Source organism: Papaver somniferum, unplaced genomic scaffold (assembly GCF_003573695.1).
Source record: "Papaver somniferum cultivar HN1 unplaced genomic scaffold, ASM357369v1 unplaced-scaffold_107, whole genome shotgun sequence".
Classification (NCBI taxonomy): Eukaryota; Viridiplantae; Streptophyta; class Magnoliopsida; order Ranunculales; family Papaveraceae; genus Papaver; species Papaver somniferum.
In genome coordinates, this window is record NW_020619603.1 from 2,511,643 (window position 1) to 2,583,731 (window position 72,089).

The following is a 72,089-nucleotide window of genomic DNA, read 5'->3' on the forward strand; positions in this document are numbered from 1 at the left end:
CTGAATAACAACAGCTCAACATCATGGCTGAATTCCTCTAAATCAAGCTTCTTTTTCCTAGTTGTTTTTGAGATGGAATCAGCAGCATGATTAAAATTCCTACTAACATGACTAACTTTAAAATACTCAGAAGAATTCAACAAGAGTGATTTTTAGGCACACTTATTGGTGGATAACTTTTCTTTGGACTGCATTCTCAAGTAGCTAGCATTAGAGACTTATTAGAGTTTGCTGGTGACTCTTTTTTCACAAACTTGTGGCAAAAATAACTCCTTCGAATTATTTTCGATGTCAAAACTTATTTCAGACTAGAAATCCCACCAGAGTTACTCTATATCGAGTTGGTTTAGGGTTCACATCAATATTACAGGAGTATTGTAGATACATTTTTCTGGGATGGGCTAAAAATAATCATGTCAAACAAAATGAGATGGAAGGAGTGCGATATTTTTGTTCTTTGTGAAGAAAGGTTATATTACAATGAAAAATGAAAGTAGCTACAGCCTACAAGAAAATGAAAGCAACATCAGACAGATTAGCAAAAGCTTATCAACTTCCATTTCTTCTGAGGTGAGTTTCTTTGCTCCCTACATACTTGGTCATCTTCTGAGTCAATTTTCACAGCTAACTTTTCAAGCTCCCTCTCCGTGTTTGATTTTTGATATCCTTCCTTGAATATATTTGGAGATTTCTTTCTTTCTTTTGAAGCATAGAGCTATGTTGTAAAAGACGAGCTCCTTTGGCGCTTAAGCGCAGGTCTAGCGCCTAGCCAAAAAAGGCGCCAGAGGCGCAAGATTATACTTGATTCTGGGTTTTTCTAAATTTCAGGCGCTCGCCTTTCCTAACGCCTTTTACAACATAGGCATAGAGTTTGGAGATTGAAACAAGGATTTTCACGTGAGGAATTGCTAGGCTATTCCTCATCAAACAATCATCCCAAAGTTTTCTTAGCGATTTCATTCCGAAATCATAACAAAAGACAGTTCATCAGAGGACATTAGAACTTGATTGATGTTTGTAACGGAAAATGGAAGATATGTTACATCCTTGGAGCAAGGTATGCTAAATTTCTTGCTCCATATCCAGAAGTCGTTGAACTCATGTTCACTCATATCATAGTTGTTGATGTAGTACATCTTTCTCTCTATCAACAATTATTGGAGATATGCATATATATGTATATTATCGGAGATAAGCATATATTTATATTTATGATTACGTAATAAGTTAAGTAAGGAATAATATTATTTTGTGTAAATATGCTAACCAATATGTATTAGGATATCTATTTATTTAGCTTTGAAAGAACAACATTGTAATTCAAGCTTTTGATAATACAAAATCTTCATCTTCTCTACCTTGTCGTTTCATGACATCTGAGCCAGAAAAGACTTAATCTATTTAAATTTAAATCAGAAAATTTTGCTTAAGATTAGCACCATGACCGTTGTACCTAATGTAGCGATCACAACTATTAATTCTATTGGAGGATCTCTATCGTCGCAAGATCGATTAGTGGTGATTATTTTGCAGAGTAAGGACATTGAGTTTGATCTTGTGTTGTCTTTTTTTTTCCCCTGGACCACAATCACCGACTTGCATTTCTTTAGTATGAAATTTATTTATTTTTCAGATTTGGAACATGTTTGTATTTTTGTTGATGTTGTAAAATGAATTCAGTTGTAAAGACTAAAGATTATGTTCATGCAATTTCAAATTATGTTTCGTTCATATAGCATTATATTCTTTTTTGAGATTCAGCTGAATCAGGGTTGATGTTGATTAAGCTGTTTCAATGTTATTTTTGTTATAAAATATAATCAATGATACGACTGTGTCTATCAGAATTATAAATGGACTTTTCAAGGAAGTCATCATTTGAACAATTATAAGAATCTCAAAAGCAGTTGTTTCGAGAAATAAGACTAAAATGTTAGGGCTCTCAGAAACAGTAGTTTTTAGAGGTTTTAAGTGTTTTTTTGGGAGACTTTTTTATTGCATTTGCCACTTGTGCCCGCGTGAATAAAATGGACTGCATAAGGCTTCATAAAACTATAGATATGTACCGTTCCCAAACAGGCCTATCTACACATGAGACGGGATAAAAATGTAGAAGTCCAAATATCTAGATTGTAGCACATGAGACACAATAGTATTATGCAGTAATAGACAGGCAGCAGCGAAAATAGTTGGTGCAGTAGGACAAACCAAATAATAGCTGAAGCCGAATAAATATGTAACACACTCTTGCATCAAAAATCGACTCTCTCAATTGAAGTATTTGAAAAATTACAAATGTATTTATGGTTAATCTTAGCATCCAGTAGTGAATCTGAGTAAAACTAACAGTAGCAGGATTTGTTATTCACTAACCATTGTATGAAGCGTTAAGAACCATGAAAGAAAATAGGAAGATAAACCCAGACTGTAGACAAGCAAAAAGGTAACACCTACACTCTAAATTTTGCAGTGAAAACAAAGTGAGAAACCAAACGCATGAAACTGTAGAAAGTGCATATGGAGATGTTACTCATGAAATAGCATAACTCTACCTTCCATGTCAAATTCTGCAGTATTGCGTCATCGAGGACTCGAACCTGGGACCTGTTGGAGTGCATCAAATCTTTGAGCAATGGGGATGACCAGCTAAGCTAGCTACCCGTTTTTTTTTTATTATTATTGAAAGAGCCATGGAGGCAAAATTATTAACAATCGAAATTAGGTACAACATGGGTGGAAGGTAGCCTAGAAACTACCTGCGCCCCTACACCTTTTTATTAAGGAAGATGACGCTTAATCCATATAACATGGTGTTTTGTTTACCCGATTTAAAAAGATGTACATAAAAATTGATTTATGTAGTCTGAATGGAATTTAGGGAAAGTGGGGATAGGATTAGGTAAAACCGTTGGACTAATACTGGCCATTGTTACAATTTGTTTAGGATTTATAACTACTAAATACTGTTAATCTCTTGGGCATGCGACATGCATCATGTCTTTATTATTGACAATTATCATTATAACCAGGACCTCCATAGTAAAAACCATAACCATTCGTACGTTTATCGTCAATTTTCAAATCATAGCAATTCGGATCCGATACGTATATGTCAACATTTTCAGGGTCTTTGGCTTCATTATTTTCATTAATTACTTGGACATGATTGAAAAAGCTAGATATTCCAAAACCTCCTTCTGAAGGAAAATGACCGCTACCCATTTGAGTTGAAGTATGTCGTCCTCTAGATCTCTCACTATAGATTTCTCCACCGAAATCTATTTCTACTGCCTTCTTTGATAATTGGGTGAATAGAGAACTTGGATAATATCCCACAGGAATACCTTGTACACTAATCCACCAATTTCCACTATTTTGGTCCTGCAAAATTATTCAATATATGTCAAGTCTTTAAACAAAGCAGGCAGAACGATATAACCAATTATATTTTCTTACCTTGTGTACGCCGAAGGTGGCATCTTTTTGGTCGCCATTGAAAGTTGACATTTCCGTAAAATTGCAACCAAGGGCGATATCCGAGGATATGTGCACAAAACCAGGACATTCGAGGTTGGTGCAATCGTTTTTGTAGTCATCGGTCTAACAAAAAATTAAATAAAAGACCAAATGATACTCAACAAAAATAAATGGCCTTTAAGACCATACTTCTTTACAATAAATTTCCACTTACCCATGAGAGAGGTGATAAATAATGTTTAATAATTCCCCTAGTGTAGTAATTTAGAAAATATTTTCTAATATCAAAAATAAATGACTACTCACAGAGTAATAACACTTACAGTCCAACTTATGAAAAAACGGGTCTGGTAATCACCATTACTGGGTTGGTATACCTAATTAAAAAGAAAAATTATACCAATTTCAAGTTTAAATTTAAATATTTCACATTGGACAGATAACTTACTTCCCATCCAGCTTCAATAGTATTGAGGTCATCATTATCACCAGCTACAACCCAGATTTGAGATATGCTCATATCATATCGTGTTTCCACAACTGGATTCCAAAGATTCATTTTTGCTTGTGCTCCTAGAAAACTGCCGTGCACCTTGATTATCGCGTACTATAAAAGTATTTATGTACATACAAGCACAGAGTTTAAAAATTACATACTGAAGCCACAAATTACAAAAAAATTTCATAAGAAAAATAATTGCGTATAAATATACCTCATGCCCATCCATATTTACATTTGGTTGCAATTTATTTTCCGTCTTATTATGAGCATATTTTGGATGACCACGTTTACGCAAAAGTGTTGAACGATAATGTTTTTCCATATTCCTTCGTATAGGAATAGTCTCACGCGGACATATATCATACTTATGCCAAGTTTGTGTAAGTTGAAGTGTTCCGAAATTATCTGACTTTATATTTTTCGGGTACATACTTGGCCTTATCTGTTTCACGTACAACAATTATAAAAATGCAATTCCCATTGAAATAAAAACATAATACATTATATACAATATGAAAAAGATATTTATGTATTAAACCTGTATTGTATGATTATGAAGTAAAGGATAGTTAAGAGAAGGTTGCTTGTAGATATCATAACAATCGATGATCTCATCTTTGTCAACCTACACCATATATATGTTAATACGCTGAAACATGAGATTATTTATAAACAAATGTAAGATATGATTCACCTTAATAGTTTTGATTATTGCATGGTTTACGACATCAGAAATCGTCCTTCCATCAACTAATTCTTTTGGATTTAGAATTATGTAAATGAGTATCGCTAGAATGAGAACCCAACTGATTGAGTTTATAAATCTAGACATGATTAGTTGGATATTCTTTTCGGAAACTGGCAATACTAATAGATTCATAAAACATTTGACATTGGTGGTGGAGAAGATAAATTTATATGTGATAATCTCAGAATAAGGATTCTACTAGATTTTATGCATTTAAAACCAAAGAAAAAGCCGATACAAAATGTGGATCTTTATGTATGATCTTTTTAACTTTATTGCATATACAAACATCTTCATTAATTACTAAATCTTACTATTATTAATTGCGCTTGTGAAAGTCAATGAATCCCACAAATACAGAGTCATATTACCTTTTTCTTTTTTCATTTTTTCTAAAATATATTTGTAAAACATTTAGAACATGAACCTTAATTTTCGTATACACATAAATAAATAATAACAATCAATTGTAGAGAAAAAAATAACCATCGAAAAGTCGGAGAGAGAAAGTCTGCGACTCGGTCAACTAAATGTGCCCTTAGGCCTTCCAAGGTGTAAATACACGTTTCCCTTTTGCTAAGTGCGCGAACCTAGTCCGCAAAATTCAAATTCCAGCAGATATTTTCGGAAATAAGTCTGCAAATCCCGTCCGCAAACCCAGTTCGCGGACTGCATTATCTTCGGTATTCAATCAAAACTGTTTTGGCCACAACTTCTTCATCCGAACTCGGAATGACCTCATTATTTTTGCATTCTTTTTTCTTTCAATTCTCTTCAAGATGGTGATGATAAATCCTTAATTTGAATGAGTTAAGATCGGTCTTTGGCCCTTCTCTTGATTATGATCATTTTGCTCCTTTTCGTCGCTTTTCTTTTACTTGTCTTGGACTTGGGCACTTGAATACTTGGAATACTTCTCTTCCTAGCTCTTTTCAGCAATTTGTAGCTCCTTTATTGATGATTCACCTATTATAGGCAAATAAGAGAAAACAAGAGTAATAATACGAATACATGCAAGAATAATAGCTTAAACAAGTATGGAATGGATACTAAAATCATATGAATTATGCACTTATCATCAGGATGTGGGATAGCTTCATTATCAGAAATGTCGAGAGGTTCAATTTCCTCCAGAGGCGGCGAATTGGCAATACAAATCCCATCAGCATAAGCCTTATCCTGAAGATGAGCCTCGCGTGCGACGTCCTTCTGGGCATTCTTGACGTAAACCTTCATCAGCTGCTCAAGATATATCTGCCTCCTTTCTACCCTATCACCAGAAGATGAAAGCATAGAGGAAAGACCCCTAACATCCTTGCGAGATTTGGCCAAGTCAGACCTCAGCTTTTGGACAAGGAGTTGGTTGGCCTTGTCAGAAACTGCGAAAACAAAAATACTAGAATTAGTTTAGAAATCACAAAGACATGCGAAGGAAACAACATAGAAAGAAGATGAAAATACAAGTAAAGGTAGTCAGCTTGGTGCGACTACCTTCCATTTGGGAAATATAATATTGAGAAAGGGCCAAACTACTACTTCTCATAACCTCCAAGTGCTAATCAAAATCATCACCTATCAAGCCTTCATGACGCAAGCGAATTTTATTCTCATCTTTAACAAGAAAGGCATGTTTATTTTTCAAAATATCATGCGAGCTTTCCAACCGAGTGTGTTGTTCGTGAAGCTTCTTCATCTTGATAGTCAGTTTTACTTTGCTATTTATGATTTTGTCATTTTCTGAGGACACCTTCCTCATATCCCTGTCATATTGATTTCTCAAAGACTGGAGGGATTCCTCCTGCTCAGTACAGATACGACAAAGGGAAAAATATTGCTGGGTATAGTTTGCCTTTTCCTTCAAAAGGGATTAATTCTCTCCCATTAAGATGCGATTTTTCTCTGATAGAGTTTGGTTACTTAAGTCAGGATCATATAAAATCCCAACAATATGGGATATTTGGGAGTTCAGGGAATCAAGTTGAGAACTAAGCCATGATTTTCATTATTCAAATTATCAATTTGATCTACTAAATACGAGCGATCGCTAAGCAATAGATTCAGCTGATGCCGCAACTCTTTATTCTCTACAATAGCATCCTCGGCAGAATGTTGAAACTCATGTCTCTCCGTCAATCGCTTTTGGCACAAACCTATATATTCACATGAATAGAGGCAAAGAAGGGAAAAGATACCAGCGAATAAATAGAAAGAGCAAGATGCAAAGGAGTCACAATGCGAGTAAAGGGATGTGAAAAATATACCTCTAAGCTCTTGGTTTTTATTGCGAAGTTTCTCAGCTGTAATCTCCCCCGCATGAACATCAGCTCTCAATTGGGCAATCCGATGAGTAAGTTCACGAATAATAGAGCTGGATTCTGCAAAACCTTCATCTTGAATAAATCGGTGGTGGGACTCCAGACGATCAAAGGCAGCATTCATGGATGAATCCATTTGAACAAAGATCTCGCTCCTATCCGATTTATCCAAAGAAGAATTAATCAACATTTTTATAAGAGATTCGCATAAACAAAGTTGAGATGGGTCATTAGAGGACGAACGTGCGAGCTGAACAATATCAAGAAGAGGCCCAACCCCTGAACCAGCAGCATCGAAAACACCAACCTCAGGAGTGGAAGATTTCGCTTGAGAAGGACCAGCTGTGGGAAGAGGGGGAGTAGTCAGAACAATGCTCATTGAAGAAATAACAGCAGTAGCCTCTAAAAGAGAGGAGAAGGAATGATCCACAGATACGGGAATAGCCGAAGAAGTAGTAATAGGAATGTTTAGGATGGATGCAACAACTTCTTCAGTAGTAGAAGTAATGGCCTGAGTCACCAAATCTAATTCTAGAGAGGTAGAAATTGTTGGTGGAAAAGAAAAGAGAGGTGGAGAAGTTGGATGAATAAGATCCTTACAAAGATTCCCAGAAGGAGAAAGAGATGACGAGCTGGCAGGGACACCCGCTGGAGAGGAGATGAAAGACGATGAAGGTGTAATAGTAGTTGTCTGATGGGAAGTGGCCAAACTTGCCCGAACGACAGGAACCGTTTCACCAGAGGGCACATGCTGAGAAGAGCTAGACCGCTTTTTGAAACCCGGGAGGGCCATGCGAGTATCAAGATTAGGAGGTTGCTTACTCTTTTTGTGCTTCTTCTCCTTTTCTTTCGCATTAGCCTGCGAATTACAATGCAGATAAGAAACAAAGACAACAATATTGTTTAAGAGGAATAACGTGTTTCTTACTACATTGTCATGCGAAGGCTTTCTCTTGAGAGACTTGTCACTTTCGCGCCTTGAAGAAGAGTTAGGGTTTGGAACAGTAAAACGAGTTCCAGAAGAAACAGTTTTGCTGCAACAATATCAGTATGGGAAGCATGAGCAACAATAGCAGAAATAATAATGGATGATAAACATCAGCATATCAACAATGGCGGCGCATGATTACAGATAATAAAAATAAAACATACCCAACAAAAGTGTAACAAAAAAGAAAAGACGAACCTGTGAGGAGAGTCCATCAAGTTCAGATTAATATTTGAGGGAGACAAAAACACTAGAAGAGTCTGTGAAGAAGAAGAATTAAAAGGAAAGTCTCTCTCTCTCTGAAGAGGGGTTAAATAAGGAAGAAGACAACCGGTTATATCAAGTAAAATAGGATGACGTGACGGTAAAAACTACAGGGATGAAGACGTGCAGACGGTTACACGGAAAATCCATAAGTTTGTCGGTCGGGAAAGAAGATGAAAGGTTAACAAAGTGCGAAAAATCGCATAAAGGGAGCGAAGAAGCGGATGAAAACAGTTCTCTTATCACTCTTCCCACAGTAAATGTCGATAAGAGAAGAGGCAAAATGTAGGGGTTAAATATCGCACACATGTATAATCGTGCGAGACAGCTAAATTACTCAGGAGCGAGTATATTTCACACGTAGCGTATTTTGAATGAAGGAATCAGTGACGTCACAAAGTCACGAGTAAAGTGTGAGAATTGTGCGAAGCCCAAGAGTATGTACGAGAAGACACAGTGTATGGGAGCGAGCAACTCGCATGCGAGATCCGAAAATAGGGGTTTTATTAGCTGTCCTCCACTATGTAAAATCCCTATATATAGGTCCAACCACCCTTATGTTAGGAGAGAGATCTTTTTGAGAGTGGAGATAGAACTTTAGGAGAGAGAAATTATTTGTTTTCCAAGTTAGGATTCTGCCTATTATCTTTGTATTGATTTCTATACTTAATAAAACTATTCCTTGATGTTCTTGATAATGTTTTCTTAGTTTGATATATAGATTGTTTAAGGGGTATAGTAGTAGGATTTTCTACTGCTACACATAACAAAAGATAGTTGCATCAGAACTCGATTGCTCGTTATAACAGGGAACGGAATATATCTTACACCGTTGGTGCATGGTATGCTAAACTTCTTGGTCCATCTCCAGAAATCCTTGAAGTCATGTCCTCTCCTATCATCGCTGCTGGGAACCTTTTCTTTTTTCTCTAGTGCCCATACGTGTAAAATCATATCTTCTTCTACTACATCTATATGAACAACACACATACCCTTCAAACATTAATTGAACATAAGCTCCACTGGCACCCCTAGTCGGAGAAAGTGGTAGGAATGGGATCAATCGGAACTTCTCATCTGCCAAGTCGAAAACCACAATTTTTTTTACCCTTAGGTTTATCCAATGAAGGGCTCCGTATGCACAAACACCACGGTAAGAATCTATATGGTGATTAACTGTTCCTCTATCTCTCCACCCATGACCACTGCCCAAAGTGTATACTTGAACTTGGCCGGTGTATTCATCACAGGAATCGATGTTGCACTTGAAACACTCATGGTAGTAGATTCTAACAACTTTATATTCATTAGTGGAATGATGATAACCAAATCCAACATTGAAAATACCATGCCTATTACCATCACCACACGCTTTCTTGTTGTTGAATGTTGGAAGATAAACATATTCCTTTGTAATGGGATTACAGATGTAGATGGGATCGCGTGAAAGAGAGGACTTTTCATTTACCGAGAAACAAACCAAACCATTACACGAACCAACCATGGTAAAAAACGGTTCTACATCAGTAAACGGATGATCATCGATTTCCATTAGTGTTTTGTAAGGGTAATGTCCCTGCATAGCAGTAATATCGTCTCCTCCATAACAGAGATCGAAACCTGCAGGTTTTCCAATTTGAAAGATGAAACCTACCTTGATATTATTCGTTATATCTCTCAAGGCTTTGCTAACTAGTTTGCAGTTGATGATGGTCTCGTGAGGTAAACGAGATATATATGTAGCATTATATCATTAGGTAACTTTTCCATTATATGCACCAATCAATCATGCACACAGTTATAAGAAAATTTAGTTCTTACGAACCTCACCTGTTGTTTAGATCTCCCACCAGACCACCTCTCTCTGTTTGCTAACAACTCACCCGTCTGAATTCGGCAGCCATGGTATATCTGTTCATTTTAAAATTCCAAACCCTAATATTGCATATGGAGTGCTTAAATAGGGCAATCAATATGATGACGACATGCCAAAGGAAAAAATATATGAGGCCGGCCGGCGACATACAATACCCTTTTATATATTGAGATGGGCAGCCCATTTGGATTTCTGAATGGCAAGTACTGTAGATTAAATTTGTTTTTTTCTTCTTTTTTCCAGCATTGAGATCATTATACCGGAAGTTGGAAACATACATAATCCACTTATCTTTAATCAGCAACTCCTTGCTACCAAGAAATATCCCTGATGGTCTGCCTGACCCTCTCCCCTTGGCTTGCATAAATGTTGCATAATGTTCAGGAGAATGGCTATTGGGCCTTTGGGCCATGCTGGATTTAATCTGAGTAATACGCTTCCGCAATATAGGCTATAGCGCACGGCTAACCACTTGAACTAGCTAGCTGTTGTGATTTTTGGATGAGGTAGCTACGGAGATTTGTGAAACCAAAGATGAATGAATGTTGATCTTTTTTTAGTTTAGCGTTGATTTAATTAGATCAACTCAACTCACTCTCTCAAGGCTCTTGAACATATATACCTAAAAAGAAAAAAAAAAAAGTTAAATAAAATTGTCATTCTCAGTTTTTGACAGAGAGATCGCATTTGCAAATTAATCCGAGATAGACACCACTTAAAATCAAAACATTGATAATAAAAAAAAATAAAATACTTGAATCAGAACCCAAAGCAAAGCTTATAGACAAGGAGGTATATAAATAAGCACATTGGTTAAAAGAAAGTTGTGTCACACTTTTTCTTTTAAAGATAAAAGATAAAAGAGTAGATTACTGCAGGGAAAGTTAATCTGTAGATTCAGTCTCATTTGGAACAAACTCAGAATGAGTAGTCCTTCTGATGGTTGAATCTGTATGATAAGCATCCACTGAAAAAGAGACAGGATTTGTACTAATATTACAGAATTCTAAAGCTTTGACAGTGTCATAAGCTATTGTTGGAATTAAAAACATTGGTGCTTCATAAAAACTTAAAGTAGTAAGAGCTTCTTTTCTTCCTTTCTTAGCCAAAATATCTGCTGCTTTGTTTCCCTTTCTGTTGACAAGCTGAAAACCTCCAAAGGAAACCAGTTTAGTTGCTTTGTTTTTAACCTCTTCTAAGATAGCTTTACTTTGCCAGCTGATAGTTGTGTCTTGTCCTAATATATAATTAATTGTTTCTTTGTTATCCCCTCAATGACCAGATTTTGCAATTCCTCTGTAATGGCCCATTTTGTTGTGTGCAGTAAAGCTAGAGCTTCTGCTTCTTCAGCTGATGAAGTTCTGCACTTTGTGATTCCTGCTCCTTTGAATGTACCTGTCCAATTGCGTAAGATAAAACCAATACCTGCATCAGTTTTAGAAGATAACCAAGAGGCATAACAATTTGTTTTCAAAGTTCTAGTATTTGGGAATTTCCAAATATCTTGAGCATCAGTTGTTTTACTGCATTGAGTACTTGTTATGTTCTGTGTCACTGGATGCCAATACTCATAATGTTTTGATATAACTAAAGCTAACTGATCAGGTGTTCTTTTTTTTGTTTTCAAACACTCTAAGACACCTTTCTTTCAAGATAAACCAACATTGGTTGCTGCTAGGGCCATTGAAATGGAGTTTACTTCACCTGCCATCCAAACATTGCAGATATCTGAGAAGGAGATGTTATGAGAATTATGGTCAAAAAAGACTCCATGTACTGGAACTGGCTATAAATTCCATATATCTTTTGCATAATCACAGTCAAAGAATAAATGAAAAGTTGATTCTTCCTTTTGTTGACAGAAGACACAGTTTTCTTCAATTCCCAACTTCATTCTTGTTGATAATGCATCTTGAAGACATTTCCATATGAACAAATTTATTCTTTGAGATGTATGTATCCATTGTCCATAGTCCCCTCCAGAACTTTTTTGTTTGTGCAGAATTAACAGAAGATTGGTTTTGCAGCTTTGCATATAGTGATTTCACAGTAAAATCCCCATTCCTTGTTAAAGTCCACTTGATTTTATCTCTTTTCAGAGATCCATTATGTGAAGTAAAGAGCCCTATGTTCGTGATTTCTTTCACTAAGGGTTTTTCAAAAATAGAGTTTAGTAGGTTTGTGTTCCACTTTTTTGTCGATTAACTCTGATACAAGTGTTATATTGGAGTTTCTTTTGAGAACAGATTTTTCCAATATCTCTTCTCTAGTTGGTAACCACTTGTCTTCCCAAATGTTAATTCATTTTCCATCCCCCACTTCCAAGATACTATATTTTTTTTATGTGTTATATTCCTTGAAGAATGCAGTTCCATATCCAAGAAGAGTTTGATTTCTTTTTAGATAGAAGAGCCCCATTTTTCTTGAAGTATTTTCCTTTGAGAATTTGAGCCCACAGATCATCTGGTCTGCTGACTAATCTCCAGGCTATTCTACTTATCATTGCTTGGTTCATGTTGTTTGCTTCTTTGAAACCTAATCCTCCTTGTTCTATGGGTTTACACAAGAAATCAAAAGATTTGATGAAGACACCTTTTGAGTTAGTGTTTTTTCCCCACCAAAAATCTCGCTGAATGTCATTAATTCTTTTTGTTATTTTTTTTGGCAAAACGAAACAGCTCATAGAAATGATTGGCATACTGGATAAGATGGATTTGTTCAGAACAATTTTACTAGGTTGGGATAAAAAAAATTCCTAGCCAGTTTTTGATCTTTTGTTGCATTTTCTCTATGATGCCATCAAAAGTTTTCAGTTTTGGTTTATCAATGAATAGAGGAACCCCTAGGTGAGTGTCTCTGATGTTTATTTTCTTAATTTTCAGCAACCTACAGATTATCCCTTAATGTTTGTTATGAACTGTCTTGCTGAAGAACAATCCCGACTTAGAGAAATTTATTACCTGTCCAGAGGCGGATCTGAAGAGGTTAATAGCATCAAGGAGGTTTTTGCAGCTGACAAGATCAGCTTTGGTAAACAGAAGCAGATCATCTACGAAGAATAAGTGGGAAATTTGGGTAGCTTTAGGGGTTAGTTTGATTCCCTGAACAATTTTTGAAGATTGCAGGTGACAAAGGAGACGAGAAAAAACCTCCATGCAGATTATGAATAGGTAAGGAGATAGCGGGTCTCCCTGCCTAATTCCTCTAGATGGTTTGAACTCATGATAGAGGTTGCCATTAAGAAGCACAACAATAGAGGATGAAGAAATACACTAATATCTGTTGACACCACTCTTTAGAGAAGCCGAATGCTCTCATTGTGTCTATTAGGAAATTCCAGTTGACTCTGTCGAAAGCTTTCGACATGTCAATCTTGAGGCCAATATTCCCTGTTTTTTTCTTGCTTTTTCTCATGGAATAAACTATCTCATGTGCAATTATTATATCATCTAAAATTTGTCTTGAAGAAAGAAAAGATGATTGTAAAGGAGAGATTATTTTCTCTAAAGTTTTCTTGAACCTATTTGCCATAAGTTTTGCTATAATTAACTTTGTTAGGTGTGTTGCATAGACCAATTGGTCTGAAATCCGCTGGTGATTTTGGATTTTAAATTTTTGGTATGAGGAACAAAAAAGTTTTGTTAAGATTGTTGTGAAGATGTTTGTTTTTGAAAAAATCCTGAACTGTTGCCACCAATTGTGTCCCAACAGTGTCCCAATTATGTTTGAAAAAGCTTACCGGAAAGCCATCTGGTCCCGGCGCTTTATTGGATTTCAAGTTTTGACAACCTGCCAAATTTCTTCCCTAGAAGGAATATCAGTTAGAGCAAAGTTCTCTTCTGCAGAAATGCAGGGCACTATGTGGTTGAAGATATGTGTTTCATTAACTGAACTTGTTTCAGTGAACAAATCCTGGAAGTAAGAAGTTTGTACCTCCTCAATTTCATCTCTAGATTTTACCACATTGTCCTTCTTATCTTGAATACAATCAATGTGGTTCCTTTTTCTTCTTTTTAAAGTTGTTACATGAAAGAAAGTAGTATTTCTTTCTCCCAAAGCTATAGTGTTATTCCTAGATTGTTGCTTAGCAATTGCCTCTTGAGTGTCATACAATGCTTCTAGTTCTAAGGTTTTCTTATTGATTAAGATAACGGTTTTGTCTACAAAGGGTTTTGCTGACAAATTTTATATCGTTTTGATCAATATTTTGATTTTCTTGTTAGGATTTCCAAAGAAATTGATCTTCCAATTTTTATGGTTTCCCCTTAGTGTGGCTATGTTGTTAACAGATCTATCTCTGGCATATGATTATCTATAATCCAATGTTTTTTAATGACTTCTATGCAAGATGGTTCCTTTAACTAAGTATCGTAAAATTTAAAAGTTGGTGTTAGATGCATAATCCTAGGAGTAAGTGACAGGCATATTGGGCTATGGTCTGAAGCTATTGCAACTAAGTTTTCTAGAGATGCTTCACTAAACTCTAAAATCCATTCAACATTTGTTATTACCCTGTCAAGCCTTTTCTTGATATTAGCCTTTCCTTCCCTTTGATTATTTCATGTAAAAATGTAATTACCTTTATATCCTATGTCTTCTAATCCAGTCCTCTGAATTAAGTTCATGACTGGCTCAATTATTTTCCTGTTAAATGGTAACCCTTCTTATTTATCATCCTCATTGAAGATGATATTTCAATCCCCAATTACCATCCATGGCATTTGGTTGTGGTTAACCTTTTGAGATATATCTTCTAAATATCCCATCACTTGTAATATTGAATCAGTTTTAGGTGATCCATAAAAAAAAGTGCGTAACCATTCCTTAGAATGGAAATTGTTTTTCACAATCACATTAATTATGTTTAGATTGGATTGAACTACTTCAAAGTGAATCCCATCTACCCATGCAATTGCAAGCCCCCCAGCTATTCCATATGGGTCTACAATGTGGGTATTTGGGAAGTAGTTCAATATGTTCCTCATTAAGCTCCTCTTTGATTTAGTTTCAGAGAGAAACAGAACATCTGGTTTTTCAAAATCAATAATGGTCTTTAGGTGTTGCTGTTTTTTTTTGTTTGCCACACCCCTGAGTGTTCCATGCCAATATTTTCATAGTTCTAAAAAGCACAACAAGAAAGTAACAACACTAAAGTATCTTCTGGAGAAAGATCTTGGTTGTTTTAAGTATACTTCAACTAGAACAGAAATTATAGGTTTCAATTTAGCTATCCTAATCTAACAGCAGAGTCCACTAAAGCATAAAAATGTCACAACATTGAAAGAGAATAGATAGAGTGAACCAATTAAAGCAGAAGTATGAAGAAATGAAATACTAGTTTTAGGCATACCCGAATTTTCTCCTTCCCTTTTTCTGCATCTCTCACTTGTAATTGCTCAATCTTTTCATTTATGGATAGGGTATCATTAGCCAGAGATGATGAGCCAACATCAAAAGAGGCAAATTGGTTAATATGACCGATTTCAAAATGATTTTCAGATGCAGAAGCATTTTTTGTTTCCATGGATGCAGTAAAGATTGAATCTTCCACTATTAAGGTGATCGACTCATTTTGATACGTATTGATCTCTGTACCTTGGTGACTATTGATGCGTGTCGTAACCACAATAAATTAATCGAGATATTTTCCACTAATTAAATAAATAATATAGCGGTAGTAAGAGATCGTTCCCACGAAGAGCAGGGAGTTTAGCTGTCAAAAATGTCACAAATGGGGGTTTTTGTTTTAGATTCAAAAGCTAAATAAATAATAAAGCAATGAAAACTAATTAAGATTGCAAGCAATATGGAGAGAGATGATCGAGGAATCCTTCTTCGTAACTAAATATTCATCAAAGTAGTATATTCATCCATTCATCATTAATCATAGATTATTACTAACCGTAAGCTAACAAGTACACTCAGCTATCTCCAAAATCCCTTAAGCCACTAGACAACAGGTACGCTTAGTCGCCAGAGTCTATCCGTCTGAACCACCTTGAGGTACGCTTACAAGATGTAATTCAGTCGAATGCTTTATGGTCTGTGAATTTAGGTTTAATCCTAGTAGTTAGACTCAGTATGCTCGGTCTACTTTCTAGTGTTGTGTTTACACGCGATTGCTTTACGGAATCCCTCCGCAAGGTCTCACGTTCTCTACTTGTGTAAGAAATTATTCAAAAATTACGGATATCCTAACCCTTATTAGCATTAGATTGAGTTAACAAATATATTCAGTTGGCCACCTAAACGATCTATCAATCAATCATATTCATTTTTAATAATAAACATAAACAATAATCATATGAAGAAATCAAAACAGATTCATATACTAAATCAAATCATATATCGTACTTAGAATTCATCCTCAATCAAATAAGTAACTTATCTAGACATAATGGAGGTTATAGAAAGCAAATTGTTGTTGTAGAAGAACTCTAACTACTGCTCCCTCTGTTGCAAGAGATCAGCCACTGTCTCCTTGTTGCTATAACCTTTCTGCTACTGTTGCATGTATGAACACTTTCTGCTTCTGTGAAGACTTTTTACGAACAGGTTATGAGTGTGAAACTGATCAGGTTGAGGAGATGAGTTCTGCTGGATATTCGACCCTCTATTTATAGCTTTTTGTAGCTGAAATTTCGAATATGATAAACACCCATCTCTCCTTAGCCGACTAAAACCATATACTCGTGTTTATCATCCACCGTTCATCTTCAAAATCAACGGCAAAAGTCTCACCTGGTGACTGTTTTCCAGCAAGAAAACTTATCAAAACTCTGAATTCTCGCCCAAGCTTTGACTTCTAAAGATTACCCAATCTTCACCAGCGCGTAGCAATGATTCCTTGCTTATCTTAGACGCGGAAATATCCTCTCAAGTCTTCCAAAGAGTCCACAAAATTCACGATAGTAACAAGCTAGATTCTCCCTTGTTTTCTAGTTTCTCTCCCAAGTCCAGAGTCGATTCTCAGTTCCCTATCTTGTTTGACTTTGAGAACTCATTATTCGTTACTTCTAACTTCAACAGTACTGCAGACACCCTGTACTCCACTGGCTCAAACCTCTTCTCGTCATTCCTGCCATCGAACCATCTTCCATCAATCACCACTGCCGATAATGAATGGCAGCATCATCAGTCACCTCTTCTCCATTTCTTCTTCTTGGTTTCATTCAACCTCGAGCAGTTATCATCATCATTCTATCACGACCAGTCATCATGATAATCAACACCATTCTTCGTTCTTTTCCGAGCTCTTTCCTCCTTCGGTAATGACAGCAAAGCAATACTCGTTTCCCTTCGTGTTCTCTCTGTTGTACTTCATCATTTCAACCTCAGCGAGAAGCCATAAAACTCCAGCAAAACTCGAGAACGATTATGTGAACACCAACCCGTCAGCTGATCATGGTCATCAGCATTCTTTGATCATGATGGCAGCAGTTCTTCTTCCGTTATTTTGTCTTCATTAACCACTCATTTTGGTCGAGCACCAACACTTCCATCAGTTCATTCCCCTATGCTTCCATCATCTGCAGCTCCGTCAGTACTCCCGTGATCATCAACAGCAACTCGAGATATCCATGCAAAGGACTTGGTCGTGAAGAAGAGGAAATACGCGCGTGTGTTTGAATTTGAAGATGGGAGCCCCGAATACATCCAACGCCTGTCTTTAACGTACGCCATTCGAATTTGAGCTTCCCTCTTTGAATACTGGACTGTGCTTAGCATTTCCCTTGAAGGTGATATCCCCTTAACATAGTGGATGCCCTTTATCGTACATTGGGGGTGTCAATAGCACTTGTCCTATAAATTGATCATTTTGCTCTTTTAGCTTTCCAAGTTCTTGTTTTGCTCATAACTTCTTCATACGGGCCCAAAATGACTCCGTTCTTTCGCCGTCGGCTTTATCTTTTCGTCCTCTTAAAGATGATTCACTTGGTTTTTGGCCATTCTCCATTTTTAGCTATCTTCTTTTATTGCACAATTAAGTGCCAATTCACTTCTTTCGGATGTTTCACCTAATAAAACATAAAATAAGAGAAAACAAGCGTAATATACAATAATTTGCAAGAATATAAACAATTACTAGCATGGAATTGACACTAAATATATGTAAAATATGCACTTATCAACTATTATTATAGAGTCGGAATTCAGAATAATAATAGACGAAAACTAGAAAACAGAACACACTAGAAACCAGTTACGAAGAAATATATCTTCTCTAGATTATGAACAAGAAAACTATTACAATTATCTCTTTGTTACGCTCACAATCTCTCTAGGTAAATAACCTTAAACTATTTGCTAAGCTTGCTTTTACAATAATTAATATTGCCTCACAAACTTATCTCTAGGTATGTGTGTTCAACCTCCTTTTCTAGGTGTCAAACCTCACTCTCTAGATTCTAGCTATGAGCTAAACATCTCTATTTATAGCTTTAACAGTTTCCCAAATCTTATAGGAATTTATTTCCTTATCTAGGAATAATTCCCTTTATATGTATATTCCCTTATCTAGGAATATTACCTTGTCTAGGAATATTCTTAATCTAGGATTAATTCCTTTTCTAAATATATATTTTCTTATCTAGGAATATTACGTTGTCTAGGAAATATTTCTTTTCTAGGTATATTTCCTTATATAAGAATACTGCCTAAAAATCAGTATTCCTTCCTTAAATTAATTATATCCTCAATCCTTCTTGAGGATCACTAGTTCCCGAAGAGAGGAAGATACACATGTATCATGCGCCCCCACTCAAGAACTTGAACTTTTGTGAAAGTTAGATTTGGAGGTTAGGGAACCCGAGAGTTCCTTTCTCCATGCTGAACCATCTCTCCTTGCTGGGAACTTGACTTCGACTTCCAATTAGAAAAGTGTCATCTTCTTTGTATTGTCTTTGTCTCCCTTCGCTCCATAATGCAATCTTCTTTGAGTGGTTCTTCTCTATCAAACCACAATTCTTCCACATGTGGCAAGATTATCTTGTCATGTCCGTCATTATCTAGTAATGGTGGTTCAAACATCTTCAACCTTTCTAGGTTTTCTTCTTGTTGTTTGGTTAGGGTTTCCAAACAAACTCTACTCGGCTTCTCGTCAAGAGAACGAGTCACAAGGAGAATGAACTTTGTACTAGCATTCACCAATCGTTTATCCTGAGTGGTTGTAATCAAGCTCGCTCCCTCAAGTGGAGAGTCTATAACTCGTATTACAAAAGCTTTCCCATCTTTGGTAAAGGTATACTTCTGGTCTCTCCTATGTAAAACCGCATCTCGATCCCATAAGTAAGGACTACCAAGTACAACCTGACAAACATCTAATGGAACCACATCGCATGTAACCCCGTCAATGTATGACTCATCAAAAGAAAACTTAAACGTACACTGCTCTTCAACCTGTAGACCACCTTCCTTTTGAAGCCACCCTAAAAGATAGGGTTTCAGATGTTTGAAAGCTTTCAAACCCAACTTCTGTACCAAAGAATGTGAAAGTAAATTCTTTTAACTTCCCGGGTCAATAACAACATCTATTAGTGTTGTCTTAACCTACATCTTAACTGTGAAGAGTCGTTCCCTAAGGTCATCTTTTAAAGTTCCTTCTTTTGCTCCTTCCATAAGAGAGAGCTTTGAGTTGGGTTCTGTTAGTCCTTGGACTTCTATTGGAGCTTGTACGACTAGTGTTGCCTTCTTGGCTTCTTCATTCTGCAACCCTTTTGGTTTTAGATTAGGATACTTCATCCAACACTTGTCGACAACATGTCATGTTTGTTTGCAATGAGTGCAAGTCAAACCTTCTTTGTCTTTAGACTTCCTATCATCTTTGCTCCTTTCATCTCCTTTGGCGACGAAACCTCTAGACTTCCCCTTGGTGTTTCCCTCAACATCAGATTTCTTAAGCCTGTCTTCGATAAAATTAGCTTTTATGCTTGCTTCGGAGATAGTATCCACCGAAAACATCTCAACTCCTTCCGTATATACTCATGAAGCCCGGAAATATACTTCATATAGATAGCATAATCTTCCAAGTCTAAATCCAAAATCATAGCTTGATTCTAAAATTCTAAAGTATATTCTTGCACGGTTTGGTTGTAAGTCTGCTTCAAGTTGTACCACTTGACCATCTCTCTTTAAGGTAGCAAACCAGATAAAATTTTTTCCTCACAAATTCCTTGAATCCCTTCCACGACAATGCTCCCTTTTAGGTATTGCCTTTGATAAGCCTTCCACCATATTAGAGCATGCTTTGAAAGCTTCAATGCCGCAAAGGATATCTTCTCCTTCGAAACATTTTCAAAGAAAGAAAAGTACGTCTCTAGACGCTCTATCCAATCATCTAATTTCTCCACATCGACACTTCCATCATAAAGTGGAATATCAACATGGAAATCAATTTTTAGATTCTTACCATGATTCATAAACTTACCACGAGATTTTGTTGCTTTTGTGCCTTTAGGAATCTCATCATCTTCTTCCTCTTGGCTTTATTCTTCTTCCTCCTCATCCTCTTCTTCTGAACCCCAAGATGGAGATTTCTTTTTCGTCAGTTTCAGATTTGGTGTATTGGAACGAATACAAGTAACCAACTCGTCCATGGTAGTTTGAATCGACTTCATCTCTTTTTTTAACATAACCACCTTCTCGTCGGTAGTCTTTGGTTCATCAGTCTTAGACTCATCGTCTGTCTTTGTCATCTTTGGTTTTCTTATTCTTTTAACGTATTATTGCTTTTCGAGTAATTCACCAAGTTGTTTGTAGAGAGATCCAGTGAAGACCATAAACCACAGGAATCTTCCCTAAAAGAAACGAACTTTGCTCTGATACCAACTTGATACATATTGATCTCTGTACCTTGGTGACTATTATTATAAAGGCGGAATTCAGAATAATAATAGACGAAAACTAGAAATAGAACACACTAGAAACCAGTTACGAAGAAATATAGCTTCTCTAGATTATGAACAAGAAAACTATTACAATTCTCTCTTTGTTACGCTCACAATCTCTCTAGGTAAATAACCTTAAACTATTTGCTAAGCTTGCTTTTACAATAATTAATATTGCCTCACAAAATTATCGCTAGGTATGTGTGCTCAACCTCCTTTTCTAGGTGTCAAACCTCACTCTCTAGATTTCCTTAGCTATGAGCTAAACATCTCTATTTATAGCTTTCACGGTTTCCCAAATCTTATAGGAATTTATTTCCTTATCTAGGAATGATTCCCTTTCTATGTATATTCCCTTATCTAGGAATATTACCTTGTCTAGGAATATTCTTAATCTAGGAATAATTACTTTTCGAAATATATATTTCCTTATTTAGAAATATTACCTTGTCTAGGAAATGTAGGTATATTTCCTTATCTAAGAATAAGGCCTAAAAATCAGTGTTCGTTCCTTAAATTAATTATATCCTCAATCCTTCTTGAGGATCACTAGTTCCCGGAGAGAGGAAGATACACATGTATCGCATTTGATGCGATGGATGAGTTCGGAGAGTCAAAAGATGCAATGGAATCAGAAATCGCAATACTACTCAAGAGACACAGAGGAATCGGAGAAAGTGATACAGAAAGCCGGTTTAGGCAGTTCACAGGGATGTGAGATCTCTTCTTCGGGCGTATAGAATTCTTCATTTGAATCTTTAATTTGAGTATTTCCAATTTCAAGTGGTATGAAATCTTCAGTAGAAGGTGGAGAGGTTAAGATTTGATTGACCACGTCTAGGAGCAGCCCCAAATTTTTGTTGTTGAAAACTGGATCTGAAATATCATGATAAGAATTAACAGGTGAAAAAATTGGCTGAGAAGGAGATTCCCAGTATCGTTGTCTCTTTCCAAGGATTGAATCTCCTCCATTAATGAGTTCCACAGCCTCTCCTTCATCAGAAGAGATTACATGAACTGAACTGAGAGGTGAAGGTTGAGATAAAGATTCAAGAATTTATAGGATTGAATCCGGCGATAGCACCTGAGTTGGTGACCCATAAGCCGCCTCTGAAATTTCTCTATCTATTTCTTCATTTATTGGCACTTTGAAGTCTGTAGCCCAGCTTTGGGACTCAGATTCATAGAAAGAAGAAGGACCCTCATCATAAATACTTTCTAGAGGTAAGTTGTGCTTAATAGCACAAGAGTCTTCATTATGACCCAGTCGACAGCAATAGTCACACACTCTAGATGGCAAGTTCAGATATGTAAAATAAAGTGTTGATTCAGGATTATTTCCCACTTTCACTCTAGCATTAGTGATTAAAGGTTTTTCTATGTTAATTTCGATTCTAGCAAATACATCATTGCCAGGCAAAGGAATGGCATTAACTGGAGAGATACTGCAAACGAACAAGACTGTTAATGGTGGGGACCGAAATTGTAGGGGATACCGTTTCATATGAGACAAAAGAGTTATATCCGATCCTAACCGTCGGATCACTCAAACGGTACCCCTGCTAATTCGGGTCCCTCATTAGCAGCGTTGCAAACGAATCCCAGCTGGGTTCCTATTTGTGCAATGATGTACTCATTGTAATGAAAGTGCCGCAAGTTCAAAAATCTCACGCAAATTAACAACAATAGTTTTAAGAGTGTTTCTACACAGCAAAGTTGTGTCACACTTAACAACATCAATCCATCGTACCAATATATGCCCAAACAGAACACACAAGTAGTACCAGAAAGACTAGAACTAGAAGTAGATTGATGGGTCACACTGTGTAAGCCATATTACAACTAGTTCCATCATGCCCACTGTTTTATCCGACCGACAGACACGGTTTAGGCTAGTTTATGAACAGTCAAGTACATAGCACGTGCGGAGTAGATCGGTTTTTACTAACACAGTATTACCTGAATCTAATAGATTCGATTCAGTTGGGTAAGACTAGAACCAGATGAGCCAACTATGTATTCCGTTACAAGAAGTCCCAAATATCGTGCCCACCGTTTTATCCGACAGACACGGTTTTGGCTACTTGTATTGTCCACTGTAGTGTTAAATACAATCAAGTAGATAGATGCCAAGCACAGACCAGTTTCGGTTTGTTTCTTTATACAGAAAGTACAATCTTATCTTAATCTCTCACCATTAATAAATATCGATTCAACTCAGTAACTAATTAGGGTAACAATAACCTTCCTTCCCAGAACTGTAAAAAATACCAAAACAAGTGAATAAATCAAAATCAGAAAGGAAATTTCTGTGTGCCATCCATCCTCTGGTTTGATTTTATTTCCTCGGTTTGTGTGTTGTGCAAAAAAAAGGAATAAACCGTAACGTGTCGGTTCTCAATTGGATCGAAACAGAACAGGAAAGCAGTCTCTCTTAGAAATCTCTGACCTCATATTTCAGAAAAGAGGAAAGAGACGACGATGCGGAGATTCGTGGCGGAACGCGCAAGAAAGTTGATCTCATCGTCTTCTACTTATACATCTAGATCTTCTTCTTCATCCTGTATCACTCAAACCAGTAGTAGATTCACAAATCCATTCTTGTCTTCTGGATATTATTATTCAACAGCCATGTCTTTTCCCAATTCAGTTACCATTGATTCTATCAATCCTAAGGTATTTATTCATCTACAATCTAATCTGATTCCCCCTTTCAATTTCTTCTTTTCTTTACTTTTGATTTCCCCTTTTTGGTTGTTTAGATGGATTCTATTTTTTGTTTATTATTAGATTTTGATCTTGTCTTTTTTTTCTTTAATTATTAATAATATCCTGTATGTTATTCACTTTTTGATCCATCTGAATTTACTACTGGTTATTGATGAAATTCTTCATCAGATTTTACAATTACTAGTACCAGCTATTGACTAATTAGCTGGTCAGAGAGGAACATAGACTGATTTTGTTTTCTCTCAAATTCAAATTCAATGTAGCAGCAGTTATTACTCACTGATATAATCTAAGTTCTGGATTTGAAGCTGCATATTTGTGTTATACTGATCTTGAATCAAATGGATGTGTTGGTTTTTTATTAATAGTAATGTTGGATTGTATTGTACTTGAAGTTGAAAGGAGCTAACTGCATCTGCTTGTGTCTTTGTTTTCGCTAAGAAACAACAATAGACTAGACTAGTAGTGTGTTTTATGTTCATGAATCTGTAACACTTTTGTGTCTCTATGTATGGATCTTCACTGTTTCAGTTCTATTTTTATACCTGAACTAGTCTTAAATATGTTCTTTTTTCTCCTCTTACTTCAGGTTCTTCAATGTGAATATGCAGTCCGTGGAGCCATTGTTAATCAAGCACAGGTTAGTAATCATTCATACAGTTGGAACAATTACACGTACTTACTGCACAGACCCAACACTCTAATGGTTGGTTGGATCTTTTTATAACCTTAAGCTGCTCGATTAAGTGGCTAGCTGAATGCATCAACTTGTTAGTGAATGTAATCGCTTATGCTTCTTTTCTTTTTTTGCTATTGCAGAAGTTGCAAGAGGAGATAAAAGAAAACCCAGGATCTCATCCTTTTGATGAGGTAATCATCTACTGGGATTTGTTGCGTGATTTTAAGATTATAAAATCATTGTCATTGGATACAAATTTGTTTAGAGCTTACTAGTGTTTTATGAGGCTAACTTATTTTATCGGCTTTCATTCTCTTGTAACTGATAGCATTCCGTTGTCCACTTATTACACAGATCCTTTACTGTAATATTGGGAATCCTCAATCACTTGGTCAGCAGCCAATTACATTCTTCCGAGAGGTTTGTTCATTCTCACAGCTATTGTGTTCTTTTTCATGCATAGGAAGTATATGTCTCAATCTATGGGCTGTTCACACGTCTATTTATTCTGTCACAGGTTCTTGCATTGTGCGATCATCCAGTCATTTTGGATAAAAGTGAAACACAAGGCTTGTTCAGGTAAATAAAAGTCTTGCCTCAAAATACCACCTTGAGCTAGTTGCAATAGTTTCTTTGTAAGAAATTCAGGGCCTAAAATGGTTTCTCGTTCTGTTTCTTTGTTTAAGCCCTTTTTAGCAACACAATGAGCTTCAAGTCCTCAACTTCTTTTCTTTTTCTTTCAGTGCTGATTCAATAGAGCGAGCTTGGCAAATTCTAGACCAGATGCCAGGAAGAGCAACCGGTGCTTACAGTCACAGTCAGGTAAGGATAACAATCTTTATTGTGTCTCTTTCATGAGCAAAAGAATGGAAAACAATAGGTTAAATATAGCAAATGCTTAACACGGTTCTTGTTTCCTGTTTCTCCAATATCAGGGTGTTAAGTGCTTACGTGATGCTGTGGCAGCTGGAATTGCTGCTCGGGATGGTTTCCCTGCTGATCCAAATGACATATTTCTCACTGATGGTGCAAGCCCTGCAGTTAATACACGATCTTACCTCTCCTGAATGTATTTAAAAAATTGGAGTAATAGAAAATCTTATATTTGTTCCTTATTTTTGTATCTCAGGTTCATATGATGATGCAATTATTGATCAGCTCAGAGAAAGATGGTGTTCTTTGCCCCATCCCTCAGTACCCTTTGTACTCTGCCTCAATTGCTCTGCACGGTGGTTCACTTGTATGTTTCTACACACACGTCATAGAATTATCTTCTTTAAAAGTTGAAGTATTAACACAGACACAGTTATGCTACTCAAGTACTCAGAGAGTCGAGACGTGTTTTAGCATGAAAACATAATGTTAGATTCTCTAGTAATAGTCTTACGATAAATTAGTGATGGTGTAATTTGTTTTTTGGCAGGTGCCTTACTATCTTGATGAGGCTACCGGTTGGGGATTGGAAGTTTCTGAACTTAAGAAACAGTTGGAAGATGCCAAATCAAAAGGAATCACTGTTAGATCCTTGGTAGTCATAAATCCAGGAAATCCAACTGGCCAGGTATAACAACAGCAATCAATTGCTTTCCATGCAATTAGCTCTTTTAAGTGTTAACCCATGCAGAAAACTTTTTGAGAACTTGTTCTGCCTTTACTCATTTTGCTGACGTTTGCCACAAGTTTCTTAAAGATATCGTTGCATTCTTGTAGGTTCTTGCAGAGGAAAACCAGCGGGCAATTGTGGAATTCTGTAAGAAGGAAAATTTGGTTCTTCTCGCAGATGAGGTAACTATTTAGTAGGACTTAGGTGCCTTCTTATGCTAAATGGATTCTATCACTTGAACTTATTAATTCATTAGAATCTTGTACGAAATGATTAGGCTAAGTTCCCTAAGAATATGAAGTCAGCTCTACTTCATAGTTTCAACTTTCGAATAAATTAAACTGTTTATTCATTATAAATTTCAACCCTAACTGGGCATTAGAAAGATAGCAGTTCGTAAGTGGCTTGCTAACTTGAGATTTTTACAGGTCTACCAAGAAAATGTTTATGTTGAGGACAAGAGTTTCCACTCGTTCAAGAAGGTTGCCAGGTCAATGGGATATGGCGAGAAGGACATCTCATTAGTGTCTTTCCAGTCAGTTTCTAAAGGTATGTGGTCTCTCATGTTATAAATCGGAAAAGAAAATGAAATAATTGAAGTTCCAGAACTGAAAACTCTTGTTTACATGCCAGGTTATCACGGCGAGTGCGGAAAGAGAGGTGGTTATATGGAGGTTACTGGCTTCAGTCCTGAAGTGAGAGAACAGATTTACAAGGTAGCATCAGTAAATCTTTGTTCAAACATCTCTGGACAAATTCTTGCAAGTCTTGTGATGAACCCACCAAAGGTGTGACCCTCTTTCCTTGCTGCTTTATTTATCTTAGCATCCCAGCATCCTAGTGTTTTGGTTCACGTATTTTGAAATGTTCTTAGAAACATAAATCATTCATCATCTACACCGGAATGGTCTTAATATTTTCCGCTTGGGTTTTCAAGGAACGTGATTAACGGATCAAATTCTCTACAGGTTGGAGATGAATCCTTCGAATCTTATTCAGCCGAGAAAAATGGAATTTTATCTTCTCTTGCAAGGCGTGCAAAGGTTGGTTAACAGATGAATCATATGTTATTGATTGAATATCATAAGTCAGTCATACAAAAATGTATTTACTTATATTTTTCATTGAACTCATAGGCACTAGAAGACGCGTTCAATAAGTTAGAAGGTGTTACATGCAACAAAGCTGAAGGAGCAATGTATTTGTTCCCACGTATTGAACTCCCTCAAAAGGCAATCAAGGCTGCAGAAGCTGCAAAGACTGCCCCAGATGCATTTTACGCAAAGCGCCTGCTAGAAGCTACTGGTATTGTTGTAGTGCCTGGATCTGGCTTTGGACAGGTGAGAATTTTCACTCTTCTGCATTTTGTACAGCAATTTTATGCATACTATTCGTTTTTCTCATGGGCATATGAGAACATGTCAGTTGACACGATTTTTTGTTCTGTTTCCTTCTCTACGTTTCAGGTTCCTGGCACATGGCATATCAGATGCACAATTCTACCTCAAGAGGAAAAGATCCCAGCTATCATCACACGGTTGACAGACTTCCACCAAGCTTTCATGGCTGAGTTCCGTGATTGAGGAGTTCTCTCTCCCACCCCATAAACATAAAACATATATCCGTGAGCCATCATGCATGGTCATAATAAGTGAAACCCATCCATTTTAGTTTTACAGATGGAACTTAGAAAACAGTTAATAGAGGTTTTGAATTTTGTTTATGCTGCGGCGAGCTTGTATCTGAACATCAAAACGTTTAAATTTCAACATTGGGTAGTGGGTTAAATTATGTAATTTAAAGTTTACATCTCTCAAGTTTCATCATTTACTGCAACCTAGTCAGATTAGACCGAATAACATCTCATTCTGAATAGCTATACTTTTGATCTGAAGAACTAAATAAAGCAGCACAAGATACAAATATAAGGCCCATTCAAATTGTAACCACCTAATGCAATTCAACACAAGTTGCACAACAAAAGGTTTCCTAGATCAAAAGCCTGGTAGTTGCCAAATTGATACTCAGTAAAATTCTTCTACGATAGTATGTCCATCCCCAGAAAAGTGATATTTTCACTCTTCCCTGTTTCTTTGGAGGGATAGAGTAGAATAATAGTATTTGTCTCTGCCATTTGCGAGAAAAGTGATATTTTCACTCTTCCCGTTTCTTTGGAGGGATAGAGTAGAATAACAATATTTATCTCTGCCATTTGCGAGAAAATTGATACTTTCCCTCTTCCCGTTTCTTTGGAGGGATAGAGTAGAATAACAGTATTTGTCTCTGCCATTTGCGAGAAAAGTGATACTTTCACTCTTCCCGTTTCTTTGGAGGGATATAGTAGAATAACAATATTTATCTCTGCCATTTGCGAGAAAAGTGATACTTTCCCTCTTCCCGTTTCTTTGGAGGGATAGAATAGAATAACAGTATTTGTCTCTGCCATTTGCGAGAAAAGTGATACTTTCACTCTTTCCGTTTCTTTGGAGGGATAGAGTAGAATAACAAGGGATAGAGTAGAATAACAATATTTATCTCTGCCATTTGCGAGAAAAGTGATACTTTCCCTCTTCCCGTTTCTTTGGAGGGATATAGTAGAATAATAGTATTTGTCTCTGCCATTTGCGAGAAAAGTGATACTTTCACTCTTCCCGTTTCTTTGGAGGGATAGAGTAGAATAACAGTATTTGTCTCTGCCATTTGCGAGAAAAGTGATACTTTCACTCTTCCCGTTTCTTTGGAGGGATAGAGTAGAATAACAAGGGATAGAGTAGAATAACAATATTTATCTCTGCCATTTGCGAGAAAAGTGATACTTTCCCTCTTCCCGTTTCTTTGGAGGGATAGAGTAAAATAACAGTATTTGTCTCTGCCATTTGTGAAAACTCCAACTAACCAAATTTTCAATATCTAGTTCATTGTAAAATTCGTTTTCCCTCGTTTCGCAAATCTAATTTTGTGCACACTCCTCGAAAAAGTGGTTTAACCTGACATTGTACGTTACTAGTAAGAATATCATCCCTTGTTATACTCCGCCCATTTTAAAATAATAGGCTGGTTTCGTGTACCTATCGAAAGAAAAAGTAAACCAAAAAACGATATCAAGCATTTGGGAAGTCTGATGAACACTCTTGAGAAAGTTTGCACAAAATCCGACTCTGAGGATCATGACATTCCAAGTCGACGACGCCACATCATATCGAAAAATTGGGTGTATAAAAGTTGGGCTGAAGCATCTCATGAAGGTCATTTCGGGGATATCGAAAAATTTGGGTTTCGGTGAACCTTTCAGAAGAAGCCTTTGTGAGTTTCTTCTCTTTTAAAACCAACCCATTTTGGCGCTCCTCACTCACAGAGACTCCCCATTTACTATACTAAGAAGAAGAAGAAGAAGAAGTCGATAGCCGCTCTTCGATTCCTCTGAGTTTTTGATTTTTGAGAGATGGAGCAGCAGCAGAACAGGAACATGGTTGAAGAAAACATCGGAGAAGAAGAGATTCATCACGGCCCTTTCCCTGTCGAACAGCTTCAGGTAATTTTCCTTCGAGTCGCTCTCGAAACCCTAGATTGATTTTGTATAATTTTATCATTAAATTTTTTGTTTTTCTCATCTTTAATTATCATTTACACACTGGGTTTTAGTTTGTTTCTCAATTACGATACTCGAATTTGAGGATTTTCTTCAACACTGGGGGTGTCATTTTTGTGCTTGGATTTGGGGTTATTCGGGATTTTAGGGCTTTTGGTGAGAATTTCATTTTAGATTTTGAAATTAGGGTTTTGATTTGATTCCTAACAAAGGGTTTTCTTCGATTTTGGGGATGTTTAAAAAAGAATTCATCTTTCTGATTCTTTAGGTTTTGAGTGATTTGGGGATTTTCTTGAAAAATTGAGGTTTCTTTAGGGTTTGACTAATTTGGGGTTTGTTTTGTTTATGTTATTATTAAAGGCGGCTGGGATAGCTTCAGTTGATGTGAAGAAGCTGAAAGATGCTGGTCTATGCACAGTTGAAGCTGTTGCTTACTCTCCTCGGAAAGAATTACTTCTAATCAAAGGAATTAGTGATGCTAAAGTTGATAAGATCATTGAAGCAGCGACGAAGCTGGTTCCGTTGGGTTTTACTAGTGCTAGTCAACTTCATGCTCAAAGGCAAGAGATCATTCAGATAACATCAGGGTCAAGAGAACTTGATAAAGTTTTAGAAGGTAACACTAGTAGATTATGAGTGTAGCTTGTTGTGTTTTGATATTTTCCTTGTCAACTTACATGGTTAAGCATTTAACAGGAGGGATCGAGACTGGGTCTATTACTGAATTGTATGGTGAATTCCGCTCTGGAAAGACTCAGCTGTGCCACACTTTATGTGTCACTTGTCAAGTAAGATTTTATCGTGTTTTCATTACATTGTGCTACTATAAAGTAGTTCGTCGAGAACGTTATTACTGGCTAGAGAACCCTGAGCTGATTAAATCAATGAACTAGAGTAATTTATAGAGATTTTATCTTTTCACAGTTTATTAATCAAAGTCATTTGTATTTGCGATACATGAATCCATTTCAGCTTCCGCTGGATCAAGGGGGTGGTGAAGGAAAAGCAATGTACATTGACGCCGAAGGCACTTTCAGGCCGCAGAGACTCTTACAGATTGCGGAGAGGTATTTTATGAAGCTTATTTTCTGGACATCTTAGCTTTAACGTATACCGTTGTTCAGTTATCCTGAATTGCTGATGCTTGTAGGTTTGGACTGAACGGTGCTGATGTTTTGGAGAATGTGGCCTATGCTAGAGCCTATAACACTGATCATCAGTCAAGACTTCTTCTTGAAGCAGCTTCTATGATGGTAGAGACGAGGTATGTTACTCTTTTGATTAGAATCACATATGCTCATGAATTTTTACACAATGGCCTAGAAAAACAATTGGAATCTCTCAGGCTTCGCACTTTAGCCAAAGTAGGGTGAGAGAAAACTTGATAGATTTTATTGGGTGCATGGATGGTAACACAACAAATGTTGTAGGTTAAACCAAGTTTCTTCAGCCAAACTAATTATCCTATATTATTGCGCTCGTTAGATAAGATAGTAAGCTTAGTGTCTTAGGTGTCCTGCATCAACTGGTACTTTATCCTGTTGAATGTGTGTATTATTTCATTTGGGCTATTCTGGATGAGTTGAACTGATAGGCTTATGTAATACCTTAATGGATTTTTTGTTGGGTGCATGGTTGGTAACACCACAAACGCAGGATAAACCAAGTTTCTTGAGCCGAACTAATTGTCCTATATTATTATGCTCGTTAGACAAGATAGTGTCTTAGGTGTACCACATTAACTGACTTTATCCTGTTGAATGTGTGACTGTGCATATAGTTTTATTTGAGCCATTCTGGATGAGTTGAACTGACTGACTTATGTAATATCTTTACGGATTTGTTTTGGGGCACAGGTTTGCCCTTGTGGTTGTGGATAGTGCTACAGCTCTTTATAGGACAGATTTCTCTGGAAGGGGAGAATTGTCAGCTAGGCAAATGCATCTTGCGAAGTTTTTAAGGAGCCTGCAGAAGTTGGCTGATGAGGTAAAACCTATTACTGCAACCTTCTTTTACAGGGGACTGCTCTGTTTAGTATTTGAAAGATTTTCTCGTAACTGTTATCGTTTGGGTTTGCTGCTGTGTTGTGGTTGTAGTTCGGAGTTGCTGTAGTTATTACCAACCAAGTCGTTGCGCAAGTTGACGGTTCTGCTATGTTTGCTGGGCCACAAATTAAACCAATTGGTGGAAACATCATGGCTCATGCTTCTACGACAAGGTTTGTTTTTCATGATGCATCTCTGTATCCTTCAGCTGCATTTTTCCGGTTAACTATATGTATGCTAACAAAAATGATATGTCAGACTAGCATTGCGTAAGGGAAGGGCAGAGGAGCGTATCTGTAAAGTAATCAGCTCTCCATGTTTAGCTGAAGCAGAAGCACGGTTTCAGATATCTACAGAAGGTGTCACTGATGTCAAGGACTGACCATTCATAACCCCATTCTCTCTTTCTTACTCCACCAAGTTCAGGCAATTGCACTTACTACCTAGTCCGAAGAATCCAACAAGTTGTATATCTGGAATTTAGTTTGTGCAGGGGTGGTTAATCAATGTATAGTCACAAATTGTCTCCTTTCTAAACAATCTGTGTTTTACATTGATCTTTTCTAGTTTTTTTACATCGTCCTTGTATAAAAACTGAGCTTATTATATATTATCAAAATTTTACCTGCAGACTCATTTCTTTTTAACACCCAAGGGATAAAAAGAATCGAGTCCAACTGTGTCAAAATCAAAAAAAAAGAAATAAAAATATATAGATATTTTCCACACGAAGATAGTGGGAAGATCCCACGATCAATGGTGAATGGCCAGAAATTCCAGGATGTCGTGACTTCGTGCAAACAAAATAAGGCAAATTTTTTGCTGCATAATTCAACTCTTAAACGGTTAGTTTTTTACATTCCAATCTTATATATTTCAAAAAAAAACCCTAATTATACTATTAGCTTCAAGATCCATAAGATTAAACCAGAGAGAGACGTCTGATCGAGATGGGTGAAGCTACATTATCAGCGAAAGCGCGAGCAGAAGAGATTCAATCGACTCTAGATCCTAGCATACCAAGTCTGATAAAAGTCATGCTTGAATCACACGTTGTTAAAGGTTTTTGGCTAGTAAGTCTAATCTAATATGTCATGTTATCATCTCTAAATCTAATTGTTTTCTCATGTTGTGTTGATTGTTTTATGTTTTTGTTTGTTAACAGGGGGTTCCGACTAAGTTTTGCGAAGCTTTTATGCCGAAAGTTAGAATTAAAATGACATTGGTGGATGAGAAAGGAAAAAACTATAAACTAAATTACATTCCTGAAAAAACCGGACTTTCCGGTGGATGGAAAGGGTTTTCTGTGGATCACAAATTAAGAATTGGAGATGCAGTGCTGTTCCAACTGGTTGACCTTATGACATTTAAGGTTGTCATTGTTAAGGGAAATGGTGTTGCGGACACTGATGGGGGACAAGATATTGATGATGGTCTAACCCTTCTGCAACTGAAAGCGCGGGCGCAGAGAAGAACTCCAGGTAATTTTTTTTGTCAGACTTTATTGCATTGGATTTTTTCAGTTTGTGTAGTGCATTAAATTGTTGTGCATTAGAGTTTAGTTACTTATGCCTTGTTGTGCGATGTTTAAATTAGGCGATGCGTGTAAGGAATTGAAGCGGGAGACTAAAACTGTTGCAAAGCGCCAACGTGTAGGTAAGAATTTTAAGTCGAATGGAAAATTCTAGCTGTTGAAAATAAAATTTTCAGTAATTTAGTTTTCTTATGCGCATTGTTTTGCCATGTTTATTATACTAGGCGCTGCTGGCAAGAATTTGAAGCCGGAGGAAAAACCTGCAGAGAAACGCCGCAGGCGTGCTCCTTCATCTGTTATTCACGATGAAAATAGAAGTCAGAAGCAACCTGATGATGACAATGGTGATGCGGTAGATTCAGTGGTTGGAGATTTTGAGAGTTTCACGAAAATCGTTAAGGATTTGGTTGGAGATTCTAAATTGCCAGAGGATGTATTGGAGAAATATTACAAGCTATGCTGCACCCATAACTCGTTCCTTCATGCAAATCTTCTTCCCGGCTGCAATTCTAATTTAGTTGCTGGTATGATTATCGCAACTGTGGAAATTGTTCACGGCATCAGGTCTTGCAAACTTCGCGACACTTTGAATGGTGAGGTGGCCGTCTGGAAAAATAAATTGGAAGCCTTTGAGAAGCTTGGCATGAGCGTGGATTTTGTATTTCCTAGGTTAAACCAACTTCAGAAACTATCCGAAAAGGCACTGATAAGGCATCAATATCAACAAATGTATCCAGAATGATTCAATCCGGAGCTTACATGTTTGTTTGATCTTTTCTTTCTTCTCTATTTTATTTCCCTGTATTGCAAGACTTTTTTGATGTTTGGTAAATTACTTGAAATGGACTCCACATGGTAAACCTTTGTTTCTTGACCAGAAGGTGTAAAATTTCTGTTTTAGAAATTTAGCAGATTACAGAACTGATGCAGCTACAAAGCTAACTTCTTTAGCTGTGCATGTAGAAATTTAATAGTGCAATAAAATTTTAATAGTGCAACAAAATGTAGCAGATTACAGAAATGTCAAAAAATTGAATTAGTAACATGAAAATCAGTTTCCATCATTAATTTTGATTGATGATGTATATCAGAAACCCACATTCAGAGTCAACAAAATTTTGGTTGAGTTACTGATTCATCACACCAATTGTTGTCCTCTCTCAATTTTGGGTGGGGGTCTTCGATTTGTTCTTTAATCTCTTTGTTTTAAGGGGTGGAGAAGGGATTTCTGTGGTTGTTGTTTCATTCTTGTTTATATCTCTCAGTCAAATGCCCGCCTCCTCTTGTTTGAACAATCAATTTATTGTTTTCAATGATTTCGCAGGACCTAAATTTCCTACCAAAGACAAATTCTAGAGACATTGTTGGGGATTTTGTGTCATAGATATGGATATCAAGTGGGTGAACGAGAAACTGTCAAGGAATTAAGTCCATTTGGTGGATTTTGTGTCATAGATATGAATATGAATATGATGAAGTTTGTTTTCTTATGTCTAAGTTGGTCTGGAAGTGCAGTGCAGGATTAGCTAATAAAGTGGTGTAGGATAAGGAACTTAATCTGCACTGCATTGTTGTCTTGTGTCTATATATAGAGTCTTGGGTCTCGGCCTGTGAGAGCGCCACTAGCAAGTAAGGGTGTGATAGAGGAAACATTAATGAGGTTGGGCAGGGAGAGTTGACAGAGTGGAGAAAGAGTTTGGAAGCGTTTGCGCAACTTGGCATGAACGTGACATTTCTAATGCCTCAATTAGATGAACTAGCGAACCTTTCAGAAAGAGCAGTAATTTCAAAGAGGTACAAAAAATCATTACAGTGGAGAAAAACAAAACGAGTGATAAGGCTCGAGTTTAATGTCAGAGCTCCGGAAGGGATGGCATCCAATTTCGAACCGGAAATGAATGCTCCTTATTGGTAATTTTATCATGGGGTTTTTGTTCTTTTTTGGGTTGGCTATGCAACTTTACAAATGCATACGGCAGTGAATTTATTTTTGGATCAAATCTGTGTAATTTGCATGAATTTTATATATGAATCCACATGGTCAACCTTTGTTTCTTGACCAGAATGCTTACAATGTAAGGGAATTGTTCTCAAATTTACATATGCCATACTTGATAATGTTCACGATCCAAATCACTCGCAAATTCAACAACAGGACGACGTCCATCAGGAGGATACTTTATCTTATCCATCTCATCATTGTATGGTTTGAGGGCAACAACTGAATCTTTCCAGAATTTTTCTATACTGTATGCATATTTGACATCAGGACACAATATCTTATCCATCTCTTGGGAGATGACAGGGGGTCCCCAAATGCTTTGTCAGGTAAACGTCTAGGACTATAAGGATTCTCCTCGCCATCATCAAAGAATAAGCTAGAATCATCATCACCATCACCATCACCATCATTGCAGTCATCATAATCAAGCTCGAGATCACTGCCATCAGTAAGGGAGCAAACTAGTTAATTTATATTCTTATCAATAAACTAATCACGAGACTAACATTTGTAATATATGATGGTAGTTTTTTGTTCCGTATGTTTTTTTCTTAAAGACTCAAACTTCTAACCTCAAGTATCATTAGGGTTCCACTCTAGCCAACTGGTACAGAAGAATATAAAATAAAAATTTAAAAATGAAAGTGAAAGTGATAACAATAGCACCTTTCAGTTTCGGCATAGAAACCCTTGCTAGGAACTTCAATCCACAATAGCTTCTCACTACTGTTGGCACAAAAACAAAATATTTTAGTTGACTCATAACGCAACATTATTAGGCTGACTCTTATGGATGCAGCTTCAGACTAACTCTTAGGCATTCACAAAATATGGGCAGCACAGGTTAACAACACCCATTTCCTGCGCACGTTTCACCATGCATAATTGGAGAAATAATTGTACTCACAGTAACGACTACAACAACAAGAACAAAAACTAGGCTATAAGTAATACCGAGTATATGGATATGGAATCCAAATAAAGTCTTTGTGTTTCTTTCCACTGCTGCGGATATCATCAGCACTGCAACCAAAAAACTCATTAGAGCATCATTTAAAATCTTGAAAACATAGGGTGACAAGATTTTCTCACAAAAAACAAGAACATGTGATCTTGTAAAAACATCCTTAACATTGAAGATGCACATTGGCAAAATTATATTTTCAATTTTTATATACAACATATTAATGACCTGAAGAAGAAAAAATGAAAACAGAAAATAGACCTCTATAAAGATTTTGATTTTGTTTTTTTACCCTGGCATTGGAGATGCTTTTACGCTGATGATAAATAAAAAACATGATTACAATGAGTTGATAGTAATACCTGACAAGTGGATGTCCACTTTGTCTATATCTTTCTGTGTAACCATAATAAAAACTCAGTAAGAATCAATAAATATACTGGTTTAACGAATAAATGGAAACATTAAACATCCAATCAAAACATCAAACGATATTACCGGTTACAAAGGGGACCTTAATCCCTTCATCATTAATCAAAACATCTCCTTCGATGAATTCAGGAGTAGATTGATCAGTGGTAGTAGGAGGAGAAGAACTGGATGAATCTGTTGAGTACACGTCTCTGTTAGCCATGTACTCATGTAAGAATTTGGTGGTGCTAGGTATGATCCCTATTATCTTCAAACGTCTGTGAAATTCTTTGTGCAAGTTCTTATCCAATTTCCTTGAAGAAAAATAAAAGATGCAATCATGCAAGATAAGAAACCAATAACGTGACAAGATACAGCCAACATAACAAACATATATAATGTCAAATCTAGTAACCACTTACGCATAGTCAGGTCCTTTGTAATAGATATTTTCTAGATCTTCTTCTGGAGCATTTGCATACTTTATACAGAAACTGTCTACTGAAAATTCATCTGGATAAGCAATGACACCATACTCCAAAGTAGTCCCCCAATAATTCGTACAAGTTATAACTAAGCGAATGCTGGACTGTGGATTGCTAACACTATCCTTGTTTTGTTCATGATTCTGGTCATCCCCGCTTTCCTTGACAGTAGAGGAACGATCTGCAGGCATGTGAACTATGACTTTGATGACACCTCGGTACTTTCTAGTCAATGTTACGGTTTGCTCCACTGGGTTATCTACAATTTCGAAGGGAAACTCACTTGGTATCTCCACTACCTATAAAAACACATAAAGCCATCAAATTTCATCTCAGTAATGATGGACCCTTAACATCAGCAATGATGTAATTTTCAAATATATATAAGTATTAAGAAGGTAGGTTCAGTAGAACTGTAGATAAAAATTAGGCGACAAACATACCTTGTCAAGAAGATGTTCAGCTTCCTCCTTAGCACATATGACTTGGAAGTAGATGATCTCTTCTTATTAGAGAGAGAATTAGAGAACAACTGAAGAAGACTTGGAGTACTCCGAAATAAAACTTCTTGTCTATAAATTAAACTACTAGTGTTCTTCTTCAGGTGGGGGGTGATGTAGATGTAATTTCTACGAGGAGTCTTCCTCGTATACGACAGTAGTTCTGGGGTTATTATTGAAGATGCAGCAGCTTTCTTGATGATTCTCGCCATTTTTTTTTATTTTCTTTCAGGGTAGGGGTTTGGTACAAAACAATTTTGAGATTGCTCGACAAACAAATCTGGATCTCCTTTTTTAAGTTCGGCCGTCCTCCGGCCCAAATAAATTTCTCGGAGGCTCAAAACAAATTAAATGCGTGAAAGTGGTCATCTAGTGAGTGTGACTCCGGGTTTTGCTCAAAATTGATATACAGAAGTTCTTTTTATGACAAATGGTTCAAAACCACAAGTGTATTCTCTCCTCTGCCAAGAGAGACCATTTTCGCCACGGATTTTCCAGCAACAGCTTCACTGTGTTTAAACCATCATTGCACAACACTATTGAACCCCAGTTCCTTCGCTCGATATCGAATCAAATTCCTAAATGATGTCTGGTAATGGAAGGATTTATATATAAGTAGTATTGTTGTGAAATTTGGGCGGGAGGATCAAAACAAATTAAATGCGTGAAAGTGGTCATGCTCAAAATTGATATACAAAAGTTCTTTATATGACAAATGGTTCAAAACCACGGTTCGTTTAGAATTTTTGTCAAGCTTATCTCGTCAGTCAAATGGTGGACTAGTGACTTCACCAAATATCTAACAGTATATAACATTAAATTAACACAAGTCATTTTTAGCCAAAGTCCTGTAAAATATGAAAAATTATAAATAAGTGGGCCTCCAGTCGAAACTTCAGTTTCCCAATTGTGTGTTGGGAAAATTGTTTGAACGACCATGCATGGATCATGTAAAGGGGCTATCATTCATTTGGAATGTTAGATGGCTATAAACATCGCGAAGAAAAGTAATAACACATGAGCAAAATTTATAATAAGTAGAGATGAATTTGAGCGTTACGCCATGGATCAGCTTGCTTCACTATTCTTGAGGAGTTGGAGAAAATTGAATTAATCTTCCATGTGTGTGTTAATTGTCAGGAAATCTAAAATAAAGCCAGTTCATGCTGGTGACTGGATGGCCATGAACAAGTGTGTTCTCTCCTCTACCAAGAGAGACCATTTTCGCCGCGGATTTTCCAGCAACAGCTTCAAGAAACCCGGTGTTTAAACCATTATCACACAACACTATTGAACTCCAGTTCCTTCGCTCGAAATCGAATTAAATTCTTAAATGATGTCTGGTAATGGAAGGATTTGTATGTAAGTATTATTGTTGTGCCTCTCCCATCTGCTTACTTTATGCATTGTAATACTGTACTGTTATTTGTAAGATTTATAGTTATGTTTCTTAAGATACATTATTTCGACACAAACATTTGTAACCCACCAAGTGACTATAAAAAAATTCCATATCATGTACACCCAATATAGAATCCCGTGACAGGTGGACTAGACATACAGCTATGTTGATGCCTGACAGAAGTTTGCTTAAACATCATTATTCACTGGGGGATATAAAGAATCAGTCCGTACTGATGGAAGGATTCATGGCATCTTCATAGATAGGCTGAAACAGATACGGACGAACCAGTTTTGCAGGAAGTAATTAAGCCTCAGCAGGCAAACTATTCAAGATATGTTTGTTGTTCTTAAAAAGAACATCTAAATTTTCATAAGCACCTTGTGCGAAACCTCACAACAATAAAGAATACAAATGTATTCTTAAATAAGCATGGCTGCTCAGTCCATTTGGGCTCGATGGTCCACAGTCCATTTGGGCTCCTCAAATCCCATCCTGTGCTTATGGCTGCTCGGTCTGGAAGCATATTTCAATTGAAGCTCAGTTGGTTATTTCGCTCTCGCATCTCTCACTCGGAAACGGCACAACAATATTGTTTTGGCTCGACAAGTGGAAAGGCAGTTCGTGCCTAAAAGTCATGTTCCCTTCACTTTTCAAGATTGCTGGAGTTAAGCATGGCTCAGTTCGAGATCACATTTCTGAAGACAATAATTGTTGGTCCTTTCATTTCAAAAGAATCCTTAGAGATGTTGAAGTAACCCAACTCATGTCCATGTTGTTGCTAATCGGGGATTCTCCCCCATCTCTGTCTAACTTGCCTGATTCAAGGTCATGGACTCCATCATCTTCTGGCACTTTTAGTGTCAAATCCACTTACTTATCGCTCTCGGAGTTCCCTCGGGATCCTTCATCCCCTCCTTTCCCGTACAAGTCCATCTGGAACAACCATGTCCCCCCAAAGGTATGTTTCTTTTATTGGACTGCAGCACTATGTAAAATTTCCACTCAAGATTCCCTCCAGCATAGATCTTACAGTCTCGCGAGCCGTTGTCCCTTGTGCAAATCTGAGCGTGAATCTACCCAACACCTTTTACTGTCCAGCCAATTCACTCGAACAGTATGGTCTCTAATCCTCCCCAACCATATCCCTTGGAATCCACCACCATCAATTATCCACCTCGCTCAATCTTGGTCATTTAAAGACATTAATGGTCTGGCAAAGGAAATTTGGGACATGGTTCCGGCGGCTATTATATGGGTTATCTGGAATGAGCGAAACAACCGAATCTTTGAAGAAAACTATCTTTCGAATTTTCAAATCAGTGTGGAGGTCAAAGCATTGATCTTGGCTTGGAGCTCTGCCTTCAAAAGGAATTTCAACTTCAGGCTTGATGAGTGCATATTTTCTTGGGAAAGCATGTTCCACTGACATCAATTTCTATTTGTTTTATCTTTCTACTTCCTGTATTAGGATTGTATCTCTTTTTGATTCTGTTTAACACAAACTAGTTGTACTATCATTTTTTCTCCTCTCCTTATTAAAATTCTCCTTTCACGATCAAAAAAAAAATAGAATACAAATGTATGAATAAAAATAACATCAAAGCTAGTAATATTTGTGAAGTTCCATAGCTAGTAAAAATAACATCAAAGCTAGTAAAAATAACATATGGAAGATGTGCCCGATTATGAAGAGTCTTGGGAAAATTGCAGAATTGTCGCTGGTGTTATATGCAGCTGCGAAAGTTCTGTATTCATACATTTCCTTACATTGCTCTGTCTAAAACAAAAAATTTATGCATTCTGGTTGGAAACAAAGATTTACCATGTGGATTCATATATAAATTCAAGCAAATGACATAGATTTAAAAAATTCACTACCTCATGCATTTGTGAAGTTCCTAGCTAAGCAAAAAAATAGTAACAACAAAAACGAACATGAAAGATACCAACAAGAGTTCTGGTTTCCCATCACTCTGACGACGATACATCTTAGTTTTCCCAACTCCAAGATAAAATTACCAAGGAGCATTCATTCTGGCTTGGAAACTGCACGCCATCACTTTCGGAGCTCTCTCAAACCTTTTTTTGCACATGAGATGCTTCTTTTTAAGAGTATTTATCACTCTTCCTGCTTTTCTCCATTGTAATGCAGATTTCCTGCACCTCTTTGAAGTACTGTTCTTTCTGAAAGCTTGTTAGTTCATCTAACCGAGGGAGTAGAAAAGTCACGTTCATGCCAAGCCACTAAAACACATCCAAACTCTTTCTCCAGTCTGTCATCTCTCCTTGAAAGTAATCCTAAGTTTACAAGTCCATAAGGCATCAGAAATTTCGACAGTCTCGGAAATGATACCTGTAATGCTAGAAGATATAGGGAACGCAATAACTGATAGAAATCGAATTATGCATGTAATATCAGAGCTGGTAATAATAATTCTAGCCAGTACTTACACATAGTCAGGTCCTTGGTAATAGATATTTTCTTCATCTGGAGCATTTGCGTACTTGATACAGAATCACTGTCTATTGAAAATTCATCTGGATAAGCAATGACACCATACTACAAAGTAGTCCCAAAACAATTCGTACGAGTTACGACTAAGGGAATGCTGGGCTGTGAATCAACAGTTTTCTAGACAGTAGAGGAACGACCTGCAGGCATGTGAACTATGACTTTGATATCATCACCGCGGCATTCTCTAGTCAATATTATGGCTTGCTCCCCTGGTTTATCTTAAATTTTGTAGGGAAATTCACTTGGTGTCTCAAAAACCTATCAAAACGCATAAAGGCATCCAATTTCATCTCAGTAATGTGAGCTCATAAGTTAGCTAACCATGCTCTTTCTTTAACTTGAGAGGAGGAATAAAAAACCAAATCCTCATGTGGATTGAGGAGGTGTACCTCATTAATCATACAAGTGATTGAGATTTCCTTATTAATGAATATAAAATAAACAAGATACGGATGATATGGAACGCACGATCGGCCTCCGAGATCAATCCTGACTTTTGATACTGTAAACATCATTTTTAATAAGATAAGATATTTTTAATTAATTATTCGGTAAATATTTAATTCACACAAGAACCAAATATATTAACAGAACGCAAAAATACATAATAGAAATTAAAATATTAATAAGAAAACATCTTTTGAAACGGATGCTCTAAACCATCTCCATAGTAGCCACCATCTCGACGAATGCTCCACAAACATTGATATTTACAGTGATCGACCCAGTCTCTCCTTACGTAGTAAGCTGTAAAGTGTTGTGCATGTGACTGACCATTTTGAGGATCATACCAACTTGAATCACATACAAATTTAGTTGTCTTGGAATAATTAACATTGAATCTCCATAGGAAACTTTGTGATAAAAATAATCTATGCGGACCTAAATTATTTTCACTTGACCAGCAACGGAATGTGAGTGCTATGTTCGGACCTATATCATTTTGGATAGTTACAGTTGTTTCTCCTTGGACCGAATCTGCACAAAATAGTGATAAAGTAAGAAAAATGAAGAAGAAGATAGCAGCAGCAGAGACTAAGCTTGAAAATGATTTTGACATTGTGATAATAACAAGTTTTGATAAATAATTGTAATGCTAGTACTATTCTTTCCATGGTATTTTATAGTGTATCAGGTGATTTAATTCAAAAGATCTGTTATGATTTTGTAAACCATTTTTATATGTTTAGAAGACAATTAAATGTAGATGATGTTTTAATAACCAAAGATATCAAAAATATTCTTTCAATATCCTTTGGATAATTCACCCAACTATTTTAATAAAATTAATTTGAATATGGTAGACTAAAATGCCAATTAAAAGTAGATATCATGGATTATATACTCACGGATATCAACGAATTCTTTTACATCTTTTGGATATGGGCAATGCTATTCAGCTCCCTACGATCTAAATCCCACATTAGGGGAATGGTGAACCCCACTTGAACCTGAATGCGGATCTCGATGGAAATGTGGGGCTTAGATTGGAGGGAGGTGGAGAATAGGGAGGTGCATAACATTTCCGTTTGAATATAACACCCAATATATTTTTGGTAAAATTAATTTAAACATGGTAGATAATAAATTATGGGTATCATTGAGTCGGATCATTGATTAGACGGAAAGGAAATCAAAGAAGACAATAATTAAAGTGGTTCGGCACTAACGCCTACATCCACTGACGGAAACCCCGTAGGGTGAAATAGATTGATCATCAGAACTTCTGAGATACTTTACATTTATATTAGTATTCCTATTTTTAGGAATCATAAGATGATTAGTAAACCATAAACCCTAGAAGATAGTAACAAACATATCTTGACTAGGTATTCTAGCTATACAAACTGATTAACCAGCTAGACTATAATGACTCGGGCTTCCTCTGACTTTATCTTAACTCCACGTGAACACAAGTCGCACGTTCACCGTCTTCACGACAACTTTGACTCTTGTATAGGACGAGATATTCCAACACCCCCTCAAGTTGGACACAGAAATTTTTGAAGTGTCTAACTTGAAAATCTTGAGTAAAAATGTATAATCTTGTCACTTTAACTCCAAGTAAAATCTTGTAACATGGACTTCAGCACCAAGGTCACTTAATCTTCGATCACGAACAATAGTGAAATACAGCAACAAGCAGCAAAATGATCTTAACAGAACTGTTGAGATATATGGGGTCTTATAGTTGCAAATGGACTTGATTGGATATTAGGCTTTGAAGAAGGTTTAGAGGAGTACTTGGTTTGTTGATTACTAACCAAGACAAGACATGATAGACAAACCAACAACTTTGAAAAGAAGATGGCTCTCTAAGAAAATTTCCAATTATGAAAACTACTATTTGGAAATGAGATGAAAAAAGATCATCATTTTCAGAGATAAATAAAATATATGATGTAAAATACACTACGAAAATGGCAGGAGAATTCAGAATTTGCTATTAGCTAAATATATATATGTATGATGATGGAGATAACTGCATCAAAACAATACATAATCATACATGAATGAACCTTCTTGAAGACAAAGGATATGACCCAGTTATGCGAATAAGTCTTTCATACTAATGTTTCTGTTAAAACTTAATAAGGTATGAATATATGAAATCATAAAATCATAAAAAATTAACGTTAACAGATGAGGTGATGAGATATTGAGAGGCATACAGATGTGATGAGATATTGAGAGGCATACACATGGTTTAATATAACCTGTGAGGATATCTGGAAAAACCCCAAAGAGTATTATGCCTTAATCGGTTAGATAAAGAATGATTTGTCAACGAGAACACAATCTTTCATTGACCAATCTAACTCCTTTAACATCCTAAGCTGATTAGGCTCCACGTTGAACAGTGACCGTCACCCATTCACAGAATTACTTCGTTTCACTTTTCCTCAAAGGAGAGGAAACAAAGGATTTTTTGCGCGAAATATAAAAGAATGTTTTATTAATCCCGGAAAAAAAAACTCAGACTAAACCTAAACAAAACCCTCTCTTCCATTATTCGATCTAGCTCCGCCTTCACCTTCTTCTCCACCATCTACACATCTGTATCATCCTAATATATTCACCTTTCTTCTTTTCTTCGTTGTTTTACCTTCAGGTTTATATTGGTCTCTGTTTGCATCTGTGATAGCTTTGATTATTTTGATCAACTAGGATTTTTTATCTGTTGCAGGTAATAGGTCTCTCTGTTTTCTTATTCTTCTTTTCTTCGTTGATTTACCTTCAGGTATTATATTTGCCTCTGTTTGCATCTGTGATAACTTTGATTATTTTGATCAACTAGGGTTTTTCACTGCTCTCTGTTTTCTTATTTTTCATAATCTTTAATTCAATTTTCTTTTTTTAAATCCGAATTAGGTCCCTAAACCTGAAAATGATTGATCTAAATTGCAGTATCATGCAAAAAGATTTTAAGGGTTTCTCATTTGATTTTAAGGGTTTCTCATGCAAAAGGATTGTAATTAGTTTTCTTTCATGGAGGGTCATTTAGGGTTCTGTTTGGATTGATAATATCAAGTCACCTAAAAATTGAAGTAACTCTTTTTGTTTTTTTTCAATGTTTTGTTTTAATCTTATGATGTTGACTTTCTGGGTTTAATTTGTTCTCTAGGTTTATAGTTTCTAATTTAATTCATTTTTCACGTTGAGTGGAATTCTGATTAATTGTTCAAGGTTAAATTTATGACTGGAATTGTTATATGCAGGTTACATTTCTGTATCTTTTTTATTTTATGATTGGTATTGTTGTAGAGTTTGTAGAATTTTTTTCTTCTTTTGTTTGCTTATGATTTTTTCCAGTACAGCAGGGAGCAGTGATGTCTATATTAATGTTACGATGTTTATACTGCAGGTGCAAGATAGTATACTTGCGGCTAAGGTGCAAAGGTGTTGTTCTTGAGCACTGATGTTAATGATAGCTCAATTGGGTAGAAGAACTCTAGCAGATGCATGGCTTCTAAACCCTGAGACATATGATTGGTATGTTATAGAGTTTGTAGAACTTTCTTCAGGTAGAGAGCATATCTTTATGTCGTATGATGAATGATCCGTAACATTTCGATATCTTTTTGTTCGTGATTGGTATTGCTACAGAGTTTGTGACAAAGCACACCTTCTTGCACCCAAATAAATTCAGTAGGCACTAGAAACTGATGATATCATGTATTTCTTTATTTTGTTTAGGGGGAGGCTATTTAAATGAGGTAAGAAGAGGGAATGCTAAGAAATCAGACAATATGGTGCCACTATGGGATTTAAGTATTGAAAGCTCAAACATTGGCAAGTTATAGTACAATTTGTCATATGCAATTATATGAAAGATATGCATGTGTGCATGTCTAAATCAGCTTTTAGCATATGAATTTGTTGCATTTCTGTGTTTAGATATCATTTTTCTCACCAAACTTCCTAACTTCTCATAAAAAAAACCTAATCACCTCTCTTCCATTATTCGAGCAAGCTCCGCATCCACCTTTCTTCTTCACCACTTATAAATCTTTCTCATACTAATCTGGGTAGCCCTAATCACCTCTCTTATTTTATTCCTTGATTTACCTTCAGGTATTCTCATATCTGTCTATGTATGTTCTGTACTGGATTCGATTTAAGAATCTATATATTATCTACTGTTGTTGTTTTCATGGTCAACTTGGGGTTTATATCTGTTGAATTTATATATCAGGAATTGCCTACTACTATCTTCATGGAGGATGTCAATGAGGAGTTAGACAAATCATTGAAAATCGGTATAAACAGTATGACACCATGGGGTGAAGAAACAATGAAATGAAGATAACTCTCTTATCTGTTAAGCTTTACTAATTTTTTTTTCAAGAATATCCAAGCTTTTTTTATGTTTTTGAGCTTAATTAACATTTAGGGGTGTAGTTTTGTTTTTTCATCTTCTTATACAATTACTTGATAGGACATATGAGATGCATGATTCAATTACTTTGACAACTAGGGCCTTTCAATCTTTATACATATGAGTATCATGAACTTTATTTGTTGGTCTTAAATGGACATTTCAATTTATGAAATCCCCGTCCCATAGCTGAACCTGTTAGCAAACAAGTGAGTATTTCATATTTTTATGGTCATGAACTATGATCCAGCTAATTAATTTCAATATCATTGGAACTTATAACGATCTTTTGTTTTTGTTTTTCTTTTGGTATTGTATTATGAATTTAGATCCCTTCTGATGGACTTATCAGTTTAACTCAGGTTTCAGGTAAGATTAGACTTAAAAATCCCCTATTGTTTAACTTCATTAAGTTACTGATTTTTGATATGAAGAGTTTAACTAGAAATTGCTTCACTCAGGCAAGGGTGTTGTGGGTATGGCAAATTGCACGACGCATATTAGTGGCTCTGAATTTTTTATGGCAGTGCAAGTATACAAACCATTTGCTCTATAAGCATTCTGTTTTCGGGGGAATTGTGGGTGGGTTGACTACCCTTGCAGCGATGAAGAAGGTTCATGTGGATGACAGTCGCCGACATTTGGTAAGCTTACCCTACATTATTTGAATGAACGATACACTTTGATTCAAGATAAGTAAGTTGTTTACTGTTGAGAGTTAAAGTGTGATTTACTAGCTAGAATGCATTATAACAAGCATTTGAGAAAGAGTTGGTCTCACTGAACATTTTTTCTTTCCAACACGAAGATCGATGAAAGTGGTCGTCTTGATTCTATCACATGATTCTTGAGAATTTTCACAGTGAATTGTATAATTTTTTCCAACACCTAAACCAATTCAACTGTAATCATTTTTCCAAGGAATAAGAAACCGTATTTTTTAAACATAAAATGGGGACTAAAATCATAACACCTCCTGATAACTTATCCTGTAACGGAAAACATAACACCACCATAGACGTCCATGCACGTCTTATCCAACTTTTCCATGATTGTTAAGCAGCTGCGCCCGAGGATGTCTCATCCCAATTGTTGTTTTTGATGCTTTTTGCATTTAGCTGAGTATGCTTTTAGATTCTTAACAACCCCAACTTGGATGGTCCACAAATAAAATTTCCTACATCCTGAAAATTGATGTAGATGTTCTAGACATCAGATCACTCACAAATCATAGTTTAAATTTCCTCTTCCGTATTAATATTAAAGATGTACGCGTAATAGTTTACTTGGTGAAATGAAGGCAGATTATAACAAAAAAGATTGATGTTGATGTGACTCTATATCGATTTTATAAAGACGTGTACTTATATGAATATGACAGCTAATAGTCCGTGTCTAATGATCACATTTTAAGTGTATACGAAAGTTTGGCTTTGTGCCGTGAGCATTAATATGACCTCTGTTTTTTTGTAACTGTTTTGAAGGGTGTTCAGCAGTTCATGGCCTTCCAGTTTCAATGCCGATGATAGCCTCATCGATTCTCCGCCAGCAAGGACTCCTTAGTCCATTTAAGGAGGGATTTTCGAGGTTCTTATGGATTTCACCTCTGGGTGTTGTGAACTTCGCAGGTTACAAGCTTGCACAGAAGGAAATGGACAAAAGATGAAGAGCGGTCAACAAATAATCAGCTAAACAGTTTTGTTTCGAGGCAAAGGAAAATTTATTAATATGGAGTGGTGTTTACTTAATTAGCATGAGGGCAGAGAATGATCTATCATGGAAGATTAAAGAGTTGCGTGCATGTCTAGATTTAACTCATAATATGATTTTTAAAGACTTGAGAGTTTCAAGACTGGAAGATGATGCGCTGATGGACTTCCTCTGGGAAAATGCACATGAACTTCATAGATGTTCCTTTCTGGGGAAAAAGGCTCTGAAAAATCTTCCTTACGTTCGCATGAATTCTGTAAGCTCCACTGCTCCGGTATCAGAGAAACCAACATAGGCGGATAAACTTTTATTATTTTAAAACGTTGTTTGGATGGATGCACATCATTTGTGAAAAAATTGTTGGTTTGATATGTTATTACTGTTAGTAGTGTTTTTTCGATTTTGCTATGGAAACATGTCTGGATGTAGATGTTATCAACTCTGCTGCTCTGCAGCAATAACTGGAATATAATTCTTCACGTCGTCAATTCCTACATTCGCTTAACTGAAAGTAGTTGATCGTTGCATCTCTAACAAGGCCCTCTCAACAATACAGAAGAAATTTTGGATTGGCTTTACAATCTCGCTGTATAACGCAGAAATTTAAAATATGCGAAAAAAAAATGTTGAAGCAAGAAAAAATTCGTCGATTTCTACTTTCAACAACATATCATCGGGGCGAGGCGAAGCCGAGCCACATATAATCAAATGTATCGCAACGGGGCAGGGCGAAGCCGTGCAACACCAAATCAAAAATGAATCGGAACTAAGCGAGGCGAAGCCGAGCCACCCCTAGTAAAAAATTTAATGCGACGGGGACGAGCGAAGCCCCACGACACCTAATAAATAATTATGTAATGATGCATGTATATGATTATGTGTGGGCACAAAATCTAGTTAATAATGATTATTGCAGTGGCTATAATCACGAACCACTTCTGATCGATGGTGGAACACCATGAATGGATAGAAAAGTAATTGCTACCGTGAATTTGCTAAACAGAAAAAGCAAAAAATAAAATAAAATAACTATACCAATCTCTGATAGTTCAACGCGCTGGCTTGTGAAGAAGCCCAAGAGATGGTATCGATGAGTTTCATAGTACGAAACTTATGTTTTCCAAAAACATAAAAAGAAGAGAGAACATTGTAACAAAAATGATGTTACAAGATCTGAAAAGATATTATATTCTCATGATAATATTCGGAAATAAAAGATGGATATTTAGGATAAAGATGGAAATAGGCAAAATTTTCCAAAATAAATGAATTGATTACCAAAGTTTGGCAAGAATTTCGGAGTGCGAATTCGTGCACACTCTTTAACGAGTGTATATTTCACATTTCAATCTCTACCCTTGATTTAATTTAAGGATTTATGTAACGAGGACCGTGATTTTAAACATGGAGGGTAATGGGGCCATCAATTAAATAATCAACCAAGAAGAATATGTGAAATATACACTCCTTAGAGGAGTGTGAACAGATTAAATGCAGATATTTTCGGAATTGAATTGAAAACTGACTTTGGAAATATTATCGGAAAAGATAATGATCATCTGGGAAGGAAAATATCTTTCGTCAAAGTTACAAACAAATGATGACATACTTACACACGAAGCAAAAAAAAACATCTCGAAGAAGAAACATTGATTGCTATACTCAAAATTATATTTGGAACAAGCAAATAATTTTGGAAATAAAATCAATTCCCTATATAGCATGATATTGGTTTGACAGTGAGATAACTATCAAGAATATAAACATCGATGATGATGAGGACATGTAATACTAAAAAAGAATGAGTTTGATTTAAAGAAATAACAGATTGAACCAAATCTGTTTGACAACTCATATGACGAGTACTGGTATGCAAAATTTGTGGTTGAGCACATGGAGATATTTGATCATCCACGAAATATTACACAACGCTGCACTGTTGATTGTTTGAGAACAGAGAAAACTGTTGAAGAGCATCTTCGATGAAAATTGATAAAGATTCTTAACAAATTTGAGACAATGACAAAATTGATTTACATGAGTAAACTCAAATTTTGATACTCCCTCGAAATGGAAGATCCGAACGTCCAAATCATATTTGGAAAATAGAAAGACATAAATCCTTTCCAAAGTTTGATACCCAATTTTGATAACAAAGAAACAATTATTTTTTTTTGAACTTTGTGATTTAAGATACTAACCTTAAAGAAATCTGGGTTGTAGAGAAAGAAGCTAGCACCATGAGCATCAAACTTAAAACAAAATAATGCAGTTAGATGCGAAAATGAAGATTTAATTTTGCGGAAGCTATTTGAGCGGATCTCCCACTCTGATACCATAATAAATTATGGGTATCATTGAGTCGGATCATCGATTAGACGGAAAGGAAATTAAAGAAGACAATGATTAAAGTGGTTCGGCATTAACGCCTACATCCACTGACAGAAACCCTGTAGGGTGAAATAGATTGATCATCAGAACTTCTGAGATACTTTACATTAACATTAGTATTCCTATTTATAGGAATCCTAAAATGATTAGTAAACCCTAAATCCTAGAAGATAGTAACAAACTTATCTTGACTAGGTATTCTAGCTATACAAACTGATTAACCACCTAGACTATAATGACTCGGGCTTCCTCTGACTTTATCTTAACTCCACGTGAACACAAGTCGCACGTTCACAGTCTTCACGGCCACTTCGACTGTTGTATAGGACGAGATATTTCAATAGTAGACTACTAAAATGCCAATTAAAAGTAGATACAGTTTTATGCTCAAGGATATCAAAGAATTCTTTTAGCATCTTTTGGGGTTGTTACCGAAGATGCAGCAACTTTCTTGATGTCGGAGAAAATTGAATCAACCTTCAAGGCTAACGACAAGCTGGGCGAAAAAAAAATATTCGTTTTCACAAGATGTTATAGAGTTACTATGGGTTTAAAAAAGTTGGATCTTGCTGGTTTCACAAGAGATAAAACTTTCCTCATTGATTTGCTCAGTGATCAGCTACTACGGAGCTGTTGAGAATATATTTTTAAAATATTTATCCCAATAAATAGGTTTTTTATTTGCAAATTTAGTCTTTATTAAAATTAATTAATTTTTGCTATAATTAATTTGACCGTTTGATTTTTCTGCTTTTAATGGTGTTAACAACACACCATTATAACTTTGAGGGTTTCATATTGTGGAGTTAATGGTGTTAACTACACCATAATTATATTTGATTAAATTATGTTAAAACCTTTTAATATAAAGAGAGATTTTGGTTGGAAAAACAAATTGAGAGAGTTAAGTTCTTCTTTATGTTTTCTGTTTGCAAAGGAAATATTTTTGTGAAAGAAAACAATCTGTGAACATCATTTGTTTTCTATAAGAGATTCTGAGCAAGAATGAAGTGTAGTAGTATCACATTCCTCACGGTGAAAGAGTGATTGTGAAAGAGATGTTGAACTCGGCTGTTTTATCCTGGGACGACGCGACATGGAAAAACTGCTTGGACAATCTTGGGCAAAGCCGCGAAATGTCTTAAAAAAAGCAACCTAGTCCGCGACTCACCCATAACAATGTTTTGTTTGTTTTTTGTGTGATTATTTTGCAGGCATAATTCAACAATTGTTCCAACAATTTTAAGACGTTTTATTCTGCCATGGATATCAAAAAGAAAACAATTGATTAAACGCGATAAGTATCATGTTTTATTTTCATTTTATAGAATTATTATCCACTACAAGAAAATTGGTGTGTTGCAACACCTCATCCATGTGGCAAGAACCCATGTTTCATGTGGCAACAGCCTTTTGCCACATCAAAACCTTTTGACACACCATGTGGCAACAACCTGTGTGACAAGAAGTTATTGCCACACCTTTTGTACCATGCAGCTATAGTATGGGTTTTTGCCACACCGGATGGTGAGGCAATAAAGTGAGGCAAAATGGTATTTTCATATTTAATTATTATTTTTATTTATTATTTTATTTTATTTGAAGAATATTTTGCCACACCCGCTGGTGAGGCAATAAAGGTGCGGAGAAAAGGTAAGGTATTCTTTTACTGATTCTTTTTTTTCAATTATATTTTCTGTAAATATTATTTTGCAATCCTAATTATGGAAAACATAATTACAAATTATGAAACATAGTAATTATGTACGCAGCAAAACTGTTTCTATAAAGATTTTCAAGCACAAACCGAATTAAAACATAAAATTCGAATTTCATTACAAAGTCAAAGTACATGTTGCAGAGTATGTGAATCCATCTTTACCCTATGAAAAAAATCAATTAATTAATTTACACAATTTCCGACTTTAAAACCTCACTCAAAATCTTAAAAACTTTTCATACTTTAAAATTCCATTCTAAATCTCTTCCCAACCGTCGATTCCTAGTCCCAGCTTTCCTGCTAATCAAATTAAACAAACAGCACCAAGGAAAAAAAAACATCACTTCATACTTCAAACTAGACCTATTCCATTCTAAATCTCATCACAACTGTCCATTCATAGTCCTTCTTTCCTGCTAATCAAATGAAACAAACAACACCAAGGAAAAAGAATATCAAGAAATGATAGAGAATTATCATGTCAAGCGGAATCAAGCTTGAGATGTAAGAGAAGCATCATAAAACTAGACATCGATATTAAATCAAGCTTGACATGATAGAGAATTATCATGTCAACTACTGAAATGTAATTGCTAATTGCACAAAAATGTATCATGTGTAGTTTCCAATCCATTGGGAAACAACTAAACAATTGCACAATTAGGAAGGCATCCTATATGATGTATGGATTCAAAACACAACTATCAACGACCAGCTAATCTCTTGCATGAGATGAACTTGCTACTGTAGTAATTCTAGAAACCTACTAATTTTTAATCACCCAATGCAGATAGAATCCCATCTTGTACATTATATGGGAAATGGGTAGAAATTCAAGGCCCTCCCGTGAAGGACATAATGATGGACCAAACAGACAAAAAATAGATGATGCAACATGGCATTAGTAAGCTAGCACACACAATGGAGTTAATTACAGTTGCATCATGATACACCACCTAGTCTCTGTTGGATCATGATACGAGAGAAGGTGTGACCAACTTCGACAATAATGTAATGCTATGGTGGAAAAAAAGTATCAGGAAATATGTGGTATCACCTCAAACCTTTCTCTCTATAACGATAACAACTGCTTAGAGAGAAATGTTAGTATCTAAAAATGCATCCAAAAACATCATTATTCAATGAAACAATTTAACATTTTACAAGTATCTAAAGGAATTAGAGTTCTGACCTTGCTCCCCCTTGTGTTGATTTTGCATTGTGTATAAAACAGAAAAGTTTCCTTTATAAGCTGAAAGACCAGTCACAAGAAACCTAGACAACCGCCAAACAGAATATGCTTAGAAATCACTGGTTATAATAATTCTTATACGATTATGTTCCTCAAAGTCCAGATGTTGTGCATATGAAAGTTGATAAAAGCAATTACGTCCATTAGTTCCACCAGCGTATTCGTATGGATATGAAACAACAAACAAACCAGAATACAAGAAAATTTTTCAAAACGAAACTAAAATACAAGTGAATCGAAATCTAAAGGCAGGATTTATTAATATTTCATGATCAAAAACTACATATAGAATTTGCTTTCTTCTTATGTGAATTTTAAAATTCAAGGTAATATCACTTATCTTTTGTTCCACGTAATACCTTGGTATTGGAATCAGTTTGATTCAATAAAAACAGAACTATCACATGCCCAATGATTTGGACTAAGCATCTCTGACGGCAAATGCAAATCATGCTAGTGAACTTGAGAACCAAAACCAAATCCAATAGAGAAAACATAGGGATTTAAGACTTACTCTGATTCAAATTGCACCATCAGAAAGAAAAGTACCTTCAAAAAAAAAAATTTAAAAACATCAAAAACCCAAATTAAAAAATAAAAAAGAAAACTGTTTTGGAATTGAAATTTCAGAGAGAGGGGGATGAGAAAATTAACCTGCTATGGTCTTTGGAGAGCGACGAAAACAAAAAAAAAAACCCAAATTAATCCGAAGTGTTGTCTAGATCTCTAGGTAAAATTACGATTCAGAAAAAAATATTAGGATAATCTATGGAGCGTATTATACTGATAATTCAGAAATGATAAATTAGGGTTTACCTTTGATGTCTGAGTGAGAAAATTAGAGATTTTGAGTATTTTCTTTGTGTGATTGAAGAATGTATAGCTTCGAGTAAACGAGTCTTTGTTTAAGTTGGAAGAAGATCATTTCTTGAAGAAGAAGATGAGAGCAGTTTTCTGGGGTTCTAAGAGATTTATGAGGAGATGCGAAAAATTTGGGTGCGTGGGCAAATTTTGGGGCATTTTCAATATTTTTCGTTTTTAAAAAAACTCGATATACATTCATTTAGTTATTTTCACCATTTTATTAATTATATTATTTTCAGATATTGCCACATCGATGTGGTAAAATTTTGATTTATTGCAACAGTTAAAATTGGCAAGAGGCAAAAGAGTAACTTTTTGCCTCAACTATCCATAGGTGTGGCAAAAGGTCTTACTTAATGCAACACTTATCATGGAGTGAGGCTAAAACCACCCTAGTGCCACAATATCCATGGATGTGTGGCGAAGTAGTGAGGCAATAGACACACTTTCTTGTAGTGATCTGTATAATTTTTCTTTGACAACTGAAAATGATGCTTGAAATTTTAAGCAACCTAATATCTAGAGTTAAATTTTATGTCTGATTTTTATGGACTAGGTTTGTAACATGGATAATATTTTTATCTGATTTTGATGGACTAGGTTTGGTTTTGGTAATTTTATTTTTCATAGATTAGGAGTTGCTATTCAAAGAGGTGTTGGAGCCCAGTTTGTTGCTAGGTTACCAACCAAAAGCTTTGTTTATTCTTTATTAAAATGATAAAATATTTATCTCATGAAAGAAACCTAAATTCAATCTAAAAAAAATAAAAATAAATTATAATATCTAACATAGAAAAATATTGTTGATGTGAAACGAATGTTTTTTAACATGTTGTAGAGATGTATTTTTAACTCCTATATGGTAAGGAATTGGGTCTTGAAAATTTAACCTGATATATTAGACATCATGAGGGTCATCCATGCGAAATTTCAGAATTTTTGGAGTCATAAAACTATTTTTAAAGTATTTTAGAAAACTGCACAACGTTGCTGAAAATTTCTGACGAGCAGAAATTTAGTCCTTGTTCAATTCGCTTTTATGATCTTTGTGTTGATATTTTTTATTTGTGTATAATATGAAACCTGTAGATAAGGAACTTATCTTCAAAACACATTTTGACATTTTCCATTTGGATTTTTAGTTTGAGAGACATAGTGATTTTAAAATCGTTGTGTATGTTTTTACAAAATATAAGACGTATATGGTACTTGAGATTAGAAATTAGAGATGTAAGAAATTACTTCAAAAATCATGTTTTGATTCTACTATTTCGTACTCTTGTTTTGGTAATGAAAAGGAAGATTATTGTTAGCAATCAAACTAGTGCACCACATATGTTTGATAAAATGCTTGATAGAGAGTTTTAAATATATGATGTTATAACTATATAATTTTGAATCTTTATTTGACACTCAAGAGAAACAAAGAGTACTATATTTTGACTGATTTTTAAGTAATTATGTAAGTGCATACGTTACTTATTTTTGGTTCCAAATGCTCACATGTAAATGATTGTGACAGGCGAAAATTCATTTACTTGAGCAAAATTTTATTTTCCAATGAAATAAAATTGAGGGAGATTAATCAATGTGTGGAGCAATGGGGTTGCTGATTTCTTTGTTGGTGTGCAAAGAATGGACAATGGTTTATAACCAATTGAGCTTTAAAAGCAATGGAGGTATGTTTGATGAACTATTTGTAGTTATTGTAGTGATCAAATAATGCATTCTAAATTGAATAAATTGATTGTTCAATCTTGGAATAAATACTAGGGAAACAAGATATTGAGAATTATTGTGTATGACAATAAACATGTGACTCATATAAGTTTGGAACTTATGAGGTGGAATTTTATACGAACCCAAAACCGAAATAATTAGAAACCTAGTCAACACTAATGTGAATATCAACTCTCACCAAGAAATGAACATAATATTGATTATGAATTTATTTGCTATTCTTGCACGACAATGTAAGGATATCAAATGTTATTAACAACGATTTTCAAGCCAAGTTAATGTGAATTGTGGATACGGCGATAGGTTGGTATATATTGGTGTTTTACACTATGTTTGTTTTGATAGGTTATGGTTCAAAAGTTGAACCTAATCATTTTGAAAGAAAGTGGTGTTGAGATATACTCACATCACTAGGATTTACGGTATTGGTACGATCTCAAAGTTTATTTTGGGTAGAACAATTTTATTAAAAAATGTTCATACTTCCGAAATGAGAAAGAATTCTAGTTTCCGCCTATCTTGTTATTAACAAGATTCATATTAGAAATTTGTTGAACTTTATCATTGCACTAATACAAATGATAGGTTATGGATAAAATGTTTGAATATAATATTACAATTTTATCATAACATGAATTGAATTTTGAATATTTGAAATATGAGATTTTGTCATGCTTTTCAGAAATGAATGAGTTAGTAACGAATGAGAGCATGTTATAGTTTCTTATAAACTTGGTGAATTTGTGAGTAACATGTATGTAATCTTACCTAACTCATAAAATCATGTACACTTCTAAATCTTACGCAACTTGCAATGGTTTTGGATGAAATAAAATATTAGAGAATTTTATAAAGATGCTTAGAGTAACTTGTTTTGATATGAAATATGATCTATTGAGTAGTGAATTAGAAAATGTTATTATCATAAAAATTGGTTGAATTTTTATTCTCTATATTGTGTAAAACGTTTTGGGTCTAGATCATTGGTTCCTTAGTTTTTCACATTTTTGGAGTCTTTGGATATTGTTTTGAAATTCTTGTTTGAGTCAAAAATAGTGGGGGTCCATACCCTATGGTTTACCAACTTTGATTTAAATCAGAGGAACTAGAAAAATGAAGGTGACAAGTAATTCACTAAGAATGAACCTAGAAATGCATAACTATAGTGAGACTAAAAGTTAGTCATGAATATTTTGTTGCTGGAAAATAACTTCTTATAGAGAGTAACTTTGTTCTTCAAACTATTAAATTTTTGGCAAAAAGTTTTTATGAGCCTATTGTTTTTAGACAAGCAAATAGCAAATTGTCGACTCTTGCATTCATGTCGCTAAATAACTTACATGCTTGTTTTGTTGATGTTGTTTCTACAATGTATGATTTGTTATAGGCATAAGTAGAAATATATACTTCTGTGTAAGTTAAGGATGAGAATCTATGTAAACCAAGCATGGAAAACTGTGTAGTTTCAACAATAAAAGAAATTATATAAGTTAGATAAGTTATCATTTATATTCTGAAAAACAACTTTAAAACAATTTATAAAATAAAAATTGTTTACTTGATTCATTCGAGTGATTTCAGAATTAATGAAAGTGAAATGCACAATACTATTTGTTTTGTATGCATTAATGATTTTTTGAGATTTTATTCTAACTTATAGGATGAAAATGAAATTGAGAACATGCTTAGTTTGCTATTTGACATGAAAGACTTGAGTGAAGATGGTGTATATTTTTGAAATGAATTTTTTCTTTCTTTGGATCATTTTCATTTCAATGAAAATAGAATTTTTAAGAAATATATATATTCTGACTGTAAACAAGTTTTCACTCATTTGGTTTACTGCTAATGCTTTTGAGATTGTGTGTGATTGCACTAAACATGAGTATGGTAGCTCAGTATGCTTCTTTGCTACGTGATTGACTATATATATATAAGTATTTTTTGTAGTGGGGGTGTAATATATTGCTTCCATAGTGGGAGTTTTATATTCAGATTTTCCATTCCTAGTATGGAAAATTGGTAAAATATTGAGAAGGTTATGAGGTGTTTCAAACACATCATACACCTAGAAATACACTATCAAAATGGTTACCGCAATCCTTTAAGGATATTGCGAAGCTGATTGGACATCCTTTCAGTTGAATCCTTTAAGGGATGGAGCGATTCGATCCTCTAATAGATAGAGGAACAGACATATTAATCCAATGTGATAGTACCGCGGCTATTGCATGAATTGAGAATGTAACGACAACTATATAAGAGTTGATTTTATGAGAATATGGATTATATAGTGTCTGAAACGAGTTTCCATTAGTCCTTTGACGAAAGGATTGATAAGAAGATGTGAATACATCTTAGGGATGAGGTTGATGCCCATTGAGATTGAGTCATCTATGATGGATACCCAACCTAGAAATAGGTTCAAAGGGACTAGACGAAGTCATAGGTGATATGGAGATGCGAGAATCATGCTTTTGAAGAATTCATCCCACGGCATGACATCCTGAAATGAGTAAAGGTTGAGTTTAATTTTTAATTTTAAAATTTTAAACTCTTAATGATGTTTATATGTCTATTTAGAGTGGGGTACATTCAGGAGTACTCTTGATAGACTCACCTATATGAATGTGAAAGTGTGGCCGCTTTCTATGAGAATATGGGCAGTTCTCTAGATCATTCATTAAACAGGGATACAAGCGCAGGGCCGTAATGTGCTGGCTTTAGACTTTACACTAATATAGTCGTGTGTGTTAAGCAATCTTTTTATCTCCTAGAGTTCAAGACTTACGTTCACTCTATGGTTAGATTTTAAGAGAGCCTATTGACACTACGTAAAGGTTCAAGTCGCAAGACACCTTTGCTTATGCACAACTCTGTACATTCTTGCTCAATGTTTTGAAAAATATAAGTGGGGTATTGTTGGAAAAATATTTTTAAAATATTTTATCCCAATAAATATGTTTTTTATTTGCAAATTTAGTCTTTATTAAAAGTAATTAATTTTTGCTATAATTAATTTGACCGTTTCATTTTTCTGCTATTAATGGTGTTAACAACACACTATTATAACTTTGAGGGTTTCATATTGTGGAGTTAATGGTGTTAACTACACCATAATTATATTTGATTAAATTATGTTAAAACTTTTTAATATAAAGAGAGATTTTGGTTGGAAAAAACAAATTGAGAGAGTTGAGTTCTTCTTTATGTTTTTTGTTTTCAAAGGAAATATTTTTGTGAAATAAAACAATTTGTGAACATCATTTGTTTTCTATAAGAGATTCTGAGCAAGAATGAAGTGTAGTAGTATCAATCCTGGGGACGACGCGACATGGAAAAACTGCTTGCACAATCTTGAGCAAAGCCGCGAAACGTCTTAAAGAAAGCGACCTCAACTATAACAATGTTTTGTTTGTTTTATGTGTGATTATTTTGCAGGCATAATTCAACAATTGTTCCAACAGGAGCCACATACACGACTTACAAAAGCAACTTCTAAATAAAAAAAATGCACTATTAAACTAGGATGTCGCTTCCTGATTTACCATTGTATATTGTGATTACGAAGAATTTCTTACACCAACGTGCTTTGTTTGCGAAGAATTTGAAGTTGGGAAGTTTAAATTCCCAGAAGGTTCTTAGTTCATACTGAATGATGTCTCTTTAAAGATCTGCTACTACTTGTGTTGTCATGGAAAACACAAAATTACATAAACTCTATTGCGTAATTTGGTGTTGTAAATTTCTGAACAAACGTTTTCACTTATCGGTGAACTTTATCTCTACGTAGAGCAACATGAAGACGACATATCCTGGAAACAATTTGAGTTTGAAAATTTTCATTTTCCAGCAGTACGGGGTTACTTCATCTCATCGGAGAAGCTCTAAATATACAACAATGTTCAAAAACAGGTAACTATGTAATTTTAATCAATTAAGTTCAGCAATTTAATCCGTATTAAAATACAAAAAACGGTACGAGAGTCGAAAACACATCATTCCGTTAGATTGAACCCTGAGGTGACCACTCCTAGATACCCTTTGGAGTTTGGACCAAGTTAGAAACACATAGTTTTCGTCATTTCAAGTTGCAAGCTCGTCGCCTTCACTAAAATACTTACCTTTTGTTGTCATTATGATCACTAGTTAGTCATGATACACAGCATAAATCCTCCATTAACTAAATCTTCGATCACCTGAATTTTTGTTGAGAGAAATCCCCATCCATGCTTTCCAAATCATTCATGTTCAACACCAACAACATCACCATCTTGATGACTCTCTAAGACCCATTAAAATTGTTGGAAAACGATTAATAAAAATTGATTTTTAATGGTTTTAATTAAAAATAATAATTTATTGTTTTCTTTTGTGAATGAAAAACTTATTAGTCCCACATTGTGGAGTTTCCACTTCTTAAATTGTTTTATTCCATTATATAAAGAAATTCACTATTTTTGTAAAATTTATGGGAAAGGGGTTGCCCTCTATTTTAGAGGGACCCCTAAGGGAAAATATTTTATAGCGTTTCTTAAGAGTTCGCGATTTTCCTTAACAGTTTTTTCGGAGTTGTCAAGCTCAAGTTGAGCATCTACTACATATGCTAGTAGTAGGTGTAGTAGGGTGTTTTATCCTGGAGATATCCGTCCTGTGAGGGCTATAGCATCACTCTTGAGTGTAGCTGGGCGCTAATGTCTTAAGGGCAACGTGTTGAACACGTGACTCTCTCTGTTTTTCCAAAGTTTTGCCTTGTTGTTGTTGTGGATATATGAGAAGCTCGTTCATTTCGTCAATCGATCACTTCCATTATAAAGGAGCTAAGTATCAATAACTTTTGCTTATTTGATTTTTTCTTTATTTTGATTATTGCACCCAACAATCTTAAGACATTATAATTTGTAATAATCGAAAATGGTTGGTTGGTTTGTGAATCATGAATGTTAACTGTGGAGTGAAAAACAAAAACAATTTTTTGGTCAGCTGTAGAGTTTCCAGATTATCTCTTAACCTAGAAGGAATATCGATGAACCCTTTTGACACAACGTAGTAGACATCCTGACAGTTACCCACGTAAAATGTCAGAATTTTTGGAGTTTTAAAAGTATTTTTTTGATATTTTACAAAACAGAGAAATGTTCCTGAAAAATTCTGACGGGCAAACTTTTGTTGTTAACTATAGTTTTTGTTATGGGGTAATCATGAGTTTTTTGATATGGTGGTTCAAACGAAGTTTGTAAATCTAGATATTATCTTCAAAACTCATATTTTATCTTCCGTTTCGGAACTAAGGTTTGTGAGATATGGTGTATTAGGTGATTGGGAAATTACCGTGTCCGTAGTCAGAGTATAAACGAAGATTGTGACATGAAATTGAAAAGGAACATGGCTACCAGGCGCATGTGGATGAACACAAGTCTTCCAAATCTGAAAAAGGCGGGAATATCAAACACAACTCTAACCGTAGTCTTCATAAGAAAGGTATGTTTCGTAAAACTGAATCCGGCGTTACTTTAATTAAGGGTGATTGTTATGTTTGTAAAATTCCGGGCCATACGGTAGTAAAGCATAGACAACATAAAACCTTAATAAGTAGAAACTTAATGCTAATTTAGTTGAAACAAATTAGAACGAGTTCATTGACATAATGTCGGAAGTTATTTTAACAACCAATGTGAGAGACCAGTAGGTGGACTCTGGAGCCACCAAGAATGTTTGTTGAAACAGAGACCTGTTCACCTCCTATCAGAGGATAGGGGATGTCGACAAACTCTTTTTGAGTAACTCATCTGCAATAGAGGTTGCATAAAAGGAAAAGGTCGAGCAGAAGCTCATATCTGTAATACTCTCACATTGAATGAACTTTTCATGTTCCAAGCATATGCAAGAATCTTGTATCTTGTTCTATTGTAGATGGAAAAAGATTTAAGCTCTTAATTGAATCTGGAAAACTTGTTGTAACAAGGAAGTTATTTTTTAAGCAAGAGTTATGGGACTTTGGGTCTATATAAGCTTAACGGAAAAAACTGATGATGTGAACATAGTTGATTCTTGTGCTTTCTTTATGTGATTGATTGTTTTATGTGGTAAGATTGTAACCGTAAACTTATAAGTCAATGCTTAACTGGATAGGAGGCTGCGTACCCAAATTTAGTTTGGACTTTGAACACAATAGTGAAATCTGTGAAGAATCAAATATGCTATAAAACCTTTTAGCACAAATGTTCAGAGTAATTCTAAGCCTTTAGAATTAAATCATTTAGGCTTAGATGACATGAGTTCAACCCAAAATCAGTGTGGTAAAAGATGGTTTATAACTTCCGTAGATGATTGTACGAGGTACTGTCTTGTATACTTGCTTAGGGATAAGGATGATGTCTTAGAAGCCTTAAGATGTATAACTTGAAGTTCAAAACCAATTAGAAGCCTTGAATATAACAAATGTATCCTTAAGAAGATGATAATTGTCATGTTGATTAGTTCAGGATTACCTGCGGCCTTGTGGGGGGAGGCAGTCATGTTAACTAGTATATCCTGAATAGAGTACACTTAAGAATCAGATAAAACTCCATATGATTTATGGATAGGTAGATGACCTTCTTTTGAATGCGTCGAAGTGTGGGGGTGTTTGACTAAGTTTGCCATTGTCTTCCTAAAAGAAGTAGATAGAAACCAAAAATGTTGATTGTGTCTTCATATAAGGTATGCTGAGTATACTTCTACATATAGATTTTTGGTTGTGTGTTCTGATTTTTCAGAATTTGGTGTGATTTTTTCTGACTTTGGTGTGAATACTATTACATAATCTAGGTATGCTGAGTTCTTTGAAGATGTTTATTCTTAAACTTGTACCTCATTAGAGATGTGTTGTTGATCCCCTAGATTTATTTTCAAATAGTCAGAACTTATCTTAAAGGAAGATGAAGTTAATGTTGAGCCTAAGAGAAGTAAAAAAATTAGACTTGAGACTTCTTATGAAGCCGACTTCATAACATGCCTAGCTTAGTCTAAGCCCCGTACTTGTAAAGAATCCTTGATATCTACTAAAACCCCATTCTGGTAAGAATCTTCATTTAGTGAAATGGACTCAGTCCATCGGAACCTGACTTGGGATCTTGCTAGTTTACCTCCAGGGAGTAAGACCATGAGATGTAAATGAGTCTTTAAGAGGAAACGTTAGGTAGATGAAACTGTAGAAAAATTATTAGGCTAAGTTGGTAGCTAAAGGATATACACTAAAAGAAAGTGTAGATTTCCTTGATTCTTATTCACTTGTGACGAGAATTACTTCTCTTGAGATGCTAATTGATATTGTTTCCATTAACAACTTGGAGATACATCAGATGGATGTTAAGACAGCTTTTCTAAAACTGTGAATTGGATAAAGAAATTTACATAGACCAACCTGAGGACTTTGTAGTGAAATATTATGAAGACAAAGTTTGTAAATTGAACAAATATTTTTATGGTTCCAAATAAGCACGTAAACAGTGACATAAAAAATTGGATTATGTAATAATGTGTAGTGGATTTAAGTTAATGAATCTGACAAGTATATTTACAAGTAACTTGTTAAGGATGCAGTAACACTCTTTATGGAAACTCACCTATCTGAATGAGGAAGTGGGCCGCTTCCTATGAGAATATGAGCTTTGATTCTCTAGAGCATTCTGAGAAACAGGATATGTCCAGGGCCAAATTGGACAAAATGGCACGAGCTTGGCAGCACCCTTGGAGATATCATCCGTGGTTGTTATCGCGATTTAAATCAAATGCTAGCACTTAAATACATAGTTCACTGTCTCTAGCAAGTAATTCCGGTAATCTCATAAGCAAAGGTTCAAGACCTCATGGACACCTCTGCCTAAAATGGTATTTCTTGCGCTTTTTATGTGATTTTCGTTTCGATGGTTTTGGTATTACTGGAACTTAGGACCTAAGGGTCACTAAGGGTTCACTAGTTCATGCTTTTTCACTTTGGTGAAAGGAACCTTTAGTCTCACTTGTGAGGAGCTAAAGATGAAAGCTCTCTATACTATATGATTTTTGCGATCCATAGTATGACCCGGGAGCCAACACACTGTTGTGTTTGGGAGATGGCGTTGGAATGGCTAGTTAGAATTTAACATGCACGATCTGTCTGTCTGTTCACTCAGTTCGGTTCGTGAGATTGGGTTATTGATTTACCAAGATCTATCTATGTTTTTGTGTTTTATTGAGTTTTCATTCATGTGCGGGATTGTTGGAAAATGATTAATAAAAATTGATTTTTAATGGTTTTAATAAAAATAATAATTTATTGTTTTCTTTTGTGAATGAAAAACTTATTAGTCCCACATTGTGGAGTTTTCACTTCTTAAATTGTTTTATTCCATTATATAAAGAAATTCACTAATTTTGTAAAATCAATGGGAAAGGGCTTTCTCTATATTTTAGAGGGACCCCTAAGGGAAAATATTTTATAGTGTTTCTTAAGAGTTCACGATTTTCCTTAACCGTTTTTTCGGAGTTGCCAAGATCAAGTTGAGCATCTACTACATATGCTAGTAGTAGGTGTAGTAGGGTGTTTTATCCTGGAGATATCCGTCCTGTGAGGGCTATAGCATCACTCTTGAGTGTAGCTGGGCGCTAATGTCTTAAGGGCAACGTGTTGAACATGTGACTCACTCTGTTTTTCCAAAGTTTTTCCTTGTTGCTGTTGTGGAGATATGAGAAGCTCGTTCGTTTCGTCAATCGATCACTTCCATTATAAAGGAGCTAAGTATCAATAACTTTTGTTTATTTGATTTTTTATTTATTTTGATTATTGCACCCAACAAAAATCTCCCAATCTCTCACAGTTGTTTTCCAGTTAGCTGTAGAGATTTAGAAAAGAGGGAGGGGTAACACCTTCTCAAGAGAACAGAGCAGAGCACAAATCGTTCCCCCCATCGTTCATACCAAAGATGTCCTTAAATGAATTTTTCATTTCATTATAAGTAAATCTCTCTAGCCAGTAGCTACCTTAAACCAAAGGAAAAATGAAAATAATGTTTGCACAACAAGATAATAGGCAACAGTTATGCACTAAGTGCAGAATTTTCAGAATTTGGATTAGTGGGTTCGGTTAAACCCGAATAAAAATCTGGACTACGACAAATGGGTTCACTTAAACACGAGAAAAGATACAGAATGTCACAAACATCCAGATACACATCTTGACCATTCTCCCAGCCATAAACAAGGATATCAACGGGTTTCAAGGTGTTGCCTCCGGATAAAAAACCCAAAGACACTTCCTTTTTAGCGTGAACCCCAGCCTTGTAACACATTTCAACAACAACATCTGTAACAAGATCATAAAGATGGCCAACCACCCTAGCACAATGAATCGCATGATTGCCAAAAATGTCCATATCTCGCTTACAAAAAAATCACAAACCACCCTTTGGAAAAAGAGGAATACCGAGGCGAAAGCACAACACAACTCTAAACTGTCTCGTCCCGATACACTGATGAATCACGCCAATTGGTATAGGCAAAAAGTAATCTTGCGCATGCTTAATTTTATTGGACCTCCACAAAACAGAATCCCTGTCAGATATGGTAAATTGGTTCGGAATTTTCTTCTTCACAACATCAAAGTATAGAATAATTAAAACATATAAATTTAAGGGAAGTTTTCCCATTATAAAAAAAAAAATAGTGGATACGAGGCTTTGTTTTATTAACCAGATTTTAACAAAAGATGTTTATTTTTCATTTCCTCATGATTCTAGCATTTTGGGAGTTTAATCCAAAACATCTGGCTCATCATTATTAATGGAGTAAGATATTTTAAATTAATTATTCGGTAAGCATTTGGTTCACATAAGAACCAAATATATTTATGGAATGCAAAATTACATAATAAAAAATTAAAGTATTAGTAAGAAAACATTTTTTGAAATGGATGCACAAGACCATCTCCGTAGTAGCCACCGTCTCGACGAATGCTCCACAAACACTGATATCTACAATGTTTCTCTGAGTCTCTCCTTACGTAGTAAGCTGTAAAGTGTTGCGTATGTGACTGACCATTTTGAGGATCATACCAACTTGAATCGCATACAAATTTAGTTGTGTATGAAAAATTATTTTTGAATCTCCATTGGAAATTTTGTCCCAAAAATAATCTATGTGCACCTAAATTATTTTCGCTTGACCAGCAACGAAATGTGAAGGCTATGTTCGGACCTATATCATTTTGGATAGTCACAGTTGTTTCTCCTTCGACTGACTCTACACAAAATAGTGATAAAGTAAGAAAAGTGAAGAAGATGATGGCAGCAACATATACTAAGCTTGAAAATGATTTTGACATTGTGATTGATTGGAATAACAAGTTTTGAAAAATAATTATAATGCCAGTGCTGTTTTTTTTCGTGGTGTGTGATATTTCAATAATTTTTTATAGTATATCAGGTGATTTAATTCAGAAGATCTGTTATAATTAAAAGTAGATGTTGTTTTAATACCCCAAAGATATCAAAGATATTCTTTTAATATCCTTTGGATATTACACGCGATCTACTTTTAGTAAAATTAATTTGAACATGGTAGACTAAAATACCAATTAAAAGTAGGGGTGGAAATTGGGCCAGGCCGGGTAGCCCTTCCTGTTTTTTATCGCAGGCTAGCCCAAACATGCTTTAAAATTAGCTACCCAATTAAAACCCTGTCAGGCCGGCCCATGCCATGTAGAAACATTTATTTTGAGGACCAAAATTTGCCCAGAGCCCATTATATAAGCAGGCCAGGCAAGCCAGATAGGCTTCGGGTTTTTTGAATTTTTAAAATTTTATAAATAACCGATTTAACTTAAATTTATAATTTGGAGATTGAATGAACTACAAGTTAAAATAATCTTAGACAATCAATCTCCTAAATGTAAAATAGAGATGAAAATAAGAATTGTAATCCAAAATATAACCAAAACACATAACAATTTGCTCTAACATTAGAACAAAACCCTTAAAAAAAATTAAACGGATATCAGGCCAGGCTGTTCGGGAAGATATCAGGCCAGGACAATGTCGACCGCAACATTTGGCATTGCGTTCATGATGAATACACCGTCGACTGCAACATTTAGCATTATATTCTTTATAAATACAATGTCGACTGTTAAATAATGTAGTTGTTCATTTTTCAAAAAAAATTTAGGTATTAAGAAAAGTAGGAAATACCAATAGGTCCTAGAAATAATATATTAGGGAGAGTTTTGTCCAGTTGACTGAGTCAACTTTCTGTTTGGTCAATTTTCAAAATATATATTACAATTTGGTCCTACAAATTATGGTCTGGTCCTAGGGTGATGTCATGGATGATGTAATTGTCATCTTGTCGTGGCAGAAATACCCTTTCAGATCCATGTATATAGGAATTTAGCATAAAATAAATCTTTTTCATTTTTCTTCTCCTAGTTTCAGATCTGGTTTCTCACTGTTCTTGATTTCCTTTTTCATTTGTTTTGCTGCCGGTGTTTAAATATGATGAAGACGATTGCGTTGAAGAAGAAGAAGACGATGAAGATGATGAACGATGAAGATTTATGTTCCTTTTTATATTTTTTGTTGTTGTTGTTGTTGTTGTTGTTGTTGAAAATGGTGGAGACGATGAAGACGACGACGAGAATTTGTTATGAAGATTTTGGATGTTTTTCATCTCCGTTGTTGTTGTTGTTGATGATTGAGACGATGAAGATGATGAAGAAGAGTTGCTGCTGCTGATAAAGAAGATGAAGATTGTGAAGTTCATTTCTGTAATGAACTTTGGTTTGTGATGAAGATTTTGGTGTTTTTTCATCTTTGTTGTTGCTGCTGATGATGGGGACGATGAAGATGATGAAGATGAGTTGTTGCTGCTGATGAAGAAGATGAAGATGACGAAGTTCATTTCTGTAATGAAATCAGTTTTTGATGAAGTTTTTGATGTTTTTTCGTCTCTGTTGTTGTTGTTGTTGATGATAGGGATGATGAAGAAGATGAAGATGCCGAAGTTCATTTATGGAATGAACTATGGTTCGTGATGAAGATTTTGATGTTTTTTCATCTCTGTTGTTGCTGCTGATGATGAAGATGAGTTGTTGCTGCTGATGAAGGAGATGAAGATGACGAAGTTCATTCTGGAATGAACTCTGGTTCGTGATGAATATTTTGATGTTTTTTCGTCTCTGTTGTTGCTGATGATGATGGAGATGATGAAGATGAGTTGCTAATGTTGAGGAAAAAGATGAAGATGACGAATTTCATTTCTGGTTTGTGCTGAATATTTTGATGTTTTTTCGTACATTCTTATGACGAAGTTCATTTCTGGAATGAACTCTATTTTTATATCTTTTGAATTACTAGGTGTTTCATAAAAAGAATGAACACGTGTTGAAGATGAACTATGTTTTTAGTAGGTGTTCATGTAAAGAATAAACTCGTGTTGAATTACTATGTGTTCATTTGTAGGAATGAACTCCAGAATTCATCAGACAGAATGAACTCCGCACACAAAAACTAAGTAAGAAATTTATTTTGTTTTTATTAGGCGTTCATTTGAAGGAATGAACTCCAGAGTTCATCAGACAGAATAAACTGCTACAAAAAATAATTAGGAAATTTAGTTTGGTTTTATTAGGTGTTCATTTGAAGGAATGAACTCTGGAGTTCATCAGACAGAATGAACTACTACAAAAAACAAGTAAGAATTAACACGAAAGGGTACTTTGGTCCATTTAATATTTTTAAATAACTATGGACCAAATGGAGAAGGTGATTTCGGAAAGGACCAAACTGAGTTGGGACCACCTAAAAAAAGGACCAAACGATATTTTTCCCAAAAAAATAATCAATTGGGGATGCTTTTATTATTTATTTATTGAATAAAAAGATTCCATTCCTACCCTTGTATTATTAAATTCTGTAACTTTTGATCTTCTTTCTTTGCCTTCTTTATCTTCCTGGTTCAATTCAGAATTTCAGATCCAGAAACAAATCTAATTGTCATATGAAAAATAAATTCATTGTCATATTATTTCTTTTCTTTTTTTAAATCTTTATTCTTTTCCAGACTTTGAAACTCTTCGATGTTTCTTATTTTTCTTTTGATAAAAATCTCTTTTTGTAAATGATTTAAATCTTAATCACTTTCTGATTTATTTTTTCTTTCTTCATAAAATCCAAAGAAACTGCTTTAATCAATCCTTGTAAGGATTAGAAGTAGATTTCATACCTGACATGAACGTCATGTTTTTGGTGTTCTCTTCTTATTATGAAACTATGCTTTAATCCTTCTTCTCATATTTTGATGCTTTTAAAACAGAGTAAGAAGGTTGAATAATTTTTCTACTAATCCAATAGAAAGGAGAGAACTTTAGAGTATTTAAGGTATAAATTTTCAAATTGAAATTAACATATAGGTTCAAAAATCAAGAAATGTTGTAATTGTACTACCGGCTTCAAAAAGATATAGACGGAGATTTTGGAGAGAGAAAATTTCGATTTCAAAAAGATTAAAAGAGAAACATTAAAGGTTTACATATAAGGATAAAACAGAAACATTAAAGGTTTACATAATAAGGTGCTGTTATTTAGCCATATAGTTCTCAAATACCAAAGAAGAAGGTGGGAATTAACTGCTCCTTAACATTTGCATACATGCAGAGGTTAACATTTCCCTACAGCATATTAAGTGCGGAGAGTATTACAGACTTTAAAGGTTAACATTTGGTTACACCACAATAAATGTTTATGTTCACCCGATGTGGATAAGACGAGGTGAAATATCTAACTTCCTCTTTTCAGAAATAAGAACAAATTATACATGTAAAAAATAGAAAAGATAAAAAATAAATCTTAAAACTTACTCTAACGGTTATACTCCCTCCGATTGGAAAAGTGTTATTTTCACTTTTTCAATTTGACCTATTTTTATGCTAAAATGAAAAAGTGAAAGGACCTCTTTTCCAGAAACAGAGATATTATAATCGAATATGTAAGGATAAAAGAAAATTATTCTTTTTCTGCATCGCGCCAGTTAACATAGAGCGATCTGTGCTTGTAACATTATTATCTCATCACTGATCAAAAAAAAATAAAATTATCCCACCGACTCTTCTCCTCACAGTTTTTCATTTAGTATACCACGTTCCAAAGCATCGATTTGTTATATAAAGAACAGATTATCTGCGTTACATTTTTTTTTTCCGAAGAGAAGGTTATATATTACTATTAAAAGTAACGTTGAAAACCAAGGATCAAACCGAGGCCGGTATGTACATTGAAGATTGCACACACATTAGAGTGTCCCAATTGCTTTAATTAGACCAGGATTAACATACTTAAAAATACCGTCGTCACAAGGACCATAAAATTACCAATTACTTAACCAAATCAGTATTACATAATATTTGTCCTTTCAATTTATCTCGACAGTCAAATGGTAGATCAGTCACTTCACCAAAATGATTTTTTTATCCTTACGTTGAGTCATTTTAGCCAAACTCGGGAAAATACGAAAAATTGCATATCAGTGGGCCTGTAGTTGAACGGAACCTTCATTTGCCCAATCGTTTGTTAGAAATATTGTCTAGAATGCCATGCATAGATCATGTAAAGGGGAAATCATTCTTTCCGAATGGTAGATGGCTAAAAATTTCGTGAACCACATGGATCATGCATACACATAGCTTATAAACGGAGGTGAATTTCAGAGTTATGCCATGGATATCTGCTTGCTTTTAATTTTCTTGAGATGTTGGAGAAAATTGAACCAAGCGCAACACTATTGAAACCGATTTACTTCACCCAAATTTTAACTTACCAAAAATCATTCTGATTTCGAATTACATTTAACAACCCTACTGTTTGTTTGAAAATTTTTCTAGGTGACGATGCACGGGTTTATGTAAAGGGGAAATCATTCATTTGGAATCTTCAATGAATAAACATAACACCTAAATAAATGGAAGTGAATTTTAGAGTTATGTCATGGATATTTGCTTTCTTTCACTATTCTTGAGATGAGAAAATTGATTAAATCTTCATTGGATCAAGGGTCTTGTCCATTGGCTTCACTAAGTTCCATGATGAAACTATGGTCTCGCGTTGCCAATTAATGTTGGTTTTGCTTGCCGGAATTTGTAAATTAGGAATTTCAAACTCCTACATGATGTTTATTAATAGAAAGATTTGTTTATAAGTAGTATTTTTCTTCATGGGTCAGGATCCCATGACAAAGGCTTTTGACCAAACATTTTGACAAATTATCTAGAACGTTAGATTTCCTTTATCTGATGGTTCACATTAGTGTCTACGTGGCAGTTTAACCAACTTAATTTTATGTTTGGATTGATTGAGATCTCACTGGCGTCTGGCCTTTACAACCCTATCCCTGCCTGGTTTCGTAAGAACCCAAAACCTGAAACTCATCGTTAATGATCATCAAGCTAAAATTCTCCTATTTTTGTTGGATTAACTGAGTCCATAGAATTTGTTTTTAATAATCAGCATTTGAATCCATCAAAATATCTGATCATCCTATAAATTCAGATTTCATAAGGTGATACTTTATTTGTGCAATATCTTAATCCAATAGCCAATTTTTATTTTTATTTTTTGAAGGAAAAAAGAGGAAGTACCTCTTTAGATTATATTAATTGGAAGCCATGAACAAGCTAATTCAAGTACATCGAATATACAACAAAAGAGTAAAAAAACAAAATACTACAACAACATAGGATTTGTAATATAACAAAAGTACATAATTGGTTATCATAGAAGTAATCGATGTAATCGTAAGGATGGTGTTTTGATTCTGCATCCACCATTTGGAAAATTCTTCTTCTTCATTAAGAGAAATTCCTTTGTAAAAAGGATAATTTGCACTTAACATCATTATAATAACCAATTCGAGTAGCCATTGTTCTTTTTTAATTGATTTTTGATCATCGTCACACCAAAATTGATTGTCTTCGAAGATATACTTGAATATATCATTGGGTTCCAAT

The 72,089-nt window shown here is 35.3% G+C and overlaps 5 protein-coding genes and 2 long non-coding RNA genes across 7 annotated transcripts; 5 read left to right on the top strand and 2 right to left on the bottom strand.

The window, feature by feature from the left end:
- Positions 1-2,848: 2,848 nt before the first annotated feature.
- LOC113327854 lies at positions 2,849-4,811 on the bottom strand. The gene is made up of 7 exons (XM_026574976.1): positions 4,674-4,811; positions 4,518-4,604; positions 4,191-4,421; positions 3,926-4,084; positions 3,801-3,854; positions 3,457-3,600; positions 2,849-3,381 (listed from the first exon to the last, which is right to left on the bottom strand). The coding sequence occupies exons 1-7, from the start codon at positions 4,809-4,811 to the stop codon at positions 3,004-3,006; spliced, it is 1,191 nt and encodes a 396-aa protein (XP_026430761.1). The 3' UTR covers positions 2,849-3,003.
- An 18,622-nt stretch (positions 4,812-23,433) lies between these two features.
- On the top strand, positions 23,434-27,904 carry LOC113328156 (alanine aminotransferase 2-like). Its single transcript, XM_026575242.1, has 15 exons — positions 23,434-23,732; positions 24,376-24,426; positions 24,606-24,656; positions 24,820-24,885; positions 24,983-25,044; positions 25,209-25,287; positions 25,401-25,505; positions 25,595-25,705; positions 25,889-26,026; positions 26,176-26,250; positions 26,497-26,617; positions 26,702-26,856; positions 27,037-27,111; positions 27,205-27,408; positions 27,535-27,904. The coding sequence occupies exons 1-15, from the start codon at positions 23,538-23,540 to the stop codon at positions 27,649-27,651; spliced, it is 1,605 nt and encodes a 534-aa protein (XP_026431027.1). The 5' UTR covers positions 23,434-23,537; the 3' UTR covers positions 27,652-27,904.
- A 1,505-nt stretch (positions 27,905-29,409) lies between these two features.
- On the top strand, positions 29,410-32,330 carry LOC113328250 (DNA repair protein RAD51 homolog 1). Its single transcript, XM_026575360.1, has 8 exons — positions 29,410-29,600; positions 30,018-30,273; positions 30,354-30,445; positions 30,630-30,724; positions 30,808-30,921; positions 31,514-31,643; positions 31,754-31,875; positions 31,961-32,330. The coding sequence occupies exons 1-8, from the start codon at positions 29,511-29,513 to the stop codon at positions 32,082-32,084; spliced, it is 1,023 nt and encodes a 340-aa protein (XP_026431145.1). The 5' UTR covers positions 29,410-29,510; the 3' UTR covers positions 32,085-32,330.
- A 322-nt stretch (positions 32,331-32,652) lies between these two features.
- On the top strand, positions 32,653-33,978 carry LOC113327855 (B3 domain-containing protein Os01g0234100-like). The gene is made up of 4 exons (XM_026574977.1): positions 32,653-32,775; positions 32,868-33,183; positions 33,299-33,358; positions 33,461-33,978. The coding sequence occupies exons 1-4, from the start codon at positions 32,653-32,655 to the stop codon at positions 33,976-33,978; spliced, it is 1,017 nt and encodes a 338-aa protein (XP_026430762.1).
- Positions 33,979-39,637: 5,659 nt separating this feature from the next.
- LOC113327856 lies at positions 39,638-40,429 on the top strand. The gene has a single exon (XM_026574978.1). It carries the CDS (start codon positions 39,638-39,640, stop codon positions 40,427-40,429), a length of 792 nt encoding a protein of 263 aa, XP_026430763.1.
- A 6,490-nt stretch (positions 40,430-46,919) lies between these two features.
- LOC113327761 lies at positions 46,920-48,474 on the top strand. The gene is made up of 2 exons (XR_003349199.1): positions 46,920-47,041; positions 47,882-48,474. It is a non-coding gene; the product is annotated as an uncharacterized LOC113327761 (long non-coding RNA).
- Positions 48,475-52,282: 3,808 nt separating this feature from the next.
- Positions 52,283-54,586, bottom strand: LOC113327658. The gene is made up of 5 exons (XR_003349124.1): positions 54,287-54,586; positions 54,125-54,196; positions 53,985-54,019; positions 53,411-53,493; positions 52,283-52,634 (listed from the first exon to the last, which is right to left on the bottom strand). It is a non-coding gene; the product is annotated as an uncharacterized LOC113327658 (long non-coding RNA).
- Between the last annotated feature and the right edge of the window lie 17,503 nt (positions 54,587-72,089).

Excerpts from the sequence above, each read along its gene's own strand:
- LOC113328156 (XM_026575242.1), top strand. The coding sequence starts at position 23,538 with ATGCGGAGATTCGTGGCGGAACGCGCAAGAAAGTTGATCTCATCGTCT. Across the intron at positions 25,706-25,888 it reads CTCTGCACGGTGGTTCACTT|GTGCCTTACTATCTTGATGA; the intron begins GTATGTTTCTAC and ends GTTTTTTGGCAG. Across the intron at positions 26,857-27,036 it reads TTGTGATGAACCCACCAAAG|GTTGGAGATGAATCCTTCGA; the intron begins GTGTGACCCTCT and ends AATTCTCTACAG.
- LOC113328250 (XM_026575360.1), top strand. The coding sequence starts at position 29,511 with ATGGAGCAGCAGCAGAACAGGAACATGGTTGAAGAAAACATCGGAGAA. Across the intron at positions 29,601-30,017 it reads TCCCTGTCGAACAGCTTCAG|GCGGCTGGGATAGCTTCAGT; the intron begins GTAATTTTCCTT and ends TTATTATTAAAG. Across the intron at positions 30,446-30,629 it reads CTTTATGTGTCACTTGTCAA|CTTCCGCTGGATCAAGGGGG; the intron begins GTAAGATTTTAT and ends AATCCATTTCAG.
- LOC113327856 (XM_026574978.1), top strand. The coding sequence starts at position 39,638 with ATGTTCCCTTCACTTTTCAAGATTGCTGGAGTTAAGCATGGCTCAGTT.
- LOC113327854 (XM_026574976.1), bottom strand. The coding sequence starts at position 4,811 with ATGTCTAGATTTATAAACTCAATCAGTTGGGTTCTCATTCTAGCGATA. Across the intron at positions 4,422-4,517 it reads TTCATAATCATACAATACAG|ATAAGGCCAAGTATGTACCC; the intron begins GTTTAATACATA and ends TACGTGAAACAG. Across the intron at positions 4,085-4,190 it reads TAAATATGGATGGGCATGAG|TACGCGATAATCAAGGTGCA; the intron begins GTATATTTATAC and ends ATACTTTTATAG.
- LOC113327855 (XM_026574977.1), top strand. The coding sequence starts at position 32,653 with ATGGGTGAAGCTACATTATCAGCGAAAGCGCGAGCAGAAGAGATTCAA. Across the intron at positions 32,776-32,867 it reads TTGTTAAAGGTTTTTGGCTA|GGGGTTCCGACTAAGTTTTG; the intron begins GTAAGTCTAATC and ends GTTTGTTAACAG. Across the intron at positions 33,359-33,460 it reads TGCAAAGCGCCAACGTGTAG|GCGCTGCTGGCAAGAATTTG; the intron begins GTAAGAATTTTA and ends TTATTATACTAG.